Source organism: Pinus tabuliformis, chromosome 7, assembly GCF_031772625.1.
Source record: "Pinus tabuliformis cultivar Carrire ecotype Pingquan chromosome 7, CPIR1, whole genome shotgun sequence".
Lineage (NCBI taxonomy): Eukaryota > Viridiplantae > Streptophyta > Pinopsida > Pinales > Pinaceae > Pinus > Pinus tabuliformis.
This window is the reverse complement of record NC_142293.1, coordinates 254,451,177-254,523,265: the sequence shown is the minus strand read 5'-3', so window position 1 is coordinate 254,523,265 and position 72,089 is coordinate 254,451,177.

Genomic DNA, 72,089 nt, shown 5'->3' with positions numbered 1-72,089 from the left:
TATATTATATTATTGTTGCACAAGAGAGGTGTTCTTTAATTCAGTATGGGGAGATGTTGTAATGTTTAAAAACATAAAATTCTTTAGCCCATGCCTTTTTCCCATGTTATTCTTTTTTAATATGGTATATTTAAATATTAATAATTAAAGCATCATAGATCCATATCAACTCTGAATCCAATTTAGTATGGGGGATGTCATGTCCCATTTTTAGAAGAAAAAAAATTCAAAACTTAATTATAGAATTAAGGAAATCTTATCACAAAAGGTTATGAATCACAAAAAGAGATATTCGTGCTTTAAATTGTCACAACCACACATCTTATACACATATTTTCATCTTTGTCACATCTCTTTTACAGTAAATTTTCACGAGGAATCTTCTTTTTCCTTTCAATTCATTAACAAAACTCAATACCTTGACATAGTAATACATTCATCTCTACTCTGATGTCTTTTCCTTCCAGTTTTCCTCCTTTTTCTATTTTTTTTCTTTATTTTATTCCACCTGTGTTACGCAACCAACTCACCAAATAGAAGAAACGATAGGTAAACGACTTGAAAATTAGCCTCTTCAAGGGGGAAACCTCCTTTACATTACAGAAATGAGCAATTCTTGAATGTTTCAAATGAAAAAACATCCTTTCTATATATAGGAGTCTAAGGGGTCACAACATAATCCAAGCCAACATAACAATAATAATATAAGGGCACAACAATAACAATAGTGGGCTTCTATGGTGCACAATAATAACAATGTGGGGACAACTGGGTCACAACAATAACAATAAGGGGCTACAATGACAATAGTAATGGGGGAATCACTAGTATTATAGGGACCTAACATGGCCCTTTCCTTCAAAAAGTATTTGTCCTCAACACTTGAGTAGTTCTTGATGCTTCTATATAAAATTCTCATCCTCCCATGTGGAATCTTAAACGAGTAACTTCTTCCACTTGATGAGATACTCTGAAATTGATTGATTTCGTAGCTGTCAAGTTCTTGTTTCTGTAACTGCTTCAGGTTCCAATATGATTTTTCCTTCCTCTTCAAGTTATGGCAATATTGTTTGAACTGGGAGCTTGTCACATATGACCTTATTTAATCATGAAACATGGAAAACTGGGTCCACTCGGGAAGATGCAAGAAGCTCCAATTTGTATGCCATCATACCAATATTTTGCAACACCTTGTATAGACCATAATACTTTGGTGATAATTTATTATCCTTCTTAGCTTTCTTGAGGGACATTTTCTTGTATGGTTGTAGTCATAGAAATACCTAGTCACCTACATAAAAACTTATTTCACTACGATGTTGATCTGCCTATTGTTTCATTCTATTCTGCACCAAAGTGAAGTTACCCTTTAAGAGTTAAATGATGTGTTGTTGATGCTCGATGTGATCTTCCACTGCTTGAACCTTAGAATTTTCTCTTAAAGATGTTGTGATGGACAGTGGATGATATCCATAAAGTGCCATAAATGGGGTCATTTTTGCTGCAGTATGGAAGGAAGTGTTATACCACCATTCAACCACAAGAAACCACTTGACCCATTGTGTTTGTTTATTAGATACAAAGAAATTAAGATATCCTTCCACACATTTGTTCACTATCTCAGTTTGCTCATCGGATTGAGGATGATAAGATGAACTATGAGTTAACTGAGTACCCAGACAAGAAAATAATTCAGTGCAAAAATTTGCAGTGAAAATGGGATCTCTGTCTCTTACAATAATATTTGGGTTTCCATGTAGCATTTGAGTTGTTTCCATAAATGTAGTAGAAACTGTATTGGCTTTAAATGGATGGGATAATGCACAAAAGTGTGCATACTTGGTAAGTCTATCAACTACCACCATGATGACACTCTTTCCTTCTCTGGATGTCATATTTACTTATGACCTTTCATCTGATACACTTTGACTTGTATTTCTTTATGTGTCTCCTTTGTTTAGTCTTTTACCAGGAATGCTCTGTCACTTGCTTTTACTTTTACCAGTCACAGTAAATCACATCATCTCGTATATTTTATGCTTATCCTACATTTATGTCTTTAATAAAAGGGAATTTCACTAAAGACCTATTTGACTTCATGTGAAAATGTGATATGCTGTTGCTGAGTTATCTCTGTTTTAACAGTTACTGCCTCCGTGTAAATGATTTCTTCTTCTCTGTGTATAATTGTCTTTTCCTTCTAAATAAATCCTTTTGAGTAGATTTCTTTGTGAATCTTGGAATAAACAGGTTTTGGAACTAGTATCAAAACTATTTACCCAAGCTTCTCGCCTTCTAATGACCTGCAAAATAAAAAAATCATTAATAAAAACACAGGTTGACAGGGAGGTGATAAATGGCTTCATTTAAGCTGAGAGGTTTGTGATGGAGTCTGAGTGTGTTTAGAAGGTAGTCAGTGGTCAAATTGGGTTGCAGATTCTCTAGGTGGCGCAAGAAAGCTTAGGTAGGCTTCACTGTGGAAACGGGCAAAAAAAGCAAAAATGAGGGTCTTTAGCTTTTTAACAGGTAACATTTAAAATTTGGCACATAATTCGATAAGTGAACAGTGGATGGTTTCGGCCTACGCAGGGAAGTGGTATTATGGTTCATCACACTGCTTTTAGCACTCAGGCAGTTTTTTTATGAGAGCACGCGAGTTAACATAAAGATGCCACGTAACAGAAAGGGGCCCGAGAAAAACCACGAATCTCTCATGCTCTCGGGCTTTTAACTGTCGGACATTGGGAGTGCGTGATACAAATGTGGGTCATTGGATTTTGAAGCGGATGATCTGAGGGTTGTCGCATGGTCGAGATGCCCGGAGGGAAATCGAGTGGAGATTAGCGGGGTCCGGGGGATAATTACAAATGATTTGTAATTATTTAATAATATAAAGCGGGGCTAAAAGTATAATGCACGGGTTCAATACAGTGGGACAAGGGTTAAAATGTGGCGGGGTTTGTTAACCACACCAAGGGGGGTGGGTTAAAAGGTTTTTATATCAGGAAAATGGTGAATTACGAAGTTAATTAGAATAAAGTGGGTGGAAGACAAAACTTTAGGATAAAGGGTCTTTATAGGTTAAAAGGGTTTTGTCGGGAAAAATATGGATTGGCGGAGTTAATTAAAATAAAGTGGAGGGGGGAATAAAAGTTAGGATAAGGGGTTTCTTAGGAAAAATAGGGAAATTAATAAGGGGAAAATGATTTTTTCAAAGGGGAATGGGTTTCACATTAGAGAAAAGGGGTTTTGGGTTGGGAGATGACCGTTGGAGGGTAATTTGCTAGGAAAATGTGTAAAACCTTGGGGGAAGGGTGAAAATGAAGGGAAAAGGGCATTTTAACAAGAAATGATGGGATAATGGGAAGTTAGTAAGTATGTAGTGGGGAGGTGAAATGAAATGAGGGGAAGTTAATCAAATCAGCTAGTGAACATCTTTTCAGTTTCATAACTGCTCCTGCACATTGAAACATTGGATTAAGCATGATGAATGTGTATTTCACCAACCTTGTACTTCTGCAACCTTTCTTCTACCTACCCTTTACTTACCGTAACATTTTTCTTCACTTAGTTGGGTGAATTTACGCTAGCAACCCAATATTTCTTTTCATGAATAATCTACCTCTATACCTTATTCTCTCCATTGGCTCAGATTAAACTGTTGAGCCAATTTTATTTTCTACTTATGACAATCAATTTTAAAAAAATCCAATTATGATTAAACTATATAATTGGATTAAATAAACTAGTGTGGCATCTAAACAAACTGCACACAATGTTGGGTGGTATAAATGCTAGGTTTTATATGAGTAACTCAACTTTGGAATGACCCAAGCTAAAGCGGATGTGTGGCTCTTCACTCATGTCTTACCGTCACTTCCACCCTCGAGCTGCCTTGCAACTAAGATGACACCAACATTTATACCGACAGTTAATTTGCCAACCTGGGGTCGTAGACTTAGAGGCGTAGCACAGGTAATGCTAGAATACAACCTCAATGACTTGCAAAATCAAAAGGCATGAATCAAGTAAGGAAACAACACTCTTCAAGGCAAAGTAAACACACTGGGAGTTTACTTGTGGCTCCTCTTGGGTTGGGTTGACTCCTGCTGTAAGTCTTCGTCAGTTGTCCAGGGGACAAAGGAATGTAGGTTCCACTCACTCTCACTTAAAATCTCCTGCTACGCTAAAAAGATGAAAGAGCATGAACTAAGCTAGAAATCATAAGATATATTGCTATGCTACAAAGATGAATTGAGCTAGAAATCATAAGCAATTAATTCTAACTAACTTACAAAAATAGTTGAATGTTTTTAAAGGAATCAAGATGATGATGCTCTGCTTCAACACAAAGTATATCATAGAAATAAGACAGATCGATCTGTTGCTTCCAGGCTCACAGAAATACTATGATATATGCATCGTTAGTTATGATGAAAGGAATATTAATCACGATTATTGATCTTCATTGATCCTTGCATTATTTCATTGAGATAATAATGAATGATAAGAAATCATCTCCATGAATGCCCTAATTTCCTTTTTAGAATCTTAGGGTAATTTCCATTATGTCGCAGTTGAGATGAAGGTAAATATAATGTTTTAATTCTGCAAACCAGTTGAGATGCAAATGAAAGTATATACTCTACCTCACTCTTTTTAATATAACATCATTAGTCAAGTTTAAATAACATTCAAAATAATGGAAAGGATTTAAATAATATGCTTGACTTGCAGTCTAGACCAGAAGCATGCTATCATACTACGCAAAACAAACTGTCATATAATCAAATGGTAATCTATGCCAACACACAGTATAACAAACCAAGCTATATCAATCTAAGCCATGCAATCAGAAACTAGAAATACTAACCTACGTTTAAACCATGCGAGGAAATCTGGAACAAGAATTGAGTGGAAAGATTAATATATAAAACTAATGCCAAATTGTATCAATTCTAAAATCGATATTACATATCTGGAATCTAGTGGTCCCTCAGTCATCCCACTGAGCACTGGTAAAATTTAATCTTCTACATTATAAAAATACTCTCCATCTATCAAACACAATACATCATATGCTATCGATCCAGATGTGCCCCCTTTGTGCATGTATCCATCTCTCTGTGCCCCCGTGTACAGAGTATGGCTTCATGTTTTATAACCATGCTGGTACACCAACAATTTGTATTTTATGATGGTATAATTCATAATTTAGAGTTCATAAAAGATGCGACAAGTGATCTGTAGTTCCCCTAGAAAGGCAAAAAGAAACAATATTGTAGATATTGTCGGAACACTGTTTAAATGTCGTGTGACTGAATGTTTGACTTTAATTCCACATAGTGTTTGGAAGGCCTGGACTTCATCACAGGAACACATCAGCATATTGATCACCTGCCCTTCAAAACCCATATGGCCATTTTCCTCCATGATAGTCCGAACTATGAAAATCGTGGAAGTGAGAACAAGATTTCCATTGTTGGTGTAGGAACTGGGCTGCTGGAATAGGAAGTGGACTAGTGGAACTAGATCCATACATCTGCCATCATGGAAACTTGATATGAGTGGTGATTTGACATGAAAACACCTTTAGATTATTACATAAAGAAGAATTCAAGAATTCACAACTTATTACCTCTAGGTGACTATATATTAGCATAAAAAAGGATGGTAATGGCCATAAACACCTAGTGTAAACACAAGTTGTTTAACAAAAATCATAGAAGATCGAGACAAAACAGAGGCTCAACATCCCCTCATGCTCAGCTTCTTGCAAATCCTCGTGCAATAAAAACTGGAAGATGGACTTCAAAACTTCAAAAATTGCAAAAGATGCAGAGTTGTGGCCTAGAGCCCTGCTGTATTAATCAAAATGTTCAAGTTATTTCTTGCTATGCTTTTGACCACTTCAATACCTCTTTTCAAAATCTTGTTATAGGTAGCATAGGACCTGGCTCGATTGGTCCAATCCTTGACCAACTTCTACAATTTCTCCATCTTGACACCTAGTCTGACGTTTTTATTATATATCTTGGTGTACAGTTCCTCTGAATTTTGGTTCTCTCCTTTAACAATTTCTTCACAGGCAGTGAGCTCTCGCACCTTTTCCTTCAATCTCCTAATCAGACTACTTTTCTTCTACAATATGTAATCATTAGTAAGCCCTTTTGATCTTAGTTGATTGTTGGAATGAATGTCCATCATTCCAATCTTAGGGGGATCAAATTGGGACTTAAATCCTTGGTCCATGGGGCTTTCAAACTGAGGCTTTTCCTTTTCAAAATTTTGATTTGTCCCTACAACTGGTTCAGTTACCAGATTCTTGATTTGGGACATAATTTTTTTAGTAAATTCAGGAAATTTCTGAAGTTTATCTTCCTCAATGGCACCCATTTGTCCTTTCTCCATTCCTTCTTCCTCTAGATCCAAATCAATGGCTTGAAAATCCAAGTTTCTAGAAGGAGGTCAAATGGATTTCTTCATACTGCGTGTAATCTATCGTCCTACAACGGGAATCTGAGGTTACAATGGTGATGTTACGGGTGCTATAGGGTGTACAAGGGTTACAGAGGTTTCAGGGATTTCTACCCTTGTCTGCCTCGACCTCTTGGAATGTGAGGAGAGGCAAGCATATATTCTGTTTTCCTCTAGGTTTTTGTTCGCTTCACGAAATTCATCAGGAGACTAGGTGCCGATGTCCTCAACAACTATTATAAACCGATTTCTCTAAAGCAAATTGTCCCAATCATTGTTCCTGATGCCTAACTCTCTAAAATTAATATTTTGATGAGCCTGTAATGGTAAAGGCTTGCCATATGATTTTTACTAGCCCTACGGACCCCCTGTGACATATTTTGAAAGCTCTTGAGAAGGAAATATAGAACATTGATTCTCTGCTCACTAGTAAAATGTAACAAGAAACCTAGATGATAGAGAAAAATGGTTGCATACCTGCCTTCGTAGGTCAAATACTTCTGGAGAATGAACAAAGGAGCACACCATTTGTCTTTGATCTAAGAACGCGGTATCCCCTTCGCCCAGTTAACCTCTTGATGCCCTTCTTTGAGAAATTGCATAGTCTGTCGCTTATCTATGCTTTTGTTCTTAAACCATTTAACTCCCTCCAAGGGTAGCCCAGTTGCTCGAGAAATCGTCATTTCATTTACATTCATTGTCAAATCACTAATTCAAGCTATTTTTCCATCGAATCCTTGAGCGAATTGAAACACGACCTCATCTTCATGGCCCTGGAATTTGGCCATGAATTCGTGCCACCCATCTCTTATTAATTTTTGTTTGCAGGCATTGTACTCCGAAGTTTACTCTAGCTCCTCGATGGATGCAGGTTCATGGAGGTCATATTTCTTTGTCATGGCTTGGATGGATGATATGTTCTTCTAGAGGGAGACGAAAAAAACTGACTCAATATGTTTTGAAGCAGAGAGCCGAACGACTTTTAGACTAGGTACTTCTGAGTGACATAACGGTTCATAATGCACATTCGATGGGATATGCATAGTGGAGGACTCAGGAAGCATCAAAGGGTCGTGAAAATGTAATCATCATAAAAAGTGTCACAAACCGAATATAACTTTCCTATCGCTGATCAACTATAATGATTACTCACATCCATCCTTACGATAGAGAGGAGTATGACTACGCATTAACAGTTATGATTACCTCGGTTGATAGCATAAAACACCCATTGGAGAAATGATGAAAGTTAGCGCAGAAAAATACTTAAGTTTTTGCATCAATAAAGACTGGTTTATCTTTGCATTTCCCATTAGCTGTCTATGAGCCCTTGCGAAAGCATCAAGGATAGAAATTACTAAAGCAGAGAGGATTAAGATAATCAATGTCAAGAAATAGTATATATACAAATCATAAAAAGAAATCAAATATGTACCTGTTGTCATGTTTCGAACAATTTCCCTATCCGATATAGATTTCTTTCAAGAATCCCAAGTATTATGAGGATTAATGATGAAAATTTTGTTGAAAGAGGAGTGCAGTTCAAAATACCGCTACAAGATTCCCATATCTATTTTAACAATCCTGTACAATCCTATACTTATGATAACAATCCCATTCTTACTATGAAAATCATGTTCCCAAGACATATAGGGCTTATTCAGAGGCAGCTACAATCAATAAACATTGTTTTTGAACAACACCTAGTGAATAATCATTACTGAGTAATCCATCACTATGAAAATTAAAGCGCATGATGATACCAGGAAGAGAGTAAGAATAGAGTTAAGATATTACTTTCTTAGATAAACCAGTAACATTGAACACTCTAAATGTTTGTTGTCATATAGATGCAAAAATAAATTTCCCCTCAATCTGGTACAAAGCATTACCTTCACTAAGGGTACCACATCATCGAAGATCTCTAATTTTTGAAAGATAGAACTCAACGCATTGTGTTCAAATTGTCTTAAAATCATTGTCCAAGGAAAAGGATGAGTTTCAGGGAAAGAGAAGGATAACCAAGAAAACAATTGTATGCAATTAACTTTAATACCACAGACATAGCCCTCCTGCTTGCAGGTGTTCATAACCTCGGCAGGGATGTCTTTTAACCTAGTGAAATGTCTGTGTCCCACTTACTAGATATAGATTCAGAGCTAGATTATTTGAATTTTAGATGAAGGCCACTATCATGGCTTGGTAACCAGCTGATGGCAGCACCACTCACAATAAGTAACATGGATGAACAGGCCAGCTCATGATGAGACCTCTTGTCTTCTAGCTTTTGGCTAAAAGCCATTACTCTGGCTTGGTGACCAGGAGCAGTAATGTCATACATGTTAGGTCCCATGATCATGGTAGGTCGGCTCATCACGAGACCTCCTATCCTCCCCCAAATATTTTGTAACTATGATTTTGATTAACTTTAGACACTACTTGGTAAGTGGGTAGACAAATCTACTCCTTAAGAGTTATGGGATAGCGTGAAAAGTTTTTAGTGAATAATAATTACAGGCTACTTTCTCTACCCTAAAGACTTATTAAAGATAACATGGATAATGACTGAAATATTCTTTGAATAAGGAATGCTAGTGTTCTCATGAATAACTTATTGTGATGTTTACTAAACTGGTCCACCATAGGGGGTTTTCAATAGTACCTTCTAAGGGAAACCGAAAACATATATCTCAAATGACAACTCATTAGAGTGATTAATCATGGTTACCTTTGCAAAATCATGAGGTATTAGAGTGAATCGTACTCAACAAGATTTGTCACAAAGTTGTGTTAACAACTAATGTAGATCATAAAGCGGTTTCATTGGCTAAAACAAAACCCTAATAGATTTATTCATGACACTAATTTATTCTTTCTACCCTACCCTACCCTAAGAAGTGGAAGACTCCCTTCTACATATAGGAGTACTTCCAATGCATCCATGTGCGCAATAGAAGGAAAATTATACTCATGTTCAAGTTTGCAAAGTATATACAAGAAAATATGAGAACATGAGGTACCAACTGCTTTAACTGATGTGATGCTACAAATTTTCGAATGATAAGGGAGGAGTGGATACTGAAAGTCATTTCAAACCAATATTCTATGGGATCCATATACTCTTGGTCATTTGATTCATGGGAAACCTCCAGTGCAGCATGCAGATCCTCCACATTTCTTTGCTTGTCTTCTAAAGTGCAGACTGGATCAGGTAAGTGTTCTTCAATCTCTGCTTCTGATGGCTTCTCCTCATGAAGCATGATCCATAACTGCTCGGTCTCCTTAGGAAGATCTTTTGGATCTTCATGAATATTCTCTTCCAATGGGATAAACTTTTTTCTGATTAAGGCCAAAATGTGATCTTTCAATGAAATAGAGACTCCAACTTCTCCTTGAATTTGAGATAAGTCTTTTAATATCATCACATTTCTTATCATTTTCCTTCTAGCTGGTATTGTCAACACACGGATTTAGATCAGGGATTCTTTTAGTAGATGAAAAAATTAACTCAAAAGATCAAGAACAAACAAAAATCGTAAGCTAAGGAAATCACACTTGCGGAAATTAAATAATCTAGATTGTGGAAAAGAAAGTTACTTAAGAAATTATTCCTAAAAACTCAATTTCAATAAAAAAAAACAAAACAAATGAGGCAACACACTTTGCACTAAATAAAATCACTCATTTGCAGAAAGGAAAAACTGGCTTGTGAGTTTTCTAGCAATACCGTCCAGTGTGCTGCTGCAAGCAAGGGGAATCTCGCTAATCTAAAAATTCAATTGCAAAAAACAAATTGCAAGGCCTTATCCTACGACGCCTCCCCGACAACGACGCCAAAATGTTGGGCGGTATAAATGGTAGGTTTTATATGAGTAACTCGACTTTGGACCAACCCAAGCTAAAGTGGATGCGTGGTTCTTCACTCACATCTTACCGTCACTTCCACCCTCGAGCTACCCTGCAACTAAGATGACACCAATATTTATACCGACATTTAATTTGTCAACCCGGGGTCATAGACCTAGAGGCGTAGCATAGGTAATTCCAGAATACGACCTCAATGACTTGCGAAATCAAAACCCTAGAACCTACAAGAAATCAAAAGGCAGCAATCAAGTAAAAACAACACTCTTCAAGGAAAAGTAAGCACACTGGGAGTCTACTTCTGGCTCCTCTTGGGTTGGGTTGACTCCTGCAATAAGCCTTCCTCAGTTGTCCAGGGGACAAAGGAATGTAGGTTCCACTCACACTCACAACATGTTCGGGAAAATAAATAAATGCAAGACACGACGAGTGAAAAGCATCTTAAAATCTCTTGCTACACTACAAAGATGAAAGAGCATCACTAAGCTAGAAATTATAAGATCTACTACTATACTACAAAGATGAATTGAGTTAGAAATCATAAGCAATTAATTCTAACTAACTTACAAAAATAGTTGAACGTTTTTAAAGGAATCAAGATCAGATGATGTTTTGCTTCAACACAAAGTATATCATAGAAATAAGACAAATCCATCTGTTGCTTCCAGGCTGATAGAAATACTATGATATATGCAGCGTTACTTATGATGAAAGGAATATTAATCACAATTATTGATCTTCATTGATCCTTGCATTATTTCATTGAGATAATAATGAATGATAAGAAATCAGCTCCATGAATACCCTAATTTCCTTTTTAGAAACTTATGGTAATTTCCATTATGCAGCAGTTGAGATCAAGGTAAATATAATGTTTTAATTATGCAAACGAGTTGAGATGCAAGTGAAAGTATATACTTTGGTTCACTCTTTTTAATATAACATCATTAGTCAAGTTTAAATAACATTGAAAATAATGGAAAGGATTTAAATAATATGCTTGACTTTTAGTCTAGACCAGAAGCATGCTGTCATACTACACAAAACAAACTATCACATAATCAAATGGTAATCTATGCCAACACATAGTATAACAAACCAAGCCATATCAATCTAAGCCAAGAAATCAGAAACTAAAAATACTAACCTACGTTTAAACCATGCAAGGAAATTTGGAACAAGAATTGAGTGGAAAGATTAATATATAAAACTAATGCCGAATTGTATTAATTCTAAAATCGATATTACATATCTGGACACTAGTGGTCCCCTCGGTCATCCCACTGAGCCCTAGTAAAACTTAATCTTATACATTATGAAAATACCCTGCCTCTATCAAACGCAATACATCCTGTGCTATCGATCCAGATGTGCCCCCTTCGTGCGTGTATTCGTCTCTCTGCGCCCCCGTGTACAGAGTATGGCTTCACATTTTATAACCATGCTGGTACACTAGCAATCTGTATTTTATGATGGTATAATTCATAATTTAGATTTCAACATCCAAAAATAAAAGATACGATAACTGATCTGTAGCTCCCCTAGAAAGGCAAAAAGAAATAGTATTGTAGATATTTTCAGAATGTTATTTAAATGTCGTGTGACCAAATGATTAACTTTAATTCCACACGCTATTTGGAAGGCCTGGACTTCATCACAGGACCACATCAGCATATTGATCATCTTCCCTTCAAAACCCTTATGGCCATTTTCCTCCATGATAGCCCGAAGTATGAAAACCATGGAAGTGAGAACATGATTTCCATTGTTGGTGCAGGAAATGAGCTGCTAGAACAGGAAGTGGACTAGTGGAACTGGACCTATACATCTGTCATCATGGAAACTTGATATGAGTGGTGCTTTGACATGAAAATACCTCCAGATTATTACATAAAGAAGAATTCAAGAATTCACAACTTATTACCTCTGGGTGAGTATATATTAGCACAAAAAAGGATGGTAATGGCTATAAACACCTGGTGCAAACACAAGTTGTTTAACAAAGAGCATAAAAGATCGAGACAAAACAGAATCTCAACATCCCCCCATGCTCAGCTTCTTGCATGTCCTCGTGCAAGTTAAACCAGAAGATGGACTTCAAAACTTCAAAAATTGCAAAAGATGCAGAGTTGTGACCTAGAGCCCTGCTATATTAATAGAAATATTCAAGTTATTTCTTGTTTTTCTTTTGACCACTTCAATTTCTCTTTTAAAAATCATGTTATGAGTAGCATAGGACCTGGCTTGTTTGGTCGACTCCTTGACCAACTTCTACAATTTCTCCGTCTTAACACCTAGTCTGGCATTTTTATTATATATCTTGGTGTACAGTTCCTCCCAATTTTGGATCTCTCCTTTTACAATTTCTTCACGGGAAATGAGCTCTCGCACCTTTTCCTTCAATCTCCTAATCACCCTATTTTTCTTCCGCAATATGTAATCATTAGTAAGCCCTTTTTATCTTGATTGATCGTTGGAATGAATGTCCATCATTCCAACCTTAGGGAGATCAAATTGGGACTCAAATCCTTGGTCCATGGGGCTTTCAAACTAAGGCTTTTCCTTTTCAAAATTTTGATTTGTCCCTAGAACTTGTTTAGTTACCAGATTCTTGATTTGGGACATAAAATTTTCAGTAAATTTAGCAAATTTCCGAAGTTTATCTTCCTCAATGGCACTCGTCTGTCCTTTTGCCATTCCTTCTTCCTCTGGATCCAAATCAATGGCTTGAAAATCCAAGTTTCTGGAAGGAGGTCGAATGGCTTTCTTCATAATACGTGTAATATGTCATCAAAAAACGGGAGTATGAGGTTACAATGGTGATGTTACAAGCGTTATAGGGTGTACAGGGGTTGCAAGGATTTTATGGATTTCTACCCTTGTCCGCAGCGGTTTCCTGGGATGTGAGGAGAGGCAAGCATCTATTCCATTTTCCTCTGGGTTTTTGTTTGCTTCATGCAATTCATCAAAAGGCTGGGTGCCGACTTACTCAACGAGTGTTATAAACCGATTTCTTCGAAGAAAATCATCCTGGTCATCGTTCCTGATGCATAACCCATCTGCAATTAATATTTTGATGAGCCTGTAATGGTAAAGTCTTTCCCTAGGATTTTAGCAGCCTTACAGACCCCTTGTGACATATTTTGCAAGCTCTTGAGAAGGAAATATGGAACATTGATTCTTTTCTCACCAGTAAAATGTAACAGCAAGCCTAGATGATAGAGAAAAATGGTTGCATACCTGCCTTCGTAGGTCAAATACTTCTGGAGAATGAACAGAGGAACGCACAATTCATCTTTGATCTGAGAACGCGATATCCCCTTCCCCCAGTTAACCTCTTGATGCCCTTCTTTGAGGAATTGCAAAGTTTGTCGCTTCTCTACACTTTTGTTCTTAAGCCATTTAACTCCCTCCAAGGGTAGCCCAGTTGCTCGAGAAATCATCTTTTCCTTTACATTCATAGGAAATCCCTAATTTGAGCTATTTTTCCATCAAATCCTTTTGCGAATTGAAACGCGACCTCATCTTCATGGCCCTGGAATTTGGCCATGAATTTGTGCCACCCATCTCTTATTAATTTTTGTTTGCAAGCATTGTACTCTGGAGTTTGCTCTAGCTCTTCGATGGATGCGGGTTCATGGCGGTCATATTTCTTCGTCATGGCTTGGATGGATGATATGTGCTTCCAGAGGGAGACGAACAAAACTGACTCAATATGTTTTGAAGCAGAGAGTCGAACGACTTTTAGACTAGGTACATCTAAGTGACATAACGGTTCGGAATGCACATTCGATGGGATATGCATAGTGGAGGACTCAGGAAACATCAAAGGGTCGTGTAAATGTAATCATCATAAAAAGTGTCATGAACCGAATATAACTTTCCTATCGCTGATCAACTATAATGATTACTCATATCCATCCTTACGACAGAGAGGAGTATGACTACGCATTAACAGTTATGATTACCTTGGTTGACAGCATAAAACACCCATTGGCGAAATGATGAAAGTTAGCGCAGAAAAATACTTAAGGTTTTGCATCTGTAAAGATTGATTTATCTTTGCATTTTGCATTAGAGTTCTATGAGCCCTTGCGAAAGCATTGAGGACACAAATTACTAAAGCAGAGAGGATTAAGATAATCAATGTCAGGAAACAGTATATATATAGATCATAAAAAGAAACCAAATATGTACTTGTTGTCCTATTTCGAACAATTTCCCTATCTCACATAGATTTCTTTCAAGAATTCTTAGTCTTATGAGGATTAATGATGAAAATTTTGTTGAAAGAGGAGTGCAATTCAAAATATTGCTACAAGATTCCCATATCTATTTTAACAATCCTATACTTATGATAAGAATCCCATTCTTACTATGACAATCTTGTTCCCAGGACATATATTGCTTATTCAAAGGCAACTACAATCAATAAACACTGTTGCTGAACAACACCTAGTGAATAATTGTTATTGAGTAATTCATCATTATAAAAATTAGAGTGATGATACCAGGAAGAGAGTAAGAATAGAGTTAGGATATTACTTTCCTGGATCAATCAGTAACCTTGAACAATCTAAATGTTTGTTGTCACATAGATGCAAAAATAAATTTCCCCTCAATCTGGTACAGAGGATTACCTTCACTAAGGGTACCACATCATCGAAGATCTCTAAATTTTGAAAGATAGAACTCGATGCTACATGTTCAAATTGTCTTAAAATCATTGTCCAAGAAAAAGGATGAGTTTCAAGGAAAGAGAAGGATAACCAAGCAAATCATAGTATGCAATTAACTTTAATACCACAGACATAGCCCTGCTGCCCACAGGTGTTCATAACCTTAGCAGGGATGTCTTTTAACCCAGCAAAATGTTTGTGTCCCACTGACTAGATATAGATTCAAAGCTCGATTATTTGACTTTTAGATGAAGGCCACTGTCCTGGCTTTCTAACCAGCTGATGGCAGCGCCACTCATAAGAATTAACATGGATGAACATGCCGGCTCGTGATGAGACCTCTTGTTGTCAAAATTTTGGCTAAAAGCCATTACTCTGGCTTGGTGACCAAGAGTAGTAATGTCATACATGTTAGATCCCATGATCGTGGTAGGTCGGCTCATCACGAGACCTCCTATCCTCCCTTAAATCTTTTGTAACTCTGATTTTGATTAACTTTAGAGGCTACGTAATAAGTGGGGAGATAGATCAAATCCTTAAGAGTTACGAGATGGCGTGAAAAGTTTTTAATCACTAATCATTACTGGCTAGTTTCTCTACCCTAAAGACTTATTAAAGATAACATGGCTAATGACTGAAATATTCTTTGAATTAGGAATGCTAGTGTTCTCATGAATAACTTATTGTGATCTTTACTAGCGTGGTCCACCATAGGGGGTTTTCAATAGTACCTTTTAAGGGAAACCAAAAACATATATCTCAAATGACAAGTCATTAGAGTGATTAATCATGGTCACCTTTGCAAAATCATGAGGTATTAGATTGAAACATACTCAACAAGATTTGTCACAAAGTTGTGTTAACAACTAATGTAGATCATCAAGCGGTTTCATTGGCTAAAACAAAACCCTAATAGATTTATTCATGACACTAATTTATTCTTTCTACCCTACCCTACCCTAAGAAGTGGAAGACTCCCTTCTATGTATAAGAGTACTTCCAATGCATCCATGTGCATAATAGAAGGACAATTATACTCCTGTTCAAGTTTGCAAAGTATATACAAGAAAATACGAGAACATGAGGTACCAGCTGCTTTAACTGATGTGATGCTACAAATTTTTGAATGATAAGGGAGGAGAGGATACTGACAGTTATTTCAAACCAAGATTCTATGGGATCCATATACTCTTGGTCATTTTATTCATGGGCAGCCTCCAGTGCAGCATGCAAATCCTCCACATTTCCTTGCTTGTCTTCTAAAGTGCAGACTCGATTAGGTAGGTGTTCTTCAATCTCTACTTCTGATGGCTTATCCTCATCAAGCATGATCCATAACTGCTTGGTCTCCTTAGGAAGATCTTCTGGATCTTCATGAATCTTCTCTTCTAAAGGGATAAACGTTTCTCTGATTAAGGCTAAAATGTGATCTTTCTGTGAAACAGAGACTCCAGCTTCTGCTAGAATTTGAGATAAGTCTTTTAATAGCATCACATTTCCTGTCATTTTCCTGCTAGCTGGTATTGTCAACACACAGATTTAGAGTGGGGGTTCTTTTAGTAGATGAAAAAATTAACTCAAAAGATCAAGAACAAACCAAAATGATAAGCTAAGGAAATCACACTTACGGAAGTTAAATAATCTAGATTGTAGAAAAGAAAGTTACTTAAGAAATTATTCCTAAAATTTCAATTGCAATAAAAAAAAAAAACAAATCAGGCAACACACTTTTCACTAAATAAAATCAGTCATTTGCAGAAAGGAAAACCTGGTTTGTGAGCTTTCTGGCAATAATATCCAGTATGCTACAGCAATCAAGTGGAATCTTGCTAATCTAAAATTCAATTGCAAAAAATGAATCGCAAGGCCTTATCCTACAACGCCTCCCCGACAACGGTGGTAAAATGTTGGGTGGTATAAATGCTAGGTTTTATATGAGTAACTCGACTGTCAGGCCAGGCAGAAACTCCACCAAATCGATTCATGTCTTATTCCTTCAGGTTGGTCTCTATTATATACATGAGGGAGAGACTGTTCACTTCATCTACCGATGACTGTTCCTATTTCTTATTATTTATTTACATCAATTACATTTATTCACCCAATTCTAATGATTAGGTGTCAAAATTCCCCCCCTTAATCTGAAGGGATGTTGGTGAGTCCAAGCATCATTCTGAATCGTTCAAGCTTTTTTCTTCCAAGCGCTTTGGTGAAGGTGTCTGCAATTTTCTCATTAGTGGAACAATGATGGAGATGGATTGTTTTGGCCTCAACATGATGTCAAATAAGAATATATTTAGTATTGATGTGCTTCGTTCAATCATGGAACTTTGGGTTCTTGGCCAACTTTATTGCAGAGGTATTTTCAATCATGAGTGGAGTTGATTGTACTTATTTTACCTACAAATCTTCGAGAATTTTCTTGAGCCACACAATTTCTTTTGTTGGCTCAGCTGCTGCCACATATTATGCTTCAGTTGTGGAATCTGTTGGAACTGATTGTTTGCATGATCTCTAGGAGACAACTCCTAATCCAAGACTCATAGCATATCCTGAAGTAGATACCCCGGTTTCTTTGTTTCTGTCGAAGTCTAAATCAGAGTATCCAATCAAACAGAAGTCGTCCACCTGTGTATACTTGATTCCAAAGTCTTGAGTTCCCTTCAAGTACCTTAGAACTCTTTTTGCAGCAGACCAATGTCCTTCACAAGGCTTTTGCATAAACCTGGAGAGGATTCCAACAACAAACGAAATGTCTGGTTTGGTAGTAGTTAGGTAGTTGAGACTTCCTACAAGCTGTCTATACTTTGTTGCATCCTCAAATTCTTTTCCTTCAATAGATGTGAGCTTTAAGTTTTGTTCCATTGAAGTAGTAAGAGGATTGCATTCTATCATGCCAAATCTGTTCAACAAATATCCAATGTACTTCTTTTGAGAAAGAAATATGGACTTCGGATGTTGAGTTACTTCAATACCAAGACAGTAATGAACATAGCTCAAATCAGTCATTTCAAAACTTTTCCCCAATTCCTTCTTTATGGATGCAATGTAGATTTCATTTTACCCTGTCATCAAAAGATCATCTACATATACCATAAGATATACAACTGTTTTGCCAACTTTCTTGACAAATAAAGTTGCAACATCAAGATCATAACATTTGAAATTGAGTTTCAAAAGATGCTCAGTTAGTTTCTCATAGCAGGCTCGCAGTGCTTGTTTGAGGCCATACAAGGATTTCTCAAGTTTGCATACTTTATGTTCATGTCCTTTCACAACAAATCCTTCAGGTTGGGACATAAAAACATTCTCTTTTAGATCTCCATCAAGAAAGCAGTTTTTACATCCATTTGATGGAATTTCCAACCATTCTGAGCTGCTAGGGAAAAGGGTGTCCGGATGGTAGCCCATTTTGCTATGGGGGCAAAAGTCTCCTCATAATCGACCCCTTCCTTCTATGCAAAACATTTTGCCACAAGCCTAGCTTTGTGCTTGTCAAGTGAGCCATCAACTTTATACTTGTTCTTGTAGACCCACTTGCAGCTAATTGGTTTGGTTCCTAATGGAGGATCAACCAGCTTCCAAGTGCCATTATTTATGAGGGAATCATACTCTTTTTGCATCGCTTCTTTCCATTCATCATGAGAGGCAAATTATTTAAAGGAAGTTGGTTCAAAATCTGTAGACAAGTTCAATTCACAATGATAAGAAACATCCATATCAACAAGTGAATTAGAGTCATCTATGTCACCTCCATTTTGCTGGTTTGAATTTCTAGTTCCTGTCTTTCCAACCTCATCAGGATGAACACCTTCAAGTGTCTTTGTCAGCCACTTTGGGGGACCTTTCTTAGATGGTCCAGGCTACTCCATTGATTGAGTTGGGACTAAGTCAAGATTGAGTCTCCCAATTCTATCAATTACATCACTTAAAGCATCATCCGTTGTTGGAATTTCATGCGGGGGAGAGAGTTCTTCAGAAGAAGATTCCACATGTTGATCTAGAATAGGAATCCCCCCTTCAATATGTGGAATCTGATGATCAAATTCTTGAAATGTTTTTGCATTTGAAAATCTATCCAAGCGATCAAGTTGCCGCTCAACAACATTGTCAATTTTGGATGATTCAAGAAAGATTACATCTCTAGATACAACAAACTCTTTATTGACTTCATCATAGATATGGTATGCTTTGGAGGTGTTTTAATACCCCATGAAGATACACTTATGACTTCTTGCACCAAGTTTATTTCTATGTACCTTTGGTATCAAGGCATAACAGGTGGAACCAAAGACCCTAAGATGATTTACCGAAGGAATGTGCCCGTACCACATTTCATAGGGAGTCTTGTTTCTGATAGCATTAGATGGACATCTATTCTTTATATATGCATCACATAGCACAACATCAGCCCAAAACATTATTTTTACATTTTTGAAGAAGAGCATGGAGTGTACCATATTTAAGATTGTCCTATTCATTCTTTCAGCTACACCATTCTGTTGGGGATTAGAAGGTACAGCCTTTTGATGTTTGATCCCATATTGGCGAAGATAGTTTTCAAATTCATTTGATGTGTATTCTTTTCCATTATCAGTGTGAATAGATCCAATATGAGATTGTGCATCATTTTCAATCCATTTATGAAATTTCTTGAATGTTTGAAAAGCATCAGATTTGTTATTCAATAAATAAACCCAACACATTCTGGTGTAGTCATCAATAAATGTCATCATACCATTTGCAGAAGGAACATGCATTGGACCACATAAATCTGAATGAACGAGTTCATGTTTTCTATGTGCTCTTGAATGTGAATCATGAAAAGACTGTTTGCTATGCTTTCCTAGAATGCAAGCATCACATTGCTTAAATTTCCTAGGAATTGTAGGCAAACCAACAACACCATTTTTCTTCAACAAGCGGAGGCTGTCATAGTTCAAATGTCCAAATCTAGCATGCCATAATAAACTTGATGGAAGTGTACCTTCTTCATAATGAGAATTGTATGAGAAATGTTGTGCACGAGCAGAGGTACCTTGCAGCTTGAGAAGCCTTTCTTCTTCTATTCCCCTCATGAAAAGTGAGTGGTCAGATGCTTTTCTCACCTCAAGCTTGCCATCAAACATATGAATGGAGTGACCTTGCTGGTGGATGTGGACCAAGGACAACAAGTTTCTCTTCAGCTGTGGGAGATATAGAACATGATGCAGAAGAATGTTTGGAAGACTAGGAAATTTGAGCCTGATTGTGCCAAGCCTTGATGGCTTGATTTTTGATTGGTCTGCAAAGTATACTGCTCCATCAACATTGTCAGTAAATTATTCAAAAAAATCTGAGTCATATTGCATGCTGCTCTTGAATCAAGCAACCAATTATTTTTCCAAGAAGCAAGTGAAGCATTAAATAAATCTTCATTTACTCCAATATTACATTGTGCGACCACATAATGAGCAGATTTAGGTGCTTTACCTTTGTTTGTGTCATTAGTTTTACCTTTGGGTTGATTCCTTTGCTGCTCAATTTTGTCCCATGGTATTTTTCATGTAGAGGCATCATGTGATCCATTTCTTGTGCAGCGTATGCAGTGCAAACCTGCCTTTTCTCCTTCAAAGTGTTTGCCCCCCCTACCTCTGAAATATCTTCCTCTTCCTCTTTGACCACCTCTTCCTCTAGAAGAATATTGAGTAGGATTCTTTTCTTTATGAGCAAGGCACACAGCCTCTTCAGAAGATTCATGGGTTGTCTTTTTTCCAAAAGCTTTATCTCCTTCAGCAAATTTTTTCACAAGAGAGTCAAAGGTAATATCTTTGAGATTTCCATTTGCTTGCAATGACTCAAGATAATTGGAGTAAGTAGGATAAAGTGCCTTGAGAAAAGCGATAAGAGGAATATCCAATTCAAGCTTAGTGGACTTGATATCATGCATTATAGATTTTACTTCGGATGCAAAAGCAAGAGGATCATTATTTTGTAATTCAAGAGTGAAGAGTTTAATCATGAGTTGAACAACTTCAAGTGCAGAATGTGAGTCATAGAGTTCTTTCAACTTTTGTAAGGCTTCGAAAGAAGTTGAAAATGGCGAAAAATGGCGACTCACCTCATCACTTATAGATTCTGCGATTAATGCATAAGCTTTGTTGTTCTTATTTTCCCAAATGGCGAGCTCTTTGTTTGAGTTAGGCTGTTTTGGTTCTTTGTCTCCATCTCCAATACACACTCCTTTCCACAACTCATTGAAAATGAGGGTGTGTTTTATCATGTGGGACCACTCAAGATAGTTCTCCTTGCTAGTAAGAACTATTCCCACAATAGATATGATTGAATGCATATTGTAAAAAAACTTTTGCTGGCAAAAAAATCTATGTACTGTAAAATCTGTGTACTGTTTTAAAAAAATACTTCTGCTGGCAAAATGTGCTTTTGATGTAAAAAAATCATAGGTTAGGTTCTTGTGCACACAATCATCAAAATATAAATAATATTTTATATCCCAACCAACACATTAATCGATTTTTTACAAGAGCTCAACCCATATGGTTATTGCAGTAGCATTCAACATTCTCCAAAAAACACACACAACTAGTGAGGCGGTGTGGGAAAACAGTATGGATACCGGTGTGCATGTATTAAAATGATGTAAAAAAGGTGTATTAAAACCATCCAAAAGCCACAAACTTATTCAAATACCTCCTGCGCATTTATGTATATGAAACACTCCCTTTTGGAGAAAAAACTTAAATATATATCAGTGTTATATATATCAGAAATACTGTGGTGCCAGCATGTCAAGAATGGAGGAACCACACCAAAATGGAACGGCTTCCACCAATACTTCCGCTGCACAAGACAGTGAGCACCTCTACACCGAGTTTGTAACTTAACAAGAGTATGTGGCTTTTGTATCTCCATCGACTTTGGAACGACCCAAGCTAAAGGGAATGTGTGGCTCTTCACTCACGTCTTACCGTCACTTCCACCCTTGAGCTGCCCTGCAACTAAGATGACACCAACATTTATACTCACATTTAATTTGTCAACCCGGGGTTGTAGACTCAAAGGCGTAGCACAGGTAATGCCAGAATATGACCTCAATGACTTGCGAAATCAAAACCCTAGAACCTACAAGAAATCAAAAGGCATCAATCAAGTAAATAAACAACACTCTTCGAGGCAAAGTAAGCACATTGGGAGTCTACTTCTGGCTCCTCCTGGGTTGGGTTGACTCCTACAGTGAGTCTTCCTCAGTTGTCCAGGGGTCAAACAAATGTAGTTTCCGCTCACACTCACAACATGTTCAGGAAAATAAATAAATGCAAGACATGACCAATGAAGAGCATCTTAAAATCTCTCGCTACACTACAAAGATGAAAGAGCATGAACTAAGCTAGAAATCATAAGATCTATTGCTATACTACAAAGATGAATTGAGATTGAAATCATAAGCAATTAATTCTAACTAACTTACAAAAATAGTTGAATGTTTTTAAAGGAATCAAGATGATGATATTCTGCTTCAACACAAAGTATATCATAGAAATAATACAGATCCATCTGTTGCTTCCAGGCTCACAGAAATACTATGATATATGCAGCATTAGTTATGATGAAAGGAATATTAATCACGATTATTGATCTTCACTGATCCTTGCATTATTTCATTGAGATAATAATGAATGATAAGAAATCAGCTCCATGAACTCCCTAATTTCCTTTTTATAATCTTAGGGTAATTTCCATTATGCAGCAGTTGCGATCAAGGTAAATATAATGTTTTAATTCTGCAAATGAGTTGAAATGCAAGTGAAAGTATATACTCTGCCTCACTCTTTTTAAAATAACATCATTAGTCAAGTTTAAACAACATTCAAAATAATGGAAAAGATTTAAATAATATGCTTGACTTGCAGTCTAGAACAGAAGCATGCTGTAATGCTAAGCAAAACAAACTGTGACATAATCAAATGGTAATATATGCCAACACATAGTATAACAAACCAAGCTATAACAATCTAAGCCAATAAATCAAAAGCTAAAAAGACTAACCTACATTTAAACCATGCGAGGAAATCTAGAACAACACTTGAGTGGAAATATTAATATATAAAACTAATGCTGGATTGTATTAATTCTAAAATCAATATTACATATCTGGACTCCAATGGTACCCTCGGTCATCCCACTGAGCACTCTTAAAACATAATCTTCTACATTATAAAAGTTCCCTGCCTCTATCAAATGCAATACATCATGTGCTATCGATCCAGATGTTCCCCCTCCTTGCGTTTATCCGTCTCTCTGTGCCCCCATATACAGAGTATGGATTCACATTTTATAACCATGTTGGTACACCAACAATTCGTATTTTGTGATGGTATAATTCATAATTTAGTTCAACATCTAAAAATAAAAGATATGATAACTAATCTGCAGTTCCCCTAAAAAGGAAAAAAGAAACAGTATTGTAGATATTGCCAGAACGCTATTCAAATGCTGTGTGACCGAATGTTTGACTTTAATTCCATGCACTGTTTGGAAGGCCTAGACTTCATCGCAAGAACACATCAACATATTGATCACCTTCCCTTAAAAACCCATATGGCCATTTTCCTCCATGATAGTCCGAAGTATGAAAATTGTGGCAGTGAGAACAGGATTTCCACTGTTGGTGCAAGAACTGGGCTGTTGGAACAGGAAGTGGACTAGTGGAACTAGATCTATACATCTGCCATCATGAAAACTTGATATGGTTGGTTCTTTGACATGAAAATACCTTCAGATTATTACATAAAGAAGAATTCAAGAATTCACAACTTATTACCTCTGGGTGACTATATTAGCATAAAAAAGGATGGTAATGGCTATAAACACCTGGTGCAAAAAAAAATTGTTTAACAAAAATCATACAATATTGAGACAAAATAGAGGCTCAACACACAACTATTATTTTCAAAAGTGAATTAGAGTAAAAGTAGTGGTATTTAGATTTGCAACACTTTCAGAGTTTATTGCTTTTTGCTTTTCTCTCTAACCTAACATTTTATTTTTGCTTTCATTTTTTAGGGCATCTATTCTAAAATTTTCTTTGATATGGACATATTGATCAAAATATTTCCTAACATTTTTATTCATTACTCTTCTTGTCCATATCCTAGCTTAACATTTTTTTTTCAATATTTTCATTTTTTGGACTAATTTATTTTAACTTAAAAAAACCAAAAAATGCTACAACATCGGCTCCATCTGGGGACTGCTTTCACCTGTAGAATGCAGAGATCTTGCAAATCCATGTGCCTTCTCCTCGGGCTATGGAGTATTTTGGTGTAAAAAATCACACTGACAGTGTGAAAAGTAAAATAAACTGGAGTTTTTACAATGGTAGTAATGAAATCTACTTCAACTTCTCAGTACTGAATGTAATTTTTGAGAAACCTTTCATTTACAAGATAAGTGGAATTAGCCCCTCAAGATTTTGTAGCACAAAAGTGTTGTTTCCCTTCACTTTAGCAATTTCTAAAGGTCCAAACCATAGGTTGTCAAACTTGCCATGTTTTCCCTTTTCTTCTCTCTTGGAATCCCATCTTAGAACTATATCACCTTCCTTGAAGTCCCTTTCTCTGTCTCTTCTGTCAAACAGGCTCCTCATCTTATTCTAGTACTTTTTCAATTTGTATTGAACTTCATCTTTGTTTTCAATTAGTTCAATAATTTGATTTATTCTCCTTGAAATATCATCAGGTTCATTTGTTGAATCCTGTAGGAATTTTAAAACAGGGAAGGCCAAATTGGTAGGGAAGATTTCATCTTTCCCATAAACTAATTGGAAAGGAGATTTTCCAGTAGATCTCTTTGGATTAATCTTGTTGGCCCATACTGCATAAATTAGATGAGAGTCCCAGCTCTTTTTATGATCTCCTAGAGTCTTTTTTATTACCTTTACCAAACTTTTATTTGAGGATTTTGCAAGGCCATTACCTTGTGGGTAATATGGAGTTGAATGATGTAACAGAATCTGATATTTCTACAAAAACTCTATCATTTTAACAATAGAAAAAGTTGTTGCATTATCAGTGACAATTTTAGTTAGGAAACCAAATCTATATAAGATGTTCTCTTTAATAAATTTGATTACTACTGAATCAGTAGCATTTCTCACTCGAATTGCTTCCACCCATTTAGTGAAGTATTCTGTTGTAGTGAGGATCCATCTATGCTGATTACTTGAAGTGGGATGAATCTCTCCAACAAAATCTAATCCCCATTGGAGAAAAGGTTCTGAGACTATTGATGGAACCAGTGGAAGAGCTGCTAATTTTTTCTTACCAGCAAACATTTGACAAGGAACACAACCTATGACCTTTTATCCTACTTATAAGAACAATGTTGGCCAATAAAATCCTCCCCTTGATACCTTATATGTCGTTTCTCTCCAAGTATAATGTCCTCCACAAAATCCTGTATGAAACTGGTCAATGATTCCTTCAATTTCTGATTCTGTTAAACATAATAACAAAATATTTAGTGGGTCTTTCCAGTACAAATTTTCATTTATGATACAGTACTTGATTGCTTTTAGTTTGAGAGTTTTACACTGGATTTTGGAGAATGATGATGAACATTCAAAATGGATCAAGAAATTTACAATGTCTTGGTACCAATCTGACAACAGAAATTTGTCATCAATGTATAAAGGGTGGATTTGATCTGAAGGTAAAGGTTCTTATGGATTATTTTCTTCAGGATTGAGGGAAGTTTGTTGTGGATTCTCCCCTTCTGCAAGGACAGAAGGTTCTTGTGTATTTTTCTTATCTGAGGTTTGAGAAGGTTCTTGTGGATTATTCCCATGTGCAAGGATAGAAGGTTCTTGTGTATTCTTCTTATCTGAAGTTTGAGAAGGTTCTTGTGTATTCTTCTTATCTGAAGTTTGAGAAGGTTCTTGTGGATTCTTCCCTTGTATCTCTAAAACAGAATTGATTCTGAGCACTTTATAGTTGGATTCAGCTAGAAGCTTAGCTAATCCTTGGCCTTTTACTAGATTTGTAGTTTTGATAGTTAGATCAAACTCCAACATTTGAGTGATCCATCTACCTCTCTTTCCATCAGTGTCTCCTTGAGTTAAAACGATTTTCACAGCACTGTTAGGAACATAAGAAGTAATATGAGAATGTAGGACATACATCCTGAATGATTTTAGGGCTTGAATAAGGGCATAGGCTTGCTTCTCAATTATTTCATACTTAAGCTCGGCATCTCTCATAACCTTACTAAAAGAGGCTATGGGTTGGTCATGGGAATCTTCATTCTTTTGTAGTAGAACAACAACAAGGGTTGTTTCTGAGGAAAAGGAAAAGATACTGAATGGTTTAGTGTAATCAGGGCTAGCCAAGGTGGGAGTTTTAGAGATAGCTTTCTTGATCTGATCAAATGCATGCCTGGAAGAGACAGTCCATTTAACTTCATGATATTTTCGAATCATGTCAGTTATATCTTTTACAATCTCAACATAATTTGGGATGAATCTCCTTAAAAAATTAATCTTGCCTAGAAAATCTTGAATCTCCTTCTTGTTTCTAGGTAAGGTCAATGTCTTAATGGAAGACACATGCTCGGGATCAATCACCACTCCTTTTTTTGAAATTATATGGCCCAACAGTTTTCCCTCTTTGATAGCAAACAGAGAATTTTTAGGATTCAATGATATTCCAAATTTTCTACACCTGTCAAAAACCTTCATCAAGTGCTTTAGATGTTTCTAATCAAATTTAGAAATAACAGTTATGTCACCAAGATAAATGACCACAAATTTATTTACCTGACCCATAAAAGCTATGTCCATAGCTCTCTGAAATGTTTCTCTAGCATTGGATAAGCCAAATGGAATTCTAGCATACATGAATGTACCCGAGGGTGTAGTAAAGGTTGTCTTCTCTCTATCTGCTGGATCAACATTTACCTGATTATAGCCTAAAAAGCCATCAAGCATAGAAAGTATTTGTACTCCTTAAACCATTTGAAATAACTGATCCATTTTGGGCAAAGGATAGTTATCCTTTAATGATGCTTTGTTCAAATTTCTAAAGTCCACACAACGACTGATTTCTCCATTCTTCTTTCTAACAGGAACTAGATTTGCAACCCAATTAGAATATCTAAGAGGGAGAATGATCTGGGCATCTAGCATTTTTTTAATTTCCTTTTCTACATTTGGTAAAAGAGCTGGATTGATCCTCCTAAGTTTCTGTAGATAAGGAACTTCTTTTGGCTTTAAAGGAATCTTATGTTTTATTAATGAAGTATCATAGGTTTTTAGATCTGCATAGGTCCATGCAAAAACATCCTTATAATTTTGAAGTAACTTAAGATATTGATCTTTGATCTCAGGATCTAGAGATGCATAGATTTTGATGTTTTTAATATCATCATTTGTTCCAATATTAATTTCTTCTATGTCATCTTGTGAAGAAATCGACTGAGGGTTTCGGAGGACATCATTTTGATCAAACAATTTTTCTAAAGGAATAAGGCCTTTGAGAATAAAATTGTTATACAATTGAATAATTTCATGATCAGCAGTTTTTGAATTGAAATTTAAGTATCATTCCCATTTGTGTTTTCATTTATTTATGTTCTATCTTCATCAATTTGTAGAACTGAAAATTCATCTATAACCTGCAGAAAAGATTTCAAATGTTCATCATCTTCGAATATCTGCCAGTGTTTTAGATTGTCTGGGATGGATGGTTTGTACTTGAATTTTATTTGATAGAGTACATTGGTCTGATAAGGAATTTTAAATGAACTAGCAGAAACAGCTAAGGCATTTGCATGAATATTCTGATTTCTTGGAATATAAGTCAAATTAAAAGCATCAAAGAATTTTTCAACTGAATCCCAAACTTCATTTCAATAAGACCTAAGTCTAGGATGCTTAGTCTGGAAAATATTTCTCACTTGTTTGAAAATAAGTTCTGAATCAGTAAAAACACTTAAGTTTTGAACCTTTAAGCTTTTGGCTAATTGCAGTCCCAAAAGGAAAGCTTCATATTCAGCCACATTATTTGTAACTTCGAAGTCGAGTTTGCATGATTGGGTGATATTTTCTTTTTCTGGTGAAATTAAAACTACCCCAGCTCCTGCTCCATCTTTTGTACAAGAACCATCAAAAAATAGTTTCCATACATCAGTTTGATTTGGTATAGGACTTTCAATTACATCTTCTATTTTAACTTGATTTTCATGCATTTGGTTTGAAGAGATTTGAAAGCAACCAAAATCCTGATCAATTGCATAATGGGATGGTTCCTTGGTTGTTCTGTTTTTCAAACAGTGTCCACAAATCTTACTTCTCTATATAACCTTAGTTGTTCTCTGTCATAAACTGGAATAGTGGCATAAGACATATCCATCTGAATATTTCCCCTTAATTTGGCACAGCAAGACCTAGAAAGGAGCATTCCAAATTTGGGAGGAATATTTGTGACAACTATATCAAGCACCTCACTTTTCACTGGAATTTGGGCAAGGGTCACTACTAAATCCTTAATCATCCTAAGAAGGGTACCCTTTTAGAATCAAAGGTGTACAAATCATGATATGATATAGTTATGTCAAGTTTCAAATGGTCCATGATAGCTTTTGGCATGAGGTTATGTGATGCTCTAGAATCAGGTATACAATTATATAACATGGAATGGTTTGTCTTAAGAGTTACACAGAAAGGAGGCACTATTTCATCTATCATATCTGAGCTAAGACCGAAGACATTTACTGGTTTTTCATCTTGCAGACTAATGATATCACTTTCAGCATCAACCAAGGTGTTTTGTATCCATTTGGAGACTTGATTTTTATACCCAGGGTTTTTGGAAAGCTCTAAAAGTGGAATTGGGATTTTAACTCTTTCTAACTCTTTTTCAACATTAAATGTAGTCAAATAATTTTTATCATTTTGATCAGTATCGGTTGATTGATTTAATGGTTGAATAATAGTTGTTTGAGTTTCAGCATCTTTGGTACGAGGTTAAATTATTGGAGTCTCCTTAGGAGGTTTTCTAGGGCCGGGTCTAGGCCTAAAAGATCATATCTCTTGTTCAAGTTTGCAGTTAAAAATTCAGAGAAGGCATGGTATTTAGAAACCTGTGAGGATTCTTGATCTTATTCAACCTGATTTTGTTGTGAGAGAGGAATATTAACTGTTTGATTAGAAGAAGTATCCATGTTATTGATATCTTTAGGAATAGTCATAGTATTTTCATTAGTTTGCTGGTCATATATCAGTAAAGGAGTGGGAACCTACTGATCATTACTAGGTCTCTGAAGAATTTGTAATTGTGGATTCCTTTTATACTAACCTTGATTTTTATTTTGGGGTCTAGTAACTGTTTGTTGAATTGTCCTAGGTTGAGTCTCAATCTTGGAAATTATATTAGATAGATTTCTAAGAAGAGAAGTTATTTCATCTATTTTATAATCTTATGTTTTAGTCTTAGAAGAACTAGAGGAACTAGAGGCCTCTTGAATAGATTTGAGTTTTCTTTGGGAATTTTCCTCTTTAGCTTTCAAGGAAGTCGAAGCAGCCCTATTTGCTTCCACCTCTATAGAATTTGTTTGCATATCTTCAAGATTTCTTGAAGTTATCTCTCTTATCATTACAACAAAATCATCATCAAAGGCTTTAGAAAACCTAGACTTAGCTACTGCTACAGGGGGTTTACAATCAAGGGGTTGTTGAGGCCCCGAAAATCAGGTATACAACAAGGGGGATACCCACCCGGTCCGGACCTTGGTTGGCAGCTCCTTTTCCATTTGGTATGGTGGGTCCGACTGGGGATATGGGACCAGTTTCCCAATTTATGTGTGTGTGTGGAAAGATTGATGTTTCTTCTCTAAAAGTTCCTAAGTGAGATGCTCTAATTCTAATTCTAATCTAATAACATGCAAATTTTATTCTAATAAATAGAAACATCTAATTCTACACTAACCCGGGGTGTAATCCTTCTGTTATGCGATCTAAAATGATTTCAAATAACAATTGGTAATAAAGATCATTCAACTGTTATAAGAAGAGAATTCAATACAGATAAACCACTTCGTATAAAAAGTTAGACAAAACAGTTGTGAAAAACATATCGCATAATAAGCTATTCATACATTAAGCATAAATAAATAGTTATCACCGTACAAAAGTGCCAAATGATAACTCAAGCATTCATACGTTAATACATAAACAACTGAACATGAATATCACTTTAACACAAGGGTAGAAATAGTTAAGAGATAGAAATACCATTTATAACTGGTCCTACTCATGAGCTTCAGGTGATAATGATTTATCTCTTCTTGATATAATATCCACTAAGAGTACAGAAGTGCAACATCAATAGCAGATATCAAATGCAAATATCAATAAATCTTGTTCCATTCATTCATCAAAACCTCATCAGAGGGTACAAAAGTGCACGTTCTAGGGACAAGTTTTTGATAAATTTCAATACCCTTCTCCAAATGCATGAGAAGGGTTTAAATACTACTAACTAAATAGCTTATTACAAAAATGTAGGATACGGTTTAAATGACCATCCTCATTTTAGGAAAAAATAAAACAAAATTAAAACTAAAATTGAATCCAAAATTAAAACCACTTCTGTATTTTCTCCTTGAAATCGCACGCGTTCAGCATCTGTTTGAGAAGAGTCGGCTGGCCGACTTCCGATTTTAGTTGAGCTGAGAAAACAGAATCGGTGAGAGCTGGCGCCATCTTTTCGGCATAATTGATGATGCACTTGAGAGTCACCCACTGAATATGTGGCTTTACCAAGTATGTCCAATTATGATCCCAATTCAACTTGGTTAACCCTTGGATTGTTTCTGCCTTTTCCCGAGCCTTCTGCTTCCAGTCTGTCTCTATCATTGCTTTCTTGCAATTTTTGGGGCTTGCAGATGACTGAGCAATTAGAAGATTTCCTTTTTGAGAAGTTTTTCTCAGTGATGTGTGGAAACTGCCTGTGTTTCTTGATCCGAGCTTCCTTGATGCATTTTTCACCTTTTGCGCTTCTTTCTTTTATCGGGTATAAAGCTCAAAATTTGTAAAAATAATGATTTTGTGAGCTCTTGACCCTGAGCCTTAAACTGTCTGTTTCTGATATCAGCATCGTCCAGTACCCATTTAACCATGGTTGTATATGAGAGAATTTTGGGCCTCGTCACTATCGAGTGTAAGAATGAACAAGCTAGCTCTGTGATGGGTGCCTCAAAAGAACTCTGTGAGCCCGCAGTAGCCATAAACTCCATTACCTTGAGATTTTTTCCTCAAGTAGATTATACATGCCTTCCTAAGTGGAAATATCTGCGTCTCTATTGCATGAGGTGTCTTTTTACAAGGGCACCATTTCTTTATCTTCATACATCGGAGCCTTGCCTTTCTTCCCCATAGTTTCCTGTATACTACTTTGTATAACCTTTTGTTCTTCGTTCCTGTAGTTTACAAGTGAAGTGAGAGTAATGATAAGGAACAGTGTCGGGAAAGCTTTAAATGCCGAAGACATGCAAAATGTACCACCTTATGTGAAATGGCTCTTCGATAAACACAAAATCATATTTCATTAACAACTGGCAACTACCTCATTTATTAGCACATAAAGCGCATAACCAGGTTTCGTTTTATGGCAAAAAGTTTTCTTGAATAATGAGCCTGCAAGATTGGCAATGGAGCGATTTTGCAATTTGATTTGCAATATCGCAGATCGCTACATCACATTATCACAAGATCACAACATTGCAGTATCGCAAGATCGCAAGATCGCAGTATCATTATGTTATTGTATTGTAAGATCGCTTTGCCGCTCTATTGCAATATCGCGATATCGCAATATCGCATGGTCGCAATATCGCAAAATCATAGTATGTGCCCATTTTGTATTAATATGTTTCCTGCGATGTGCAATTTTGCGATATGTGTCATCGCATATCAGCGTTTTCTACGGTTTTTAATGTAAGTGCGTTTTAAAGCATGCGATGCAATATTTGTTTATTCTTATGCAATTTCGCATCGCAATCTCGCAATGTTAGAGTTTAGCTTGTAAGGAGGTATCCTATCTTTTTGCGATGTGATATTTCCGAAGGAACTTCTACCTTATCATAAAACTTAGGCTTTTTTAGATTTTTCAAGAGATTTCCCTAAGTTTATGATGGTAAGTTTTATCAAAAGGAAATATAAGCACTAATTGATTTTTTAAATTTTTGACTAAGGGTCCCCACCTATTTAGTATTAGTAATAACACTAAATAGGAAGGGGGGTTGTTGGTGGCCACAAAAATTGGTGATTCACTTTGAAGAACCAGTTATCTTTGTCTTTCTTTTAAATTTTCTAAACTTCCAAAACATAAAATTTTCCAGAAAGTTAAACTTTATTATAGAAAGATAAAGTACATTATGCTTTAACTTGTCAATGACATTTTGTTTCAACTATTTTCAAATTTGATTATTTGCTGCCTCAAGCTAGTCCTTGTATTTACATCAGTCATTACTTGGTTTGTAAAGATAAAACAAAATCTTCTCTGTAAACTAGTTTTAAATATGCTCATTTGTCGTAGGTAGAGCCTCTACTTCCAGCAGGCGTTTATAGCCTCGAAAGGGTTACCTGTTACCTAGCAATGATCCTGTATTCTACTTAAAGAAACCTACAATTCCCAAAGAAGAATCCATATCCAAACTTATTGCTTTGATTTTATTTTACTCTTAAAGAACAATGTCTTGGTTTAATAGCCAATTTATGACACAGTCATTCACTTGATTTATAATTTCTCAATGAACAAGCTGGCTCGTGATGAGACCTCTTGCCTTTTGATTGCAACAATCTTGAGTCATTTCCCTGTTGTGGTATGCAGTATTGGCAAAGTCAGTAAGTTATAATACCTATGATTATGATAAGCCGGCTCGTGATGAGACCTCTCACTCTTTAAGATAAAGTGTATCCTTGGATTGTTCCTCTGAAAGTTGTGATTTCCTTAGTAGGGTGGAAGTCATTGTTTCCTTAAGATAGCTCTGGACGACAATAGTAGAGTTTTTTGGAAATAGCTGTTCTACAGAGAATCTTTATTTTGTTATTGATACCTTTCATTGCACTGATATAAAACAATTTCTCACTGAAGGTTGTTTTCATCAAATTTTATGAAGTTGAAACTAGTATCATATCTAGGCTAAAGTTTTTAACTGTATCTTTCAATAATAAAGATCAATTTTCCAAAAGGTTTGCTATTTATACAAGCAAAAGATCAAACTCTGAAAGAGAACAGGTGTCTTTTTCGTAAATGCCTGATGTAACCATTTACAACCGGTTTTATTATGAAAACAAAAACAAACAAAACAAAAACTAATCTAAAAATACAAGGATGATTTGCTATGAAAAATATTTTTTGAGGATCTTTCCGTTAACAGGTAAATAATCTCTTTTCCCTATTAAATCCTATAACATAAAGGTGGACGGACCGATGACTTCTATGATTTGAAAAGGGCCAAGCTACATTCTCTGAAATTTTTTATGTTTCCCTTTTTCCTCATGAGCCTTGTCCCATTTCAAAACTAGATCTCCCATCTGAAAGTCTTTTCTGGATGTCATGTTTGAATCAAAAGAGGATTTTACTAATGCTTGATGATGAGCATGAGTTCTTTTGGCCTGTTCTCATTATTCTTATAACTTAATTATTTCCATTTGCCTCAGTTGTAAAGAGGAAGTTGGTACTTCATAAATATATTGAACTAAACACAGAGAGGGAATTTCTAAATGAGTCGGAAGAACCACTTCTTTTCCATAGACTAAATTGAATGGAGAAGTGTCGATGGAGGATTTTTGTGTTATTCGATCTGCCCATAAAGAATATATTAAAGACTTATGCCAATTTTTATGATTTTGGTCAACTGTTCGTTTGATAATCCTGATTAGGTTTTTATTTGTAGATTCAGCTAACCCATTCCCCTGTGGGTAGTAATTGGCAGAATATTTAAGTTTGAATCCTCTTTTAAGTGCAAATTCAGTCATTGCATTTCCAGAAAAGTATGATGCATTATCAAACATTAAAGCGGAAGGCAACCCAAACCTGGTGATTATGAATTGATCTATGAACTCAATGATATTTTCAGCATTATCCGTCTTGAGTGGAACTGCTTCTACCCATTTAGTAAAGTAATCTGTTGTTGTAAGGATATATCTATGCTGCTTAGAAGAGTGAGGAACGATCTCACCTATTATGTCCAATCCCCACTGATCAAAAGGTTGCTCAATGTTGACTGGCTGTAGTGGCAAGGATGGTTTCTTTTGTCTTCCAGCAGTGGTTTGGCAGACTTGACATTTCCTCACGTAGTTGTGCGAGTCTTTGAATAATGTGGGCCAGTAATAGCATGCACGTAATATTTTATGAGCAGTAGTGTCTTCAGCGTAGTATCTGCCTGCTGGCCCATCGTGGAGTTCCTGCAAGATTTTTTCCGCTTCAGATTTCTCAAGACATCTAAGGAGAACAGAATCATAATTTATTCTAAAAAGAACATCATTCACGAACTGATATTGTTTGTCTTTTAACCTTAGAGATCTTTTCTTGGTATGATCGAGGTTTGAAGGAGCATATCCATTCTTAAGATAATAAATTATATCGGCATATAATGACTCAACATCGTTTAGGCTTACCTCGTACACTTGGACCTCTGCAAATGGAATTTTAGATATAAGCGATGCTCCGGCCAGCATTTTGCAAAATCCTTGACCTTTTACAATACTTGCTGGTTTGATTTCTACGTCATATTCCTGTAAGGCAGTAACCCAATTGGCTCTTTTCTCATCCACATCTTTTTGTACCAAAATATTTCTTACCGCTGGAAACGGTACAATGATTTTTGTATGGGTTTTGAGTAGAAAGGGTTTGAAATATTTAATTTCTTTGAAAACGGCGTAAGCCTATTTCTCCACATCTGAATAATTTAACTCAGCACCCTATAAATTGGAATTGAAAAAAGCAATTGGGGATTCTGCCTTTTCTTGATTAGCTTGAGTGAGAATCGCAACATATGATCTATCTGTGGCAAATGTATACAAAATAAAAGGGTTGGAAAAATTTGGAGTTGCTAAAGATGGAGCATTAATAACTGCTTGTCTGATCAGATTGAATGCCTCATGTTCGTCTTGGCCCCATTTAAAATTTGAGTTCTTTTTTATCATTGCTTGTAAAGGAGACACGATTCTTGAAAAATATGGAACGAACCTCTTTAAAAAGTTGATCTGGCCAAGAAAATATTGCATGGATTTCTTGTTGTGAGGTAGAGGTACTGCGGAAATTTCCTTGATTCAGTCAGGATCAATTTGAATACCAGATTTTGACACTATGAATCCTAGAAGCTTTCCTTCACTTAATGCGGAAAAGGATTTTTTTGGGTTAAGTGAAACCCTGTACCTTAAACAACGTTGGAAGATTAGTTTTAAATCTCTGAGATGATTGTGTTGTTTCTTGGAATAGACCGTTATATCATCCAAATAGATTACTACAAATGTATTAACTAAACCTTTGAATGCGATGTCCATGGCTCTCTGAAATGTGGCACCCGCGTTAATCAAACCAAATGGCATCTTTTGATATGTGTATGTGCCCCATTTAGTTCTAAATGTGGTTTTTAATTGATCATCGGGATGTACCAACACTTGATTGTATCCTAAGAATCCATCCAAGAATGAAATTAATTCTGATCCCGCGACTGCCTACAATATTTGTTCCATGGGAGGTAAAGGGAAATTATCCTTTTGGCAGGCTTTGTTAAGGTTTCGAAAGTCAATGCAGATTCTAATGTCTCCATTTTTCTTTTGTAACAGGGACCATATTAGAGACCCATTTAGAATGTCGAACGGGAAAAATTATTTTGGCTTTCAATAACTTGTTGAGTTCAACTTTGATCTGGTTTTCTAAATTGGGATGGATCTTTCTCAACTTTTGTTGGATAGGTTTTTCATTATCAATCATTGGAATAGTATGTTGGATGGTGGAGGTGTTGTATGTTTTGAGTTCATCGTAATTCCAAGCAAAGACATTTTTATATTGTCTCAGGAGATGAATGTACGTTATTTTTTCTTCAGGAGCTAGACCAAGGCCTAGATTGATATTCTGAGGTTTTGTATCAGTTCCTAGATTCACTAATTCATAGTTCAAAGTTGAACTTTGGAGTTTTGAATTGGTAGATCTTTTGAACTGATCTTTCAAATCATAAAGGTCTTCCAATTTGACTACTAATTTAGGTATATCATTGTTAGTACTATCTTGTTGCAATTGTTGATCATGTTGGTCTTCGTCAATTATTTGATTGGTGTAGGATCCTTCAGATGTGAAGAAACTCACAATTTCAAGATCATCATTGAAAATCCTCCAATTGGTAATGTTATCAGGAATGGATGGTCTAAAAATTAACTCAATTGAAAATCAGTCAACGCTGAAATCCTCTGAAGGAATGAGCTTGGAAGCTACGTTAGCTAAGAGGTCTACGCTAGCATTCTGGAGTCTGGAAATTGATGAAATATTAAATGCTATAAAGTGTTCAGTCGGATCTTGAGCTAAAGATTGATAATGTTTCAAATGCCCTGATAAACAATGTATAGTATTACGTACCTGTCTGATCACAATTTCAGAATCTCCGAAAACTTGAATGTATTTGACGTCTAATCAATTGCTTTGTATAACCCTTGGACTAAAGCCTTGTATTCCGCTGTATTATTGGTGCAAACAAATTCAAGTCTACAAGTTAACATAGTTTTATCTCCTTCTGGACTAACTAGCACACATCCTGCTCCTGCTACTTCGTTAGATTTAGAACCATCAAAAAATAATTTCCAAAACAAATATTTATTTATAGGACTATCTAAAAAATTAATACATTTAGAACTATCTGTTTGAGAGAAATTTTCTACTTGAGATAAAACAGAATGTTCTAAGTAAGGTGAAGTATGAGCATTAAAATTTCCTAAGAAAGAATATATTGAATAGTTGCCAATGATGTTAGAATTATATGCTACTGGTTCGTTTTCTCCCTCTAGCTCCGTTACTATGTATTTCTGATGTCGTTCGCGCTCAACTTTTATCTGATTCAGTTTAGCATTGTAAGGGAGCCACATGCGTGACCAGTCAGTTGCAAAGTATCCATGAAGTTTTTCTAACCAATCTCTGCTAAGAATTAAGCCATAAAGTTCAAGAATATCAGCAACTAAAATGTTAAGGAATTTAGACTTCTGTGATCCATAACATTGTCTGGATAATCTTCGGCAAAATCACATAATCAATCTTTTGTCGACGCGTTTCAAACCAACCAAACGCGTCGACAAAAGATTGATTATGTGATTTTGCCGAAGATTATCCAGACAACTAAAATGTTGATAACTTGACATACCTTTGGGTTGGATGACAGCCTTATGGTAACCTGATTTAATTCGCCAATGACTTCAACTTGCGATCGATCTAGCTGAACTATGCGCACAGCGGATTTTTGTGGTCGAACGTTCAATTTTGCACATATTGATCTTGGTAAAATATTCGATGAAGCTCCAAAATCCACTAAGCAATTATGCAAATTTTTATTAAAAATTTCATAAGTGAGGAGAAATGGGGGAGTATGAGATCTTGATCTTCCTCCAATTAAGGCGATATCATTTGGATCAACTTTATTCATCACATTAGGTGGAGGTCTTCCCATGTCATAGGAAGCTTGAGAAATTACAGCAGCGGGCAAAGGTGTGGCTGGTAAAACATGCAATTCTTTCAAAAGTACTTTTTGCTGGTGTTTTAACTTGCTCAATTAAAAAAAAGTGATATTGGCCCTAGTCTTTTTCATGTCTTCTACAATATTATACTCCATTTCATCCGAATGATCAACATTTTAGATGGAGTTGATGAATCTGTTTGGACTGGGCTGGTTTGAGTCGCTTTAGATGTCGTTTTCTTGGCTGTGACTTTATCCGTAGTCATTGAGCTTGCACTCTTTGGCTTAGGTGTAGGTTGAGGAGGATCAAGCTGATTTCTACTTCGTGTACTAATCGAGGATGCTTCTTGATCCTCTTCTTTTGGGAGGATGAAATCCCACATTCCTTGTAACTCTACAACTTCTTCTTCATCGGTTTTCTCTTCAGTAGCGATTTCCTCTTCTTCTTCTTCGGATTCAGCGCTTGTGATAGCATTAGGGGGCTTTGAATCAGTCGAAGGGTTTCTTTTAAAAGGCATGTATGGATTTTTTGAAGAGGTTTCTGCCACTTGTTTCTTGATGTCGACCATCTCGTTAGACATGGTCTTCAAAACTTTTTGCAATCCTTCCAAATCGAATGGATCTTTCGATTGTTTTTTCTTGGGATCTTCCTTGAAAGAGACTTTCTTAGATTTTCGTTCTTCTATCACGTTTTTCTTTTCTAGGGCCATAATACATTTCTCTACTGCTATTGATTCTTTCATATTTTCAACTAAGGTTGTTTTGTTAGCCCTATCGACAAAGATTACTATGTTTGATGGTAAAGCAGTGATGTACCATTCACTTCGCACTTCTTCACTGGGTTAGGAAGCAGTAGGAATTTTGTTTAAGATTTTATTGAAACGTAAATTAAAATCTTTGATAGGTTCTCTTGACTCGGCCCTAAGGTTAGACAAGTCATTTATCAGTGTCACCGTAGACCTGTCATCATTGAACTTGGTCAAGAATTGTTCTTGGAAGATGTCCCAACTAGTGATAGATCCAGATGGTAATGAGAAATACCATGATCCGGTTGTTCCTTGCAAAGTACAAGGAAAAAGTCGAACAACAGAGTCTTCGTTGGTAACTCCATTGAGATTTATGGATAGCATAAAGTTATTTATATGCTCTTCCGCTAGCATGCTTTCCTCAAGATTAAACTTAGGCAACCATTTTTCAGGATGGGCTGGTAGCTGACTCAAGGGTGCAGGCATTAATACTGCCCCTGGGTTGTTCCATGGAGATTGGGCCATTGTTGAACTACTAACAGAGGGAAGTGTAGAAGATGATCCCTGTGGTTGGGAAGATGAGGATATTATGACTCCAGATGGTTGAGAAGGATTTGAGGAAGTTGCAGTAGGCTGATGGACAATGATCTGAAGTGGAGGGGTGGATGGTTGACTTCGCGGTGAAGAGGTTGAGATGGATGATGATGATGAAAGAGTCTCGCTATCGAATTCTTTAGGAGACTTCCTTGCTTTCTTCCTTGTAGGTAGAGGTAATTCGGTTGGTTGAACACCAAACCTTTCGCTCTTTAATCTGGTAAGAGGATGAGCAGGGTTATATTGCGAAGTCACGCTGCCTTCAGATTTATCAGATTTTTGAGGAGATATAGAAAATCGCTGAAGTTTGTGAATCAAAGATTCGACTTCAGGAGGTTCAATAGTAGATTGTTCTAAAATGCCAGGGTTTGTAGCAGCGACTATTGATCCAATGACTTCTGGCTCTGGATTTAAAGATTCTAATTGCAATGGAGAAGTCGGGGAAGATGGTGAGGGAAATTTACTCTTAGAATGGTATTTAGATTTAGATTTTCTTTCCATTCACAGTTCAGGCCCTCCTTCTAGTGCCAAAATATGTTGAGGCCCCAAAAATCGGGTCTACAACAAGGGGGATACCCACCCGGTCCAGACCTTGGTTGGCAGCTCCCTTTCCGTTTGGTATGGTGGGTCCGACTGGGGATATGGGACTAGTTTCCCAATTTATGTGTGTGTGTGGAAAGATTGATGTTTCTTATCTAAAAGTTCCTAAGTGACATGCTCTCATTCTAATTGTAATCTAATAACATGTAAATTTTATTCCAATAAACAGAAACATCTAATTCTACACTAACCCGGGGTGTAATCCTTCTGTTATGCGATCTAAACTGATTTCAAATAACAATTGGTAATAAATATCATTCAACTGTTATAAGAAGAGAATTCAATACAGATAAACCACTTCGTATAAAAATTTAGACGAAACAGTTGTGAAAAACATGTCACATAATAAGCTATTCATACATTAAGCATAAATAAATAGCTATCACCGTACAAAAGTGCCAAATGATAACTAAAGCACTCATACATTAATACATAAACAATTTAACATGAATATCACTTTAACACAAGGGTAGAAATAGCTAAGAGATAGAAATACCATTTATAACTGGTCCTACTCATGAGCTTCAAGTGATAATGATTTATCTCTTCTTGATCTAATATCCACTAAGAGTACAGAAGTGCAACATTAGTAGCAGATATCAAATGCAAATATCAATAAATCCTGTTCCATTCATTCATCAAAACCTCCTCAGAGGGTACAAAAGTGCATGTTCTGGGGATAAGTTTTTGATAAATTTCAGGACCCTTCTCCAAATGCATGAGAAGGGTTTAAATACTACTAACTAAATAACTTATTACAAAAATGTAGGATACGGTTTAAATGACCGTCCTCATTTTAGGAAAAAATAAAACAAAATTAAAACAAAAATTGAATCTAAAATTAAAACCACTTCTGTATTTTCTCCTTGAAATCGCACGCATTCAGCATCTGTTTGAGAAGAGTTGGCTGGCCGACTTCCGATTTTAGCTGAGCTGAGAAAACAGAATCGGTGAGAGTTGGCGCCATCTTTTCGGCAGAATTGATGATGCACTTGAGAGTCATCCACTGACTATGTGGCTTTACCAAGTATGTCCAGTAATGATCCCAATTCAACTTGGTTAACCCTTGGATTGTTTCTGCCTTTTCCCAAGCCTTCTACTTCCAGTCTATCTCTATCGTTGCTTTCTTGCAATTTTCGGGGCTTGCAGATGACTGAGCAATTAGAAGATTTCCTTTTTGAGAAGTTTTTCTTAGCAATGCGTGGAAACTGCCTCCGTTTCTTGATCTGGGCTTCCTTGATGCATTTTTCGCCTTTTGCGCTTCTTTCTTTTATTGGGTATAAAGCTCAAAATTTGTAAAAATAATGATTTCGTGAGCTCTTGACCCTGAGCCTTAAAATGTCTGTTTCTGATATCAGCATCATCCAATACCCATTTAACCATGGTTGTATATGAGAGAATTTTGGGCCTCGCCACTATCTGGTGTAAGAATGAACAAGCTAGCTCTGTGATGGGTGCCTCAGAAGAACTCTGTGAGCCCGCAGTAGCCGTAAACTCCATTACCTTGAGATTTTTTCCTCAAGTAGATTATACATGCCTTCCCAAGTGGAAATATCTGTGTCTCTGTTGCATGAGGTGTCTATGTACAAGGGCGCCATTTCTTTATCTTCAGACATCAGAGCCTTGCCTTTCTTCCCCATAGTTTCCTGTATACTGCTTTGTATAACCTTTTGTTCTTCGTTCCTGCAGTTTACAAGTGAGGTGAGAGTAATGATAAGGAATAGTGTCAGGAAAGCTTTAAATGCCGAAGACATGCAAAATGTACCACCTTACGTGAAATGGCTCTTCGATAAACACAAAATCATATTTCATTAACAACTGGCAACTACCTCATTTATTAGCATTTAAAGCGCATAACCAAGTTTCATTTTATGGAAAAAAGTTTTCTCGATTAATGAGCCTGCAAGATTGGAGATGTAGCGATTTTGCAATTTGCTTTGCAATATCGCAGATCGCTGCATCGCATTATCGCAACATCGCAAAATCACAGTATCGCAAGATTGCAACATCACAGTATCGTTCTGTTATTGTATCGTAAGATCACTTTGCCGCTCTATTGCAATATCGCGATATCGCAATATCACATGGTCGCAATATCGCATGGTCGCAATATCGCAAAATTGTAGTATGTGCCCATTTTGTATTAATGTGTTTCCTGCGAGGTGCGATTTTGCAATATGCGTCATCGCATATTGGCGTTTTCTGCGGTTTTTAACGTAAGTGCATTTTAAAGCATGCGATGCGATATTTGTTTATTCTTATGCAATTTCGCATCGCAATCTTGCAATTTTAGTGTTTAGCTTGTAAGGAGGTATCCTATGTTTTTGCGATGCGATATTTCCGAAGGAACTTCTACCTTATCATAAAACTTAGGCTTTTTTTATATTTTTCAAGAGATTTCCCTAAGTTTATGATGGTAAGTTTTATCAAAAGGAAATATAAGCACCAATTGATTTTTTAAATTTTTGACTAAGGGTCCCCACCTATTTAGTATTAGTAATAACACTAAATAGGAAGGGGGGTTGTTGGTGGCCACAACAGGGGCATGTTATGATAAAGTTTATTGAACCTTTTGATAAAATCTAATATAGGTTCACCAAAGTTTCTTTTAAGTTCTTCAAACTCAGTCAGAAATTAAAGGGGATCTTTCTTTACACCCCATTGATTTTTAATTTTTTTTTAAGCTCTTCCCAATTTCCAATGGAATTTACAGGTAACTGCCTAAACCAGATTCTTACATTTCCTTCAAGTGACTGTACAAACAATCTCATGTAAACATTTTCTTGTTTGATATTCATGTCATATGAAAAGTCTAGAAAATCTTGAAGATGGTCCTCAGCTGAGGGACCAGTTTCTCCATTATACCTAGGAAGGTATTTCAAGTACTCAGCTAGGCATGCATTGAGGTTAGCAAGTAAGACTAAAGCTGCATATCTAGCCTGTACAATAGGTTGGAATGCCATAGTAGAAGGTGGTGTATGAGGTGTTTGTGTGGATGAAGAAGAAGAAGATGAAGAAGAGGTAGAAGAAGGTGATTGAGGGGGTGTGTGACTATGTGGAGGTGAAGAAGGAGGGGATCTTTTGAATAAATTCAAAGGAGTCTTAAGAACTAATTTTTGGGCCTGTGAATGAAGACCCTCTTTTGTTTCAAAGAACGGATTTGAATATACAGCGAGGGTCTCTTCAGGTTGTTCAGAAGTAGAAGCTTCAGGTCATTCAGAAGTGGAAGGAAATGAATATGTGGTAGGGGATATGAAATTTGTGGGTTTGTATTCAGGTAAATGAGCACCCAAGTCAGACTTAGTTTTAGGTGATCCTAGTGGTAGTGGGGGTTCTTGATGCATTTAAAAAGAATGAATGAGGAAAGCCGAATCTAAATCAACTCCACTATCTAATAGTTCAGAAACCCTAGGAGGTATTTGTGTCCAATCAGGATCAGATGGAATATTACTAAAAGGATCAAATGATACTAAATCTTCAGACTGAAAGGTTGAAGAGGAAGAAGAAGATGGTTGATGTCTACTTTTAGAACTAGCTTTTCTCAGAATTTTTTCAGGATCTGACAGAGGATTAACTAAGTTAGATTCCGAATGAGATCTGGTGTGCTTAAAAGGTGCCATCTTGGACTAGTGGAGTCGCCAGGTGAAGGATTTTAACCTTTCTAGACCTTTAATCAACTTAAAGGAATAGAATGGCCCACGGGGCTTTGGATTGACGGTGAATGGGTGCGTTGTTAAGGCACTCCTTGCGATAGGTCACTGGTTCAATTCCCCGTGGGTACTTAGTTTAGTCTTAACCTAGAAAAAAAAAAAAAAAACTTAAAGGAATAGAATGAATATCATTGCCCTAGGAAAAATTAATGAAATTCGAATCCCCAGCAAGGGCGCCAGATTGATGTCATATCTCTGAGATGATAATGGTCAGTGATCATGCCACATCATCTAAGATAATTGTTTTAGGGGTTTTGTTTTACTTTGGAGGACCAATGTATGAAATAGATGTAACACTGTAATGCCTAACCTTGTGAATAATATTAATATCAAAGCAAAGGGTTGCTATAAAATTTCACACAGTGATATAGCTTGTATGGTGGCGAGAAGAAGCAAAGAAATAATATGATTATCATAATTTTCAAATTGAAAATTAAATAATCATAAGTATGAAAAGCTTTAAACTATGTTCAAAAGGTTTAAGAGAATATGCTTAAGCTTACAAAAGATGCTGATGATTTATTGATTCAGAGGGAATTAATTAAAGAATCAGTCCATTAATTCATTATATTTATAAATTATCACTTCAGAAGCTTATAGGAATAGATTGAAACCCAGTTATTCCTACCTAGTTATCTCTATAAGACATAAGAATGTGAAGAAAAACATACTGAGTAATACTGGAAAAACTTACAGGAAACACAAACTGTGTAAAACATAATTCAGAATCCTTTGCTTTGTATTGATGATCCAGAAAGTCAAGTACATCGAATGTTTAGAAATGCTTCTACAAGGGTGCAACCCTTAATAACTCATGAAGGGAGTTATTTATACAATAGTAGAACTAAGAAAATATCCTAAACTGTTTTTACAAAAATAGATTATTATAAAATCAAAATAAACACTGCTAGTTGATCTGGCACTATTTTGATGCTGCACTATTGGTGACTATCGTTGAAAAAACTGAAAATTGTTGAAGTTGGCTGACTGTTCCTCCAAAAGTTGAATGTTGTTCGATTTTCACGTTGGATGTCATATTTACTTATGACCTTTCATCTGATACACTTTGACTTGTATTTCTTTATCTGTCTCCTCTGTTTAGTCTTTTACCATGAATGCTCTGTCACCTTCTTTTACTTTTACCAGTCACAGTAAATCACATCATCTGGTATCTTTTACTCTTATCCTACATTTATGTCTTTATTAAAAGCTAATTTCACTAAACACCTGTTTGAATTCATGTGACAATGTGATATGTTGCTGTTGATTTATCTCTGTTTTAACAGTTACTGCCTCTGTGTAAATGATTTCTTTTGCTCTGTGTATAATTGTCTTTTCCTTCTGAATAAAGCCTTTTGAGTAGATTTCTTTGTGAATCTTGGAGTAAACAAGTTTTAGAACTAGTATCAAAATTGTTTATCCAAGCTTCTGGCCTTCTTATCACCTGCAAAATAAAACAATCATTAATAAAAACACAGGTTGACAGGGAGGTGATAAATGGCTTTATTTGAGCTGAGAGGCCTATGGACGGAGTCTGGAGTGTGTTTAGAAGATAGTTGGTGGTCAAATTGGGTTGCAGATGGTTTGGGTGACGCAGGAAAGATTAGGTAGGCTTCACTGTGCAAACAGGCGAAAAGAGAGAAAATGAGGGTCTTTGGCTTTTTAACAGGTAACATTTAAAATTTGGCACAGAATTTGATAAGTGAATAGTGGATGGTTTCAGCCTATGCGAGGAGGTGGTATTAAGGTTCATCGCACTACTTTTGGCACTCAGGCAATTTTTTTATGAGAGCACGGGAGTTAACGTAAAGTTTCCATGTAACCAGAGGGGGCCCGAACAAAACCACGAATCTCACATGCCCTTGGGCTTTTAACTATCGGACATTGGGAGCGTGGGATATGGATGTGGGTCACTAGATTTTGAAGTGGATGATCCGAGGGTTTTTGCACGGTCGAGATGCACGGAGGGAAATCGAGCGGAGATTAGTGGGGCTCGGTGGATAATTACAAATGATTTGTAATTATTTAATAATATAAAGCGGGGTTAAATGTATAATGCACAGGTTCAATACAGTGGAGCAAGGGTTAAAATGCGGTGGGGTTTGTTAACCACACTAAGGGGGGTGGGTTAAAAGGTTTTTATATCAGGAAAATGGTGAATTGCAGAGTTAATTAAAATAAAGTAGGGGGCAGACAAAAGTTTAGGATAAAGGGTCTTTATAGGTTAAAAGGGTTTTGTCGAGAAAAATATGGATTGGTGGAGTTAATTAAAATAAAGTGGAGGGGGGAATAAAAGTTAGGATAAGGGGTTTCTTAGGAAAAATAGGGAAATTAATAAGAGGAAAATTATTTTTTCAAAGGGGAATGGGTTTCACACTATGGAAAAGGGGTTTTGGGTTGGGAAATGACCTTTGGAGGGTAATTTGCTAGGAAAATGTGTGAAACATTTGGGGAAGGGTGAAAATGAAGGGGAAATGGTATTTTAACAAGAAATGATGGGATAATGGGAAATTAGTAAGTATGTAGTGGGGGGTGAAATGAAATGAGGGGAAGTTAATCAAATCAGGTAGTGAACATCTTTTCACTTTCATAACTGTTCCTACACATTGAAACATTGGATTAAGCGTGATGAATGTGCTTATGCTTCACCAACCTTGTACTTCTGCAACCTTTCTTCTACCTACCCTTTACTTACCCTAACATTTTTTCTTCACTTAGTTGGGTGCATTTAAGCTAGCAACCTAATATTTATTTTCATGAATAATCTACCTCTATACCTTATTCTCTCCATTGGCTCAGATTAAACTGTTGAGCCAAATTTATTTTCTACCTATGACAATCAATTTAAAACCAATCCAATTATGATTAAATTGTATAATTGGATTAAATAAACTAGTGTGGCATCTAAACAAACTGCACACAACTATTATTTTCAAAAGTGAATTAGAGTAAAAGTAGTGGCATTTAGATTTGCAACACTTTCAGAGTTTATTGCTTTTTGCTTTTCTCTCTAACCTAACATTTTATTTTTTCCTTCAATTTTTAGGGCATCTATTCTAACATTTTCTTTGATATGGACATATTTATCAAAATATTTCCTAACATTTTTATTCAGTATTCTTTTTGTCCATATCCTAGCTTAAGATTTTTTTGAAAAATATTTTCATTTTTTGGATTAATTTATTTTAACTTACCAAAACCAAAAAATGCTACAGCACTTGGCACATTGCCTCTTTAAGATATTAAAAGGTCGTTGTTGCTTCTGGTGCCCAATAAAATGCGTCTTTCTTCAGTAATATTGTTAGAGGTGCTTCTATTTTCCCATAATTCTTAGCAAACTTGCGATAATACACTGTCAACCCGAGAAATCCTTTGAGGTGATTTATGGATGTGGGGATTTTCCATTCCTTAATGGCTTTAATTTTTCTAGAGTCTACCTTAACACCTTCATGAGATACAATATGACCCAGATATTCCACCTCCTGTACTCCAAAGAAACATTTGGAGTTTTTGCATATAATTGTTTCTCATCCAATAGTTTCAACACCCTGTCAACATGTTGACCATGATCCTTCCAAGACTTGTTGTAGATTAGTATATCATCAAAAAATACTAACACAAATTATTCAAGGAAGGGTTTGAAAATGGAATTCATCAAACCTTGAAATGTAGAAGGTGCATTGGTAAGGCCAAAAGGCGTGACCAAAAACTCATAATGACCCTCATGAGTTCTAAATGTTGTTTTTGGAATGTCTTCAGTCTTCATTCTGATTTGATGATATCCTGAATGAAGATCCAACTTGGTGAAGTAAATTTCTCCATGTAATTCATCCAATGAGAAGAATGGGAAATTTATCTTTAATAGTGAGCTTGTTGAGCTCCTTATAATCCGTACACATGCGCCATGATCCATCCTTCTTGTGGACCAATACTACTGGAGCAAAGAAAGAACTTTGACTAGGTTGAATTATACGAGCCTCTAGCATTTCTGCAACCATACATTCAATTTCACTCTTTTGGGCATAGGGATATCTGTAAGACTTGATGTTTGGAGGAACACTTCCTGGAATCAAATGAATAGCATGATCACGATCACGAATAGGTGGGAGGCCTTTGGGAGTCTTAAACACCTTGGAATGATCATCCAACACTTTTTGGAGATCTGGAGAAATAGATGATTTCAATGTGGGAACTTCTAGTGAACATAATTGTGCAATTACACCCCATTGTTCTTTCTTTAGAAGATTTGTCATGCCGTTAGGGCTAATTATATTAACCAATTTCCCTACGATACCCCTTAATTAAACTTCCTTTCCTTCCCAACAAAGTTTCATGAAAAGTTATTGAAAATTAAAAGCTATTGTACCCAAATATTGTAGCCATTAGAATCCTAGTACAACATCAACATCACCCATTAGTATAGAAAGCATACGACTATTCAATACATATTCTCCAATGGATAGCTTGATATTATGGCATTTTCTAGAACAATTTATGGTTCCTCCATTTGCAACCATTACTTGACACATTGGTGCTGGATATAGGAAGTAATTCAATTCCTTGGCTAACTTACAATGAATAAAATTATGGGTACTACCCGAATCAATCAACAATATTACTTTTTTCTTATTGATATGTCCTTCCATCTTGAGAGTTTGAGGAGTATTAATTCCTACCAATGCATTACAAGATATGATTGGATTGATTTCTTCTTTTTCTAGGGTTGATTCCTGATGTATATCTTCTTCTTTTGACATTTCTTTTTCCTTTTCTTCCTCCTCTTCAAAATCTATGTAAAATAATTTCTTCTCAGCACACTTATGACCTTTAGTGTATTGTCTATCACAATTGTAACAAAGCCCATTTGCTATTTTTTCTTCCAATTGTTGTGGTTTCAACCTTGTAGGTTGTGGAAGGCTAGGGGTAGCAACACTTCCATATTTATAGTTGTGAGTGGTAGGCTTCATTGTTTCCATAATTTTTCTTTCAATTTTTCTTTCCAACCTAAATGCCTTCTCCAACAAATTAGGTCCACAAAGGTGAACCACATGTTGGATGTTATCCTTTAAGGTCCCTATGAACACATCAATACTATGCTCCTCTGGAATATTATATACCCTTATATTCAATTTTTGGAAGTTCTCAATGTGCTCCACCATTGAACCCTTTTGTTTGAGATTTATGAATTGGATAAAGAAGGTGTTTCTCTTTGTATCCTCATAATGTGCTATCATTTCGTCCGTAAAAATTGACCAAGTGACAATTTGTCTACGAGAGCAAAGCCATTGATACCATACAAACTGGTTGGGTTCCAAATATAAAGTTGCAATACGCATCTTTTGTCTGTTTTGCACATTATGGAGATCGAAATATTGTTCCATCTGTAGTATCCATGTTAAAGGATCCTTGCCATCAAAATTCCTCATATAGATCTTTGGAACAAGGTGGGTATTTATTCCAAAGTTAGATTCTATGAAATCATGATTAACATTTATTTTGTTCTCATCATGAGTTTCCTCTACTACCATTTCGCCATTAGGAACCCTTTCTTTTAGAAACTTTTTCAAACCTTCCTTCAAACCTTCCACATCTTTCTTAAAATATTCAATGTTGTCCTTCTTTGAGTCATGATTAACATTTCTTTTGTTCTCATTATGACTTTTCTCTACTACCTTTTCATCACTAGGAAGCCTTTCTTGTAGCAGCTTTGTCAAACCTTCCTTCCAACTGTCCATGTCTTTCTTCCAATCTTCAATGTTGTCTTTCAAACCATCCATATTAGCTTCTGTTACTTTTTGTGAGAGAGAAATTTGTTGCACTTGGTCTCGTAATTTTGAATTATATATCATGTTGCATTTCTTCCTCTTCTTTATGGGTCATAGAAGAGATTTTGGGTTTCTTACTAAGCGTTGCCATTTTCTTTCTTCGGGGCATAAACTAATGATAATTTCCTTCACCGTTACCTTTTAATCACTTAAACATAAGTTTTCAAAAAAGACTTATGCAAATTTTTTAAAAAGACTACACACCTTGTTTTTTTTTTGTAGGAGCTTGATATTGGATTTGATGTATCTCTGAAATTTCAAATCTCCAAGGTCTGAAATTGTGACTCTGGTAGCCCTATGCGTGCTCTTTCCAACGCCAAGAGTCTTATTGAAATTGGATTCTCCAAGAAAGAGTTATGCCAAATCTCCCAAGACGACTTGATTATACACTTTTTTAATAGAGCGAACTTGTATGAAGTTCCTCGTGTCACTGTTTCAACCTTCAGACCTAAAACAACATACAAAAAGCTAAAGTTCGTCTTATTTCTATAACTTACAAAATTTCAATCTGATACTCAGAGCGAAAGTTATGACGATTTCCCCAAGGTCACCTGTTTGGGATGTAATTTTGGATCCTGCAAAAACCCTACCTTCCTTAGATCATATATCTGACAATATAGTGAGACAAGCTATGACATTTGAACCCGATGATCATCATGATTTTAGCTCAAATGGTTTTTTTTTTAGCATCTGAAGGGTCATCTAAAAAAAGTTATAGCGAAAATTCCATGATGACCTATTTGAAGCAGCGAAATGCTAGAATCCAAACCTCTGATACCAAATGTTATGCAACGAGCTCACAAAATAGAAGAAAAGATAGGTAAACGACTTCAAAATCACCTCTTCAAGTGGGAAACCTCCTTTAGATTACACAAATGAATAATTCTTGGATTATTCAAATGACAAAACCTCCTTTCTATATATAGGAGTCTAAGGGGTCATAATATAATCAAACCTGACATAACAATAATGATATAAGTGCACAATAGTAATAATACTCGGCTCTATGGGGCACAATAATAACAATGTGGGGACAACTTGGGTATAACGATAACAATAAAGGGCTACAATGAAAATAGTGATGGGGGAATCACTAGTATTATAGGGACCTAACAACCCGTCAGAGTAATAGATACAATTGATACATCTCAACCTAAATTGATAACCAAAAGTTAAATCAGTGTCATGTACTTCTATTTTTAAATCATATTATCCACTAATTTATTCTTCCACAATTATTAATATTTAAATCATTTTTTCCTTCCACTATGTGCCCCACTTAGAGAATTTTAGGGGTCATTAAACTAAATGTTGGTAGTACATCCACCGTGTCCAAGGTCTTATGCTTCATTTCAAGGTTTATTTGTTGTAGCTCCCAGCATGGATATTTTGTTATTACCAAATTAACGAAGGTTACTCACACCATACATCAACACGGTATGAGCTATGTATTTCTTGATTGGGTTTGCACTGGACTTGTTTGGTAGCACATACCACTCTAAATTTTCATGTTTCATATGGAATGTATATATGTTTGGTGGATTTCATGACACTATTTTGATAAATAAAAACCCTATTCTACTTCCCTATGATATTAATGCAACATTTACTTTAGCATAGCTATTATACACTCAAATAACATGTTTAAAAAATTATTCGAACTATCTGGACACATCTAGCTCATCTGTGCTATATTCGAGAGGAGTTAGGTTGGCATATTAATTTCCCAATACAGAGTTAACATATCATCCCTACAACTATGCATGACAAGATTTGATGGTTGAGGGCCATCTGAGTTGGTTCTCGGCATAACTACCTTAGGGTGTTTTCTTCGTGGCAGTTATTCACCCTTTAGACCACTTAGTTATGGGAAACTCTGCACTAACTCCATTAGGGTCTCAGCCTGAAGAATTTGAGCTTGCGGCCAGAATCCCTTCAATTTAGAGCTCCCTCAATCCGACTTCCGTTATTGTTTGTCCAGGTAAAAGAGGCGTAGAGTTGGCTTGTTGTTGTTCCATTCTTTTAACTTTATTTTTCTATTAACAATTAACTCTTTGCGTCGGTTCAAGATACCACCTATAATGTTGCAACTACTTATTTGTTCCAAGAGAGCTCCCTTCCACGATTATCATCCTTCTTCTTGGGTTATTGGTAATGTGGATTATTTCCCTTTCTATTTTTACTGTTACCAAAATTAAACTAGGTTGAGGATACAACCCTACCAAAATCTCCTCAATATTTATCTTCATTCAACATAGTTTCTTGCTTGTTCAGAGAGGAAGAAAGTTACGCAACCCATATAGGTTTGTAATATTTTATTTAGTTATTTATTTATTTTGTCATGAGGATTTTCACCCACATGTCACCTTCCTTATCAATTACTATTCCTATGTTTTTCAGGCTCCATGATGACTCGGTATAGGAAGTTGTCAATAAACTTGTTCATGCATCGTTTTTTGGAACAACTTGACAATAGTCACTTTTTCTCAAATTCTCATCTCATTCCTTGGTTTTCCATTTCAAGGTTTCCAATCACAATGGTCAAAGCTTAGCCTTTCCAAGGCATCTGGAAAGCTTAGAAAAATACTCAAAGTTTATTTAGTGAGAGTTAACCCTTAGGGTTTATTCTCCCATATTTGAATTTGGGTACAGGAATTTTACTACCTTCATCAGCGTTCGTACATTTTTTCTTATGTTATTATTTGAACGAAAACATGGTAGAAATTGACGTTCTTATATATGAAATTATGAACTACTATTGACAGGCTATTTTTCTTCAATAAATTGATAATTTTTTTTTCTCAAAGTTGATTGTTTCTCTCATTTTTTATGGGTATTATTTCATTTCTCCTCGACATAGAGAGCATAACCCCTCTTGCATGCATTGTTTAAAATTTTGGTTATTTTCCATTAATGTTAGGAACTACCTTCTAGCAGTACCGTTCATAGTTATTTCTTAAAGAATCTATTTAATTTCTCAGCGCTAAGTTTTATATGTAATTTTTGCGATATAAAATAATCAAACAGATTTTAGAACTGTGTTGAATACTTTAACATATCATTTTTTTATTTTTTATTTTTTATTTTTTATTTTATTTTTTTTTTATTTTTATTTTATTTATTATTATTATTATTATTATTTTTATTTATTTATTTATTATTATTATTATTATTATTATTATTATTAATTTTTTTTTTTTCGGTAGTTGATAATTAAACTCGATATTTTAATACCCTAGATTTCAGGACTGTGCCGAGTAGCCAGATTTAGCTATCTGAGAGCTTGACACTAACCTGTTTCTTTTTCTACCCATATATTCTTTATCACATATAATATATTCCTATCCATTTGTTGAAATTTAATTGAGGGCATAGTATTTCTCAATCAAATAACTATTCAAACTAACAATTATTGTCTTTCTTAATCCTAGTAATAATCAAACATATATATATATATATATATATATATATATTCTGACTTAATCAACATTACTAATGTTTCAGGAAAAACTGATAGTTTTATTCTAGTTAGATAATAACTAGAACAAGAATCCAACTTAAAATCAACATTCTCCTTTCTTAAATCCAATAGTTTATCTAGTAGGGATGTTGTGTTCTTTTATTAATGTACCTTATTTCTCGAGTTCTAATAATTGTAGTTATAACTTTTACTGCATATGAGACTGCCTGTAACTGCAACTGGTACTACATGTGATATTGCTTATAGATTAAACATGTACTGCATGTGACATTAGATACATGAGGACATATAATTCAAAATATCTACTTCGAGTATTTAAGTTCTCATAGAAAACATAAATTCAATTATCATTTATTATTTTTGTACTAACTCAAGATTCAAGAACTTATCTCAGTTTCTTGGAAAGATACGAAGAGCCTTCTCAGATCTCCCAACCATAAGCTAGATATTTATCTAGCTACCCCTAATTTGTTGTCCCTTTTCAGTGAGATTAACATTATCCTTTGCATACCAAAAGGTATTCTTTTTTTTCCAAACTCAAGAAGAATATTGTTATCTATCTGGGTTTCACTAATTTATCTCCATATCTTATTCCACATAAAATATATTCCTTGTCTAGATTCAATAGCGTTTTTCACTGGCCATCCCCCCCTTTGGGGTACTCTCTCTCTCTCTCCTCGTTTTTTTCCTTTTCCTCTAGACTTTTTTTCTGTTATTTCCCTTCATTAGGATTAACTACTTCTAATTATTTTCATACTGATGGGACTTTAACTCTCCGAGTGTCCCTTATCATTATTATTATCATCATAAACATGTATTGTATTTTCCTTTTTAAACAAGTAATACATGTATTTTCATTTAATTTCTAATCAATAAATCAAACACACAATTCCTATCATTTAAATTTATCTAGCTTTATCAATAGTTACAAACTTTAATTATGGATTTTCTGATTCATGTAACTAGAGACATTACATCTCTTCCCCCTAAAAGGGACACCATCCTCGGTGTATTCACATTCCTTTATTCTTTGGAATAATCTTGGGAACTTCTTGTTAATGGTATTTCAACATCTATTCTTGTGCATACATAAAATGTAAATAAAATTTACCAATATGCTTCCTTTAGTAACACTGCATATGCTATCAAGTATGTCTATAGATAATTACCACATTAATCTTTATTCCCCCTCACACAATTACACATTCTTTTCTAAAGGAAAACCACTACAAGTGTCGATATTCTAAGATTTTTACGCATATTGGTGTACAAACTTTACTCAAAGGAAACTATCCTCGTAGCTATTTTTCTTTGTGCATACATTTATGCATTATTTTTCCAAAAGAACTAACACGACAAATTGTGCGCGTATAAGCACATGTTCTTCCTTTCAAGAGATTTACAGAAATACTCATGCCTTTTTTTAGAAGAAATCTATCTTAATAGTTGTTCTATCATGTAATTTTTACTTTTCATCACTTACCCATTATTCAAATTAATAGAAACAAAACAAAATTTCTATACCAATTTAAAGAAATCATGGTCACTTGTGCAATTTGTTTTAACTATAGGTGGTTTATCAGTTGTGACAAACACTCTAAGAGTGGTTTATCATCCATAACAAGAACTTAGTGTGGTTTAAAAACCTCCAAGGCAAGCGCTCTATAACGTATGATAAAAAAAAAATTCAATATAATCATAGTACTCACAACCACATTACGTTTATTACTAGCATTCACAATCAAGTGGAATTACTTTTACATACCAATCATCCTTGCAATGTCAGGGTATTTTTTTTTGAATATTAGTACTTCCACAAGTACTAAGGGAGCACCTAGCTCTTTAATCATCAAAATGATCAATAACTACATCAAATTCATATTGTCTTAGCCTACACTAAATACATTCACAAGATTGGTAACATAATAAAGGAACCACACTTCCAGTAATTCCTTTTGGAGCACTAGGATTTTTTATTTGTCAAAATGTCCATAAATTAATTACACAACATATAAAAAGTTCATTTTTAGCACGTCATTTATCTAATTACTTAATTTGATATGCTATGAAAATGGAAATGGCCAAAATAATGCTCCTCCCAACCAATGGAGCTATCTTCTATAGCCAGATTGAGCCATTTTCACATCCAAGACAGTTCTATGATAATGACCACACTTGGTCAAATAAAAGATTCATAATAGAGTTCAGGCTTCTGTAATCAATATCAATTTAGAGAGATTTTTTGGCGAAAATCACATGGAATACCATTTGTCGACGCGTTTCGAACCAACAAGTGTGGTTCATCGTCAGGACAAGTTGAAGAAACAGATCCAGCGAAGCAAGTTAAATAGGCAGAGCGGAGCCTCCTTACCAACGGCTAGTTTGACTCTAGGACCGGGGTCAAAAATATTTTATTAGCTTAGTTAGTAAGAATTAGGACTAAAACATATTATTGAAGGGTACTTAGTTCACAAATATTAATAAAAATTAGAAATTAGTTAAATAATGGACCCTAAAAGCAATATATAAAATAACCTTATTTAAAAATATTATTAAAAACTATAAAATAATAATAAATAGATGCATCAAAGACCTAACAAATGTCAAAACAAGGTTAGGTTAGTTAGGAAAAAATTAGTTAAAAATATTCAAAATAAAACTAATAAATAGATAAATGAAAATTAAATTAAAAATAAATAAGTAAATAAATCAATAAATAAATTAGTTACTACGAAAAACATAAAAATAATAATAATAATAATAATAATAATAAAGAAATAATAAATAAATAAAATAACAATAAAGGTAAAATACTCAAAATAAATTAAAATGAATAAAAATAAAATAATCAAATAAAAAAAAAAGACCTAAAAATTAAAAGCATATAAATATTATTAAAAATTATCAATTAATTAATAATAAAATGGAAGAAAACCACAGAGGTTAGGTTAGTTAGAAAAATAAGTCAAAATAAAATAAAAATAAAAATAAAAATAAAAATTAGTTAAAAATGGTAAAAAGAATAAAATAAATAGGTTAGTTAGAAAAAATTAGTTAAAAAGTCCCAAAAAATAAAAATAATAAAACGAATAAATAAATAAAATAAAAACAAAATAAATAAATAAAATTAATAGTTAAGAGGTTAGGTTAGATAGAAAATTAGTTAAAAATGGTAATAAATGGTTCTATTATTACCATTTTTAACTAATTTTCTATCTAACCTAACCTCTTAATTATTAATTTTATTTATTTATTTTGTTTTTATTTTATTTATTTATTCGTTTTATTATTTTTATTTTCTGAGACTTTTTAACTAATTTTTTCTAACTAACCTATTTATTTTATTCTTTTTACCATTTTTAACTAATTTTTATTTTTATTTTTATTTTATTTTGACTTATTTTTCTAACTAACCTAACCTCTGTGGTTTTCTTCCATTTTATTATTAATTAATTGATAATTTTTAATAATATTTATAGGCTTTTAATTTTTAGGTCCTTTGTTTTTTGATTTGATTATTTTATTTTTATTCATTTTAATTTATTTTGAGTATTTTATCTTTATTGTTATTTTATTTATTTATTTATTATTATTATTATTATTATTATTATTATTATTATGTTTTTCGTAGTAACTAATTTATTTATTGATTTATTTACTTATTTATTTTTAATTTAATTTTCATTTATCTATTTATTAGTTTTATTTTGAATATTTTTAACTAATTTTTTCCTAACTAACCTAACCTCGTTTTGACATTTGTTAGGTCTTTGATGCATCTATTTATTATTATTTTATAATTTTTAATAATATTTTTAAATAAGATTATTTTATATATTGCTTTTAGGGTCCATTATTTAACTAATTTCTAATTTTTATTAATATTTGTGAACTAAGTACCCTTCAATAATATGTTTTAGTCCTAATTCTTACTAACTAAGCTAATAAAATATTTTTGACCCCGGTCCTAGAGTCAAACTAGCCGTTGGTCAGGAGGCTCCGTTCTGCCTATTTAACTTGCTTAGCTGGATCTGTTTCTTCAACTTGTCCTGACGATGAACCACACTTGTTGGTTCGAAACGCGTCGACAAATGGTATTCCATGTGATTTTCGCCGAAAAATCTCTCTAAATTAAAAGATTCATCTTTACTGTTTCCTGCTTATCCCCCTAGACAATGTCATGTCTTTTATTGGAGGATTCCACCAATATTTTTCTCCCACTGGTGTAGTTTAAAATGTATTGTATTTCTTTCCAATATTAATTCTCTAACCATATCTATACCCATGCCATTTATCTCCAACAATTTCTCTTGTATGTGAGGAGTTTAGAGCTCAACGGCTCACTCTTTGGCCTCCTTTTCCTTTCACAACTCTCCACAATTGTCTCACACGTGAAATTATCTTTAGAATTTTTTCCCACTCTAATTTACATAACTGACAATATTCACAGTACCACTAATGCAAACAGAACATTTACGCACATCATTCAGTCATACTTGACCATCAACGTGGGTCCCATAATATGTAAAAGTAGATTTGACAAGAATTCATAACTAACACTTCATATTATACAGGTGGTTTTTATTTCCACTTTTCACATATAATAACCATCATGCAATTTAGAAATCCCCCAACTATATTCTGGATATCATAACATTAGCCATTATACCTTCTCATGTGAAGTTGCAATTCATATTGCAATGTTTTACCTTTCATAAGTTCTTATGTTGCCACTAAGCTACCTCTACTTAATCACATCATCATCATTAGTCACAATTGTTTTTAATAAGACCATACTTTCTACAAATACTGCTATATGTTGGTCATTTATCAAATGCATTCAGGATGCATCTCACTTTCACATTGCATATATGTTCTCAATATTTTAACATTGTAGAAAGATATGTCATGTTACTTTCCATAAACCATTTATATATATTAAAAGTAATATAACAAGGATACATCCTCCACTTGTTAAAACAAAGTTTCCATAAAGTTGGGCTTTTTTCCCAAAACATTAGTTAACGAACAATGATTTAATCATTATTATTCCCGTAGTTCCTAACTCGTGTAATATATCTTCCATTATTGTATTTATTTTTTTCATTTGTAAGTAGTTTCATTCCTATTTCAATAACACCTGAAAACCATGTAAAACATAATGACATGTTCATCTATATATTTATTTATGTTCAATATTATCATATATGTAATCTGCAAATACATGTACAATTAAAATCAAGGTTAAGGGAACTCCCTTTTGCGTTATTTCCATGGACTCGATTAGCCTACTTGGTTGTTACATTACTTTGTCCACTCCAAATTTAGAATTGATCAGTTTCATCTTTGCCAAAGTTTGCAAAAAGATATGATTTTGATTCCTTATTTTTTTTTTCGTTAAATCTGTGTCAACACCATATCCATGTGCCCTCTTAGTTTTCTATCTCTCGGTGAAATCCAACATATTGTTATCAATCTCATTTTTTATTGGAGAGTCTTTAAATGTTTCTTTGGTTTTGTTATCTTACTGGATTGTCATGATATTCTATCCTAGCTTACCAACACTTCACAAAAGTTGAAAGATTGGAATTGTCTATTGTATCGCATAATTACTAACTTGCACACACTCTTTTCGTAGAAAAATATCACTGGCCATGATTTATACAATCTTTTTTTATGTTGTTCCGATGTCCAAAGTCGAAATTTTAAACTATAAGTAAGTTAACTCCCAACGTTTTTGAATAATATGTCACACAAACTATTTTGGAAATCTTCCAGAAATTTTATCTCTTTCTATATAAGCATATGACTAATTTTCCACAATTTTATCAATATTGAAGGCCAACTTGGTCATGATAGCCATTGGGCATACTCACAATCACAAGTTACAATATTGAGCAAGACCATACTTGAGTGATGTTGTTATTATAGGTTTCCCCTTGATGTAGACATTGTATATGTCAAGTTTAGTTGTAACACGTTAATATTGGGTATATTCTACGTTTGCACTAGACTTTATTCTACATAATATAGAGTTTTCCACCATTTTTTTTGGAACTTCCGTAGGAATTTACACCCCTATTGATCATTTTTCATACCTTTTATTATGTATTTATATTCTTGGGCCAAAATATTCATAGAGAAGGTTCCTAGACCTTCTTGGTGTTTATGGGCACTAGTGCTTTCAACTAGGCTTCTGGAAATATAAGTGGGGATTCTCGTAATACATAAATACTTGCATACCATGCATCAATGTCTGTCCACACTATAGAGTTCCCATGGTATTTACTAGATGCACTATACATAATTACTTAGCCCATTTTCCCGTCTAATTTTTATAATATTTTTTTTAGCATACTTATTTTTCACATTCATATACACATATCTTGACTTTACTGATAATCTTCATTTCTATGCATAGGATTGGACTTGACATCGAATAGGCCACTCCTCTCACGTAAATTCTTATTTCCTTTCGATGTTTTCACCCTATGACTCCAAAGTTATAATAGTATAGGTCTAACTCCATAGAGTGATTTCACTCCATTTTACTAAAGATGTCCCACTATCCTTACATCCATATGCATCTAATTGTTGTCCATCTCCCCCTTTTGAGCCTGACTCTTAGTGAGGGTATTATATACTCTTAGAAATAATTGTTTTCCTCACCTAGATTATAGGAGCATGATGTTTAGTATACATACAACCAAGGCAACACTATTTCATTTTCATTGATAAGTATAGGAATACCCTGTGAATTACACCTAATTGATACCTTATTCCATGGTTAATTGAGCCTTACAATTATGTAAATTTGTCAATTTAGCTTCAACCCCTTTTCTTGTACTATTGATTACCTTCAACTTCCCCATATTTTACTGATCCCCACAATGATGTTGTAGGAGGTGACACCTCATACCTAAGTGCATCCAAGTCCACTCTTCCACTTTGAAAGGTCTACCAATTATTGCTACCTTTACTACTTTTATTACCTTTTAATGCTGTAGGATACCAACACTAATTCTGTTAATATTTCAGCTCTGGGTTGGCCCTTAGGTCTCACAGTTGAACCTATAGCTCTGATACCACTTCTCATGTACCCTCTTTAGAGTTTGTTTTTTTCAAAACTTAATTATAGAATTATTGGGTGATTTAAGTGTGAGTTAAATCCATGTCATTAAATTGTCAACCCGGGCTTCGTGAAGTGATGAGGTATATGTGTACTATATGTAATAGGTGATTATTTCTCAGAATAGATTAACCTAATGTAAGAAACTTGAAACTAATTACAAAGAAAATTAAATCAATCCAACCCAATCCAATCCAATCCAATCAAAACATAAAGAAATTGAATCAATATTAACAAAACAACATGAATCAAAATAACATAAAATAAACTAAACTAAACTTGCATAAATGAAACCACACTTGCTTGAAATGAAACCACTCTTACTTAAAATGAAAACCACACTTGCTGAATTGAAAATCACACTTGCTTAAAATCAAAATCACACTTGCTAAAATGAAAATCACACTTGCTTAAAATGAAAATGAATGAAATAACATAATTACACAATTTTATGAATATGAATAACAAATGAAAAAGGTGTCCAAACTATGGTTGATGGGGACCCTCCAACATCAACAAGCACACTGAACGACTATCAAAGCTTGGAGATCAAAGAAGCAATATGTATTCCATAAAATGAAGTGGGAGAAAAGCTCCAAAGGTATTACAACAATTCAACTCTCTTATTCTCTATCCTCACTTTACAAATTACATCTTGGATGGAACTCTGAAATCTGGAACTCTTTGTATGAAGGATGCACTCCTATTTATACAAAAACTTAAGATAACTAATCAATAAATATGGATCCACAATTATCTCTTGTGGTTACAACCAATTACCTAAAAATATGAGATACAAATCTTCTCACACATCTTTAGGAGACACATATCAAAACATCCATGATTCTTCTCCTTTGAATGTGCTTAGTCAATGATCCAAATCTTCTACAATTATTCCACAAATATTCATGAGTTGGAATTGAAATTCGAATTTGTGGTTGAGTAGCCAAATAGGACCCTTCTAGAATCTTCAAAGAGGCCTACAATATCATAAAACTCATACCACTTTTAGATATATATGAAAACATGTTAATTTCCTAATATTTAATCATAAATTCTCTTTAAATACTTAAAATAAATGACTTGGAAAATAATAACGATAAACCCATATGATCATAAAAATACTTATTAATGTAGGGTTATGGAGGTACAAAATACGGTAAATAGTTATGGGATATGGTACAATGATGGAAATTATGGTAAAACACGATGACATTTTGGAGGCCCAACAAAAATTAAGGAAATTTTATCATGACAGGTTATGAATCACAAAAAGAGAGATTCCTACTTTAACTTGTCACAACCACACATCATATACAAATATTTTCATCTTTGTCACATCTCTTTTTTAGTAAATTTTCATGAAGAATCTTTTTTTTTTCCTTTTAATTTATTAACCAAACTTAATACCTTGGCATAGTAATACATTCATCTCTACTCTAATGTCTTTTCCTTCTATTTTTCCCCTTTCTCTTTTATTTTTCTTTATTTTATTTCACCTCTACAAGTGATAGATACAATTGGTACATCTCTATCTAACTTATAACTGAAAGATAAACTGGTGTCATGTATTTTTATTTTTAAATCATCCTATCGACTAAGTTATTCTTCCACAATTGTTAATATTTAAATCAATTGTTTTGTTCCACTATATCCTCCACTTAGAGAATTTTAGGGGTTATTAAACTAAATGTTGGTAGTATGTCCACCATATCCAAGTTCGTATGCTTCATTTCAAGTTTTATGCGTTGTGGCTCCCAGCATGAATATTTTGTTATTACCAAAGTCTTAAAGGTTACACACACCATACATGTGGAGGGTATGAGTTATGTATTTCTTGATTGGGTTGACGTTGAACATGTTTGATAGAATATACCACTCTAAATTTTCATGGTTCATATGGAATGTATATATATTTTTTTTGATTTCATGACTCTTTTTCGATAAATAAAAACCCTGGTCTGCTTCCCTGTAAGCTTAATGTGAGATATACTTTATCATGGCCATTCTACACTCAACTAACATGTTTAATAAATTATTTGAACTATCTAGACACCTTCATGTCATCTGCACTATATTCAAGAGGAGTTAGGTTTGAATATTAATTTCCTAATACAAAACTTTACATCTCATCCTTACAACTTTGCTTGATAAGATCTCATGGTTGAGGGTCATTGTGGTTAGTTCTAGGAATAACCTCCTCAGGGGGTTTGCTCTGTGGATGTCATTCTCCCTTTCGATTGCTTAGTTATGGGAAGCTCTGCACTAAATCCATTAGGGTATCATCCTAAAGCATTTGAGGTTGCATCTAGACTCCTTTCCATTTAGAGTTCACTCACTCCGGCTTCCATTACTGTTCGTCCAACTAAAATAGGCATAAAGGTGGTTTGTTGTTATTCCGATTTTTTTTTACTCTATTTATGTATTAAGAGTTAACTCTCTACGTCAGATTAGGATAATACCTGTAACATTGAAACTGCGTATATGTTCCAAGAGAGATCCCTTCCATGATTATCGTGCTTCCTCTTGGGTTATTAGGTAATGTGGATTGTTTCCTTTTCTATTTTTAGTGTTACCAAAATTAAACTAGGTTGAGGGTGCATCCCTACTAAAATCTCCTCGAAATTTCTCTTCATTCAACAGAGTTTCTCGCTTCTTCAGCAAGGAAGGAAGAAGTTGCGCAACCCGTATAGGTTTGTAAGATTTTATTTATTTATTTATTTTATCACGAGGATTTTCATCCACATGTCGCCTTCCTCATCAGTCATTATTCCTATGTTTTTCAGGTTCCATTAGGAATTGATATGAGAAGTTGTCAATAAAGTTTTTCATGCATCTTCATTTTGGAAGAACCTGACAATAGTCATGTTTTTTCAAATTATCATCTCTTTCCTTGTTTTTACATTTCCAGGTATCCAACCACAATAGTTGGAGCTTATCCTTTTCAAGACATCTGGAAACCTTAGAAAAATACTTAATTTTTATTTAAGGAGAGTTGACCCTTAGGGTTTATTCTCCCATCTTTGAATTTGGTAATAGGAATTTTACGACCTTCATGAGCATTTGTACAATTTTTCTTATGTTAGTATGTGAAAGAAAACATGGTACAAATTACCGTTCTTATATATTAAATTATGAACTATTATTGACATGCTATTTTTCTTCAATAAACTGACAAATTACATTTTTTTACAAAGTGGACTATTTCTAGCATTTGTTGTGGCTATTGTCTCATTTTTCCAAACATATAGAGAATTCCATATCTTGCATGCATTATTTACAAAATTCGGTTATTTTCCATTTATGGTAGGAACTATTTTCTTGCAGTATTATTCACATTTATTTCTTGAAGCATCTATCTAATTTCTCTGCACTAAGTTTTAAATATAATTTCTGTAATACGAAATCATCAACAAATTTTAGAACTGTGTTGAGTATTTTACCATATGATTTTTTTTTGGTAGTTGATAACTAAACTCGGTCTTTTAATACCCTAGGTTTCAGGATTGTGCTGAAGAGTCAAGTTTAGCTACTTGAGAGCTTGGCACTAACCTTTTTTTTCTACCCATATATTCTTTATGACAGATAATATATTCTTATTCCTTTGTTGGTATTTAACTGAGGGAATAATCTTCTGCAATCAAAGGAATAATCAGACTAACAATTATTTTCTTTCTCAATCTCAGTAATAATAAAAAAAATAACATTTTTCTTTTTAGTTCGACTTAAGTAGAATTACTATTTTTTCAAGAAAAAGTAACAGTTTTCTTCTAGTTATGATAATAACCAGAACAAGAGTCCAACCTAAAATCAACATCCTAAAATCAACATTATCCTTTTTTAAATCCAACAATTTCTCTTGTAGGGATGTTGCATTTTTTTTTTGTGTACCTTCTTTCTCGAGTTCGAATACCTATAGCTACAACATTTACTACATATGACACTATCTGTAGCTACACCATGTATTGCATGTGATACTGGCTATTGATGCAACATGTACCGCATGTAACAATGCATGTAACAATCAATACAAGAGGACATATAATTCACAATATCTACTTTTAGTATTTCATTTCTCACAGAAAACGTAAATTCAATTATCACTTATTATTTTTATACTAACTCAAGATTCTAGAATTTATCTTAGTAGCTCGGAAATACACCAAGATCCTTATTAGAACTCCCAACCATAAGCTATATATTTATCTAGCTACCCTCGAGTTGTTGTCCCGTTTAGTCAGATTAACATTATCCTTTGCAGAGCCAAGGATATTCTTTTTTTTGCAAACCCTAGGTAGAATACTGCTATATACCCAGGTTTATCTAATTCATCTCCATCTCTGCTTCCACATAAAGTATTTTCCTCATCCAGATTCAATGGTGTTTTTCGCCAGCCGTTCCCCCCTATGGGGTACTCTCTCTCTCCACCCCTTGTTTTCCTTTTCCTCCGGTCTTTCTTTAATGTTGTTTCCCTTCATCGGGATATAATTATTTTTAACTGTTTCTAGACTTGTGGGACTTTAACTCTATGAGTGGCCCTTTCCATTATTATTATCATCATAAAAATTTATTCTATTTTCCTTTTTAAACAAGTAGCACATGTATTTTCATTTAATTTCTAATCAATAAATCAAACACACAATTCCTATAATTTAAATTTACCCAAATTTATAAACATTCACAAACTGTAATTATGGAGTGATTGAGTCACGTCACCAGAGACATTACATGGGATAGGTTGTAATGTTTAACATTTTGACTCAGTCAAAATAAATTCAAATAAAAACATAAAATTTTCCGGCCCATGGTAGTCTTAACCCATGGTTTTCTACCATGATATGATTTTTTAATGTGGTCTCGTTTAAAAGATAGTAATTAAATGAGCTTAGCTATATCTTTACTCCACATCTACCAAATGCTGAGAGGAATCAAATATTAAATCTATTGAAATGCAAATCTCTTTTATAGTGAAAAAAGAAATTTGATCCTTTAAATATATGTGGAGTTAAGATAAATCTAGACTAGTTTATATATATATATATATATATATATATATATATTATGATACTACTACTGAAAATGTTATTGTAAATATATCTTATTAATCTAGTTTTAATATCAATTGATTCAAATAGTGTTGTTTTATCATTATAAACACATTATTTTCATCATCTTCCAACTCATTATTGATAGCTTTAGTTTTGAGATAATTGGAACACTTTGACAATAAAAATTACATTTAATCTAGACTAGTTTCTATATATATATATATATATATAATGATACTACTACTGAAAATGTTATTGTAAATATATCTTATTAATCTAGTTTTAATATCAATTGATTCAAATAGTGTTGTTTTATCATTATAAACACATTATTTTCATCATCTTCCAACTCATTATTGATAGCTTTAGTTTTGAGATAATGGGAACACTTTGACAATAAAAATTACAATATAAATGAAGCACCTACCAAGCATGTGATACTTAGTATAGGTACAAGAATTTTACTAATGAAAATGTAATTTAGAAATGACATTTGGTTCATTATAATAAGGTTGGATATGAAAAAAAAAATCTCAACATGAAAAAACACAAATAAATGCCAAAAAATAGTTGACATTTTTCTTTCATGATTTTCTGTTGTTCTTTACTTGCATCTAAAATCACTTGTCAATCATTTCTTGCCCCATATATGAGCTTTATGGTACAAGATACCAAGGAAACCAAAATATGATGGGAGGAAAATGGTAGTTGTTCCCAAGGCTAGTTAGAACTTAGGGGTAGTCATTTAATATCTATTTTAAGTATATACCATGCAATTCATATTTTCTAGTCTTATTTTCACAATGAGTTGCATAAAATTTTATGGTGGATTTACACTGGTTTTAAGAAAGATCCATATGTAGTGAGCTATAGCCAACTAATCAACCCAAAGTAAGTTTTATTTTAATATTTTGTATTTTTAAAATTATTAGAAATTACAAAATTGAGTGCCTAAATCCATATCCATATTAACCTAGGATCACCCCTGTTCGTATTGTCACACCTGTTATTTTTTCTCTCTAAATGTTGGGTCTATTGTTATTGGAAGTACTAGTTACCTAAGAAACAAAAATAGTATCTACATAATGGGAATTTTTACTAATCCTTTTCAACACTCTATTTAACGGCGACAAAAACAAAACACAACTTATATTCCCCTCTTCTTTCCTGTATTTTGTGTGGACGATTTTTCTCGTCTAGCACCACCGATCAGAATTGTCTTTTGGTAGATCGCAGAACATGGTTTATGAAATCCTCATGGCACCATTCTCCCTTATTTCACTCTTAGTATGAACAAGGCTCTAGGAAATCCATTTGAATCTCTATGAAATAGTGTAAATGAAACCAAATTAAAACCATCCAATTAAATCTCAATTGATATGGTAAATGAAACTGAAATCAAAAGATCGTAAATCAAAACCTGTAACACTCACTGTTAAAAGTGGAATGAGTATTTTTCTAGGTACAACTCAATTGGTAATCCTGGTTTACTGAGAGGATAGAAGGTAGACAACAGAGGTTTAGTAATAGCTATGTGTCAAAGTGCTTGCTAGGTTTCTCTGAAGAAGAAATAAAAAACAACCAATGAATAATTGGAGTTCTCATTTATCCTCATATACGCTTATCAACTAACACAACCTTGAAGAAGGAAAAAAAAACAACCAATGAATAATTGGAGTTCTCATTTATCCTTATATATGCTTATCAACTAACAAAACCTCGAGAGGCTTATATCAACCACATTATTGTTACTTTAATATTATAAAAATAAAATAAAAACATAATCATATTTTTAATCATATTAATTAGTAAATATATAGTATTATTATTAGTATATTATTAGAAAAGATAAATCAATAAATAAATAAATTATATATATATATTAATGATAAATTAATAAATGTAAACTAAAAATAAATAAATAAATAAGTAAAAGAAAAACTAACAACAGTGAAAGAAAAAGTCACATTCACTTTGATAGAAGTAAGGTAGATCTTTTCTTAAGGAATTTGGAAAAGAACTTAGGCTCCCTAACTTATAATAACAACATTGATCAATTCCATTACCATTTTACTACTATCCTTTCCACCACCATTAACAAATTCTGTAATAAGACTTTGTATAACAAAAATAATAGAACTTCCAATCCTTGGTATGTTATGCAACCAACTCACAAAATAGAAGAAAAGATAGATCAACGATCTCAAAATCAACCTCTTCGAGGGGGAAGCCTCCTTTACATGACACAAATGAACAATTATTCGATTATACAAAAGACAAGACCTCCTTTCTATATATTGGAGTCTAATGGGTCACAATATAATCAAATTTGACATAACAATAATAATGTAAGGGAACAACAATAACAACCGTGGACTTCTATTAGGCACAATAATAAAAATATGGGGAAAAGCTGGGCACAACAATAACAATAAGGGGATACAATGATAATAATAATAAGGGAATACGTTAGTATTATAGGAACCTAGCATGCCCCTCTCCTTCAAAAAAGTGTTGTCCTCAACGCTTGAGTAGTTCTAGATGCTTCTATATAAAATTTTCATCCTCCCATGTGGAATCTTCAGTGAGTAAGTTCTTCCACTTAATGAGATACTCTGAAATTGATCGATTTCGTAGCTGTCGAGTTCTTGTTTCTGTAACTGCTTCAGGTTCCAATATGATTTTTCCTTCCTCATCAAGTTCTGGCAATATTGTTTGAACTGGGAGCTTGTCACATATAAACTTATGTAAGCATGAAACATGGAAAACTGGGTGCACTCGAAAAGATGAAGGAAGTTCCAATTTGTATGCCATAGTACCAATCTTTTGCAACACCTTGTATGAACCATAACACTTTGGTGATAATTTATTATACTTCTTAGCTTTCTTGAGGGACATTTGTTTATATGGTTCCAGTAGTAGAAATACCTAGTCACCTACATCAAAGCTTCTTTCACTATGATGTTGATTTTCCTATTGTTTCATTCTATTCTACGCCAAAATGAGGTTATCCTTTAGGAGTTGGAGAAATTTTTTTTGATGCTCGATGTGATCTTCCACTGCTTGAAACTTAGAATTTTCTCTTAAATATAATGTGATGTATGGTGGATGATATCCATAAGTGCCATAAATGGGGTCATGTTTTTTGCAGTGTGTAGGGAAGCATTATAAAACCATTCAGCCAGAGGCAACCATTTGACCCATTGTGTCTATTTATCAGATACAAAGCAACGAAGATATCCTTCCAAAAATTTGTTCACTATGCCATTTTTCCCATAATTGAGGATGACAAGATGAGCTATGAGCTAACTGAGTACTGAGACAAGAAAATAATTATGTCCAAAAATTTCCAATGAAAATAGTATCTCTATTGTTTACAATAATCTTTGGGTTTCCATGTAGCTTTTGAATTGTTTCTATAAATGTAGTAGCAACTGTACTGGCTTTAAATGGATGAGATAATGCACAAAGGTGTGCATACTTGGTAAGTCTATCAATTACCACCATGATGACACACTGTCCTTCAGACTTGGGTAAACCTATGATAAAATTCATTGAAACCTCCTCCCAACGTTGACTTGGAATGGATAAAGGTTTCAATAGACCTGGGGTCTTAATTGTCTCAACTTTATTTTTTTGGCAAACTAAAGATTCCGCCACAAACTTTTGAATATTAGATTTAAGTCCATCCCAAAATAAATCCTTCTTAACCCTATGGTAAGTCTTTAAAAATCCTGCATGCCCTCCTAAGGGACATGTGTGAAATTCTAGAAGAATATTTTGTTTGAGTTGGGAATTCTTACAAATGTATAAGCAATCTTTGTACGATAATGAATCACTTTTCCAGCTAAATGTCTCAAATGTACTAGGATCTCGTTCAAACTTTTGAATGAGTTCCCACACTTCTTCATCATTCTCCCATTCATCCCTTTCTTCATTTATTCAATCTGGTTGGATAATAGAAATGGCACAAAGAAATTCTTCCACATATTCATCATTTATTGAGAGTGCATCTATAACAACATTTTTCTTCCCTTTTTTGTAGATTATTTCAAATTCATAACCCAACATCTTTGTGATCCATTTTCACTGCTCTTTTGAAGATAATCTTCGTTCTAAAAAGTATTTAAGACTATCATGATCCGTTTTTACCTTCAAGTGTCTTCCCATTAGGTAAGGTTGCCATTTCTTAAGTGCATGTAGTATTGCCAACATTTCCTTCTCATAAATAGCTTTGTGTCAATACTTTCCTTTGATTGGATGACTTTCAAAAGCAATGGGTCTTTCTTCTTGCATTAAAACAACACCAATTCCATTTCCTGAGGAATCACATTCCACAATAAAGGTTTTTGTGAAGTCGAGTGTAACTAAGACTCATGCTTGGAACATTGCCTCTTTAAGATGTTCAAAGTATTTCGTTGCTTCTGGAGTCCAAGAAAATGCATCTTTCCCCAATAATGTTGTTAGAGGTGCTACTATTCACCCATAATTCTTAACAAACATGCGATAATACCTTGTCAACCTGAGAAATCCTTGCAGATGCTTTATGGATGTGGGGATTTTGCATTCCTTAATGGCTTTAATTTTGCTAGGGTCTACCTTAACACCTTCATGAGATACAATATGACCCAAATATTCCACCTCTTCTAATCCAAAGAAACATTTGGAGGTTTTTGCATATAATTGTTTCTCCTCCAATAGTTTGGGCACTGTATCAACATGTTGAACATGATACTTCCAAGACTTGTTGTAGATTAGTATATCATCAAAAAATACTAACACAAATTTTCTAAGGAAGGGTTTGAAAATGGAATTCATCAAACCTTGAAATGTAGAAGGTGCATTGGTAAGGAAAAAATGCATGACCAAAAATTATTGATGACCCTCATGAGTTCTAAATGTTTTTTTTCATAATGTCTTCACACTTCATTCTAATTTGATGATATCCTGAATGAAGGTCCAACTTGGTGAAGTAAATTTCTCCATGAAATTCATCCAATATTTCATCAATGATAGGAATGGGAAATTTATATGTAATAGTGAGCTTGTTGAGCTCCCTATAATCCGTACACATGCGCCATGATCCATCCTTCTTGTGCACCAACACTACCAGAGCAGAGAAAGAGCATTGACTAGGTTGAATCATACCAACCTCTAGCATTTCTGCAACCACACGTTCAATTTCACTATTTTGGGTATAGGGATATCTGTAAGGCCTAATGTTTGGAGGAACACTTCCTGGAATCAAAAGAATAGAATGATCATGATCACGAATAGGTGGGAGGCCTTTGGGAGTATCAAATACCTTGGAATGATTGTCCAAGACTTTTTGGAGATCTAGAGAAATAGATGATTTCAATGTGGGAACTTCTACCGAACATAATTGTGAAATTATGCCACGTTGTTCATTCTTTAAAAGCTTTTTCATGCCATTAGAGTTGATTATTTTTCCCAGTTTCCCTACGATACCCCTTAATAAAACTTCCTTCACTTCTAAAAAAAAATTCAAGAAACATTCTTTAAAATTAAAATCTATCGTACCCAAAGATTGTAGCCATTGGACTCCTAGTAAAACATCAACACCACCCATTGGAATGGAAATCATTGGACTATTCAACACATATTATCCCATGGATACCTTGATATTATGGCACTTTCTAGAGAAATTTATGGTTCTTCCATTTGCAACCATCACTTGACATTCTGGTGCTAGATATAGGAAGCAATTCAATTCCTTCGCTATCTTACAAGGAATAAAATTATGGGTATTGCCCGAATCAATCAACACTATTACCTTTTTCTTCTTGATATTTCCTATCTTGATAGCTTGAGGAGTGGTAATTTCGTCCAATGCATTACAATATATGGTCGAATTCATTTCTTCTTTCTCAAGGATTTGTTCTTAGTGTGTATCCTCTTCTTTTGATGTTTATTGTTCATTTTCTTCTCCGTGTTCACAATCTATGTAAAATAATTTCTTCTCAACACACTTATGACCTTTAGCGACTTTTCTATCACAACTGTAACAAAGCCCTTTTGCTCTTTTTTCGTCCAATTGTTGTGGTGTCAACCTTGTAGGTTGTGGAAGGCTAGGGGAAACAAAACTTCCATCTTTATAGTTGTGATTGGTAGGCTTCCTTGTTGCCATAATTTTGCTTTCCATTTTTCTTGCCAACCTAAATGCCTTCTCCAATGAATCATGTTCCCAAAAGGCAAACCTCATGTTGGATACTATCCTTTAAAGTCCCTATGAACACATCAATCCTATGCTCCTCTCGAATATATTTTACCCTTATATTCAATTTTTGGAAGTCCTCAATGTGCTCCACCATTGAAACTTTTGTTTGAGATTGATCAATTGGCTAAAAAAGGTGTTGCTTTTTGTATGCTCATAATGTGCTATCATTTCTTCCGTAAAAATTGAAGTCCGACTAGATGGAGGTCACTTCATGTATGTCATATAGTTATGAGTATGATGTCCTGTTTTGAGATTTATGCATTTTTTCATGGTGTCAAAATGTGTGTGGAGGTATCTCCATAGCTTACTCATGGAAATCAACTCCAAGTGGTTGCTTAAATAGTCGTAGAACTTGAGTTTAAAGGGATATACTGACATTTCCTTGAGAAGAGTCTCCTATATCGAAGAATATGCACAGGTTTCCTTTACAAGAGTCACATATACATCATGGATGTGTTTTTGTCCGCATTCCTCACACATCTTAGGTTAATTTATGGTTTTTTCATCTTGTCTTATTCATAGCTTTTCATGTAAAGGTTGGTAGGGTTAAATAACTTCTAGAAAATGGTTAAAGTGAATTATCTACCTCATTAAGTGAAGTTAGTTGATTGATCAAGTAAAAAAGATGAATCTAGATCAAATCAAGGATATGAACAGAGCTCCATCACTCAGTTGCAATTATTGATTGATTCACTCCATAAAATGATAATTAGAGAAAGGATTTGAGTTTATTTGGTTGGTTTTTTTGAGACTATGTGAGTATGACATTGTGAGGGCATTGTGAGTGAGCGTGCGTCGAGAGAAAGTGCACAAACCATTTTTGTAGCAAAATTTTGAAGCAAAGAATCTGTTTTGAGATCAAATTTGTGGTAGTTCTAGCATAGTTTATTTGGGAGATATGCAGTATAGTTTCTTTTGTTGAATAATTGATTTATTGATGGTTGCATTTGAGCCACTATTTTTCTTGTGTTGAGAT